At 43.0% G+C, this 72,089-nt stretch overlaps 1 protein-coding gene across 3 annotated transcripts; it reads right to left on the minus strand.

Moving 5' to 3' along the window:
- Positions 1-1,928: 1,928 nt before the first annotated feature.
- On the minus strand, positions 1,929-31,079 carry ACSL1 (acyl-CoA synthetase long chain family member 1). 3 transcript variants are annotated; one of them, XM_088524639.1, is made up of 20 exons: positions 30,853-31,079; positions 24,690-24,804; positions 24,205-24,269; positions 23,262-23,366; positions 20,436-20,535; positions 20,091-20,269; positions 17,625-17,657; positions 17,396-17,447; positions 16,602-16,675; positions 14,761-14,967; positions 12,568-12,702; positions 10,816-10,950; positions 8,978-9,073; positions 8,019-8,091; positions 7,339-7,427; positions 5,185-5,301; positions 4,473-4,616; positions 3,881-3,982; positions 3,726-3,797; positions 1,929-3,519 (listed from the first exon to the last, which is right to left on the minus strand). In XM_088524639.1, exons 1-20 carry the CDS (start codon positions 31,045-31,047, stop codon positions 3,379-3,381), a joined length of 2,229 nt encoding a protein of 742 aa, XP_088380765.1. In that variant the 5' UTR covers positions 31,048-31,079; the 3' UTR covers positions 1,929-3,378. The 3 variants fall into 3 exon arrangements, with proteins under 3 accessions (XP_088380765.1, XP_088380767.1, XP_088380766.1); XM_088524641.1 differs by having other exon boundaries at positions 14,761-14,838; positions 30,853-31,078; XM_088524640.1 differs by having other exon boundaries at positions 14,890-14,967; positions 30,853-31,077.
- Positions 31,080-72,089: the final 41,010 nt, after the last annotated feature.

Genomic DNA, 72,089 nt, shown 5'->3' on the forward strand with positions numbered 1-72,089 from the left:
GAACAAGGTCTACTACTGGGTGGTTGAGATGGGGAGAGAAGAATTTCCTTTTACACATCTCCAGCTATAGATAAGACTTGTTCTTCTGAAGGCTCCCCCCGCCCGTTCCCCTTAGGTGCCATCTAGTAAACTAAAACACACAAAAAGAGCGCTTTAGGGATAACAAGCGACTTCTCTTTATACTTTTAATTCATTAGCAGCAGCACAAAGCTGAGGCTGGCAAGGTAAAGAGATAGCAATAGGCCCTAGAGTTCTGGTTTGCAGTGATAAACAGCTCCTTCCAGCCAAGGAAACCTTTTCCAGCCAAGAAAACCAGGAGAAAGAAGGGTTTTTCTTTAATGGAATGGGATATCTTAAGAGCATATAACCTCAAAACCAACTGTCAAGTATCATCTAACTGTTTCGAAGGAGAGGTGTGGAGAGGCTTCACTCCACTCCAGTCCATCTTGAATTATAGGCTTGACACTGCCAAAAATTTGCTTTCAGGTTCCTCCAGCAGCAAATTACTAACATAACATAAAGGAATATACAGAATTACTCAAAAGGACCAAGTCTACCCTGGCTAGGAGTAGAGGTGTGTTTGACAGTAACATCAAGGCTGCTATAACCATCATCATGATGTTTTATCTACCCTGGTCAGATCGATTTGTCTATGCAGCTTTTTACACCAAACAAAGTCAAAGATGCCCCCCCTCCTTTTTCTTTCCCCCTCCTCTGGAGGGGGGAGCAGGGGAAGGGGGAATAAGGAGAGGAAAGAGAGGCAAGACTGGCAGGTGGGACAACTCAAAAGCGGCTTATGAGTTTAAGACTAGCGATTTCACACACACACAAGCTTATGAAGATTTTTCAAAAACTGTACTGAAGACAATTTTTTTTAAAAAAAGAACACTGATGAAGCAGGCTACATATAATATCCCTTTCTTACCAACATTGGCCAAGAATTTATACATAAATATCAGACCAAAGCAGAAAGTTACCTTTCAAATGCAAAATGACAACAACCAGCACATATCACAGAATCACACAGAATCATAGAATGGGTAAGGTTGGAAGGGACCTCTAGAGATCATCTAGTCCAACACACCTGCTCCTCTATTTCCAGAGGGACCTGGACAGACTGGACAACTGGGCAGTGAAAAACCTCATGCAGCAGTGTGCCCTCGTGGCCAAGAAGGCCAATGGGATCCTGGAGTGCATTAAGAAGAGCGTCTCCAGCAGGTCGAGGGAGGTGATCCTGCCCCTCTACTCAGCCCTGGTGAGGCCACATCTGGAGTATTGTGTCCAGTTCTGGGCTCCACAGTACAAGAGGGATGTGGAGCTGCTGGAGAGAGTCCAGTGCAGGGCCACAAGGATGACCAGGGGCCTGGAACATCTGCCCTATGAGGAGAGGCTGAGGGAGCTGGGCCTGTTCAGCCTGGAGAAGAGAAGGCTGAGAGGGGACCTGATCAGTGTCTATAAGTACCTCAAGGGAGGCAGTGAGGAGGATGGTGCTGGCCTCTTTTCACTGGTGGCCACCGACAGAACTAGAGGAAACGGCCACAAACTGAAACACCAAAAGTTCCACAGGAACTTAAGGAATTTTTTTTTTAACAGTGAGGGTGACAGAGCACTGGAACAGGCTGCCCAGAGAGGTTGTGGAGTCTCCTTCTCTGGAGATCTTCCAAACCCGCTTGGACGCAGTCCTGTGCCACGTGCTCTAGGTGACCCTGTGTGTGCAGGGGGGTTGGACTAGATGATCTCTAGAGGTCCCTTCCAACCTTAACAATTCTATGATTCTATATAAAGGAATATATGTCTGTAGTAGTGGAGTTCTACAACTTGTCAGCTACCAAATAATACCTCAGGTTGTTAGTCAGCAGCACCTTCTCTTCATAAAAAACAAAACAAAATCCCCAAAACAAACAAACAAAAAACCCTGCATCACCCAGTTGAAATGCAGAAATATTTATTTTGGTTTCCTTCATTGGTTTTGAAAATTGTTTTGGTTTTATAAAACATAGAAATAGCCAACACTAAGCAAACATTTGAATTCCAATGTAAAACTACTGCTCTAACAGTTGACTTGGATTTGTGTACCTTAATTGCACACATGTATGAAATTACGCTACAGAGTAGTGCATTACAATCACACACAAATCTTAGTGCAAACCTTGTTGTGCTTGTATTTTACATATATCCATGTTTTCAAAAAACAGCAATGAATGCTAATGCAAAACCAAATCTGTTAAAGAAAATCTTACGCTGTAATAAGGCTTATTTCTGCTGATTCTCAAACAAAAGGTAGACTAGTAATTTTATATTTAATCTGGGAATTTAGTTTTTAATCCCTGAACAAATCACGATCCTGCACCACACAATTCCATCAGCATTTTTGAATGCTTCCAATTGCTGTACAGTATCAGGCAGAAACAGACATTCTACCTGGCCTCTTTCATTGAGGAATCCTCAGTGGCTCATTATGCACAGAAAACCTCAGGTCAGAAACTATTCTGCTTGTAGAGGACCCATCACATTTAAAATAATGCAATTTAAATGTATGTTCATTGCAGGGGAACAAGTGGCTAGACCTGGTGCATGTTTACCTGACTGTTAGCATAGCCCATCCTCTTGAATGATTTTATTTTTAGATCTCTAGTTTTTCTTGCCAGAGTTAGGATCTGTTCTATTACAGGGCTGGCATCTCTCTGGAACTGTGTTAATGTAGCAAAGGCTGCATCACTTTATTAACTGCATCCACACTTCTAGTGCAGGAAAACCAAATGCAGACTTACTCTGGAGCACTTGCAAGAACCAGTCTCTTCTGAGTGAAGTTCCAACTTCTACCTTACAAATTAAGCCTCAAAACTCGGGCCCAAAAGGGAGAAAGTCACTCTGACACCTTGCCCCAGTTAGTATTCGGGCTAATACAAGATGTGATACCAGCTATACAACGGGGTTTTGACAGACTAACTCATCCTTCCCCGAGTGCAAGATACTTAGAGGTGTTTCAAACCTACCAAATCCGTTTGGGGTTGACAACCGCAAGATACACTGCAGACAGCAAACATGCTGGCAATAATAAGAAAAAAAATACCTTAGCTCCTTGGTTAAGGAGAGTCCCATTTTTGGCCAAGTAAATCTTAAATAACTTACACATAGTTACCATTTTATAGTTAAGGCTCTTTTTTGGAAATTGCAGGTCACCATAAAAACAATATGCAACACAACTTGACAGTAAGGCAGTGTTCCATTTCTTCAATGTTCCTATGGCAAGTACCCATTGTTGTACAAGTTAATGATTGCACAGTTTCCTTCCTTATGTTTGCTGTAGTCGAATTACAGATATGAAGGTCAACAGTAGACATCAGATGTGTGCCACTTTCCTCAATCCATTCTCAGTTACATTTTGGCATTAGCATAGAGTTCATCTATCTGTGACTTGAAATATTTTCGTAGTTCTGGTCTCTTGGCCTTCAGTGTTGGTGTCAGCAGCCCATTTTCAATGGAAAACATTTCTGGATGTAGGACAATGTCTTTGACCTGGAAAATTGAGAGTTACTAGCCAAACTATACCCTTTGAAGAGGCTAAAGGGGCAGGGAAAGGAGCAGGAAACACTCAGACATCATAACAGAACCCCTTACATAAAAGCTTCCCCAATGCTAATTAAAACCAGTTTTGAGATTTGGATTATATTGCTGTTTTGAAACGCCAATATGAACAGAACAATATTTTCTAAATAACTCACCTGTTCAAATGACTTCAAGCCAAATTCTTTCCCAATTCTCACCATGTCTTCCAGAATGAGATTTTTGAGGTCCTGTAGACACAGGAAGATAGCACATCATAGATCTTGAAAAAGCTCAAGCAGAATAGTTAACTGCCTTATTAGATATGACCCACCTTGTTTCTGCATAGCTCTTCGTATGAACCTTCAAATCCCCTTTTCTTGGCCCAATTGCTCAAGGTCTCTGGATCAGGTACCACAACAGCTATTAAGAAGGCCTAAGAAGAAATATTTTGTCATTTTTTTTGAAAATTAAATGGGGTTCTTGTCTACTTTTACTAGTCACTCTAAAGGCAGGTCTTATCTTGCTGTAAAATCAGCAGCTTTCTACTGCCTCAAAACAAGACTTCATTTTAAAAGCCTGTGCTTAAAAGACTTAAAACCAACGTTTTAATTTACTCTTACAAAAATGTAAATGGAGTGTTATTTGGATTTCCCCCGATGCTATTAGCAATTTATATATTATCATTAATACTCAAAACTAAATTAATCTAGCTCCATTGCTTAGTCTAAAACCAAATCCACAAACATAACCTGTAGTGTCCAAGCTGGATTCAAAGACAAAATGTTAGTTAACTTTTAGAAGTCTTACTTAAAACTAAGATTCCCATCTCATAGAAGTTCGGGGATGGGCAGAGAGAGAAGCAAGGAGGACTTTTTTGCAGCCTCCCCTTGCACTCATTACAAAATTACCTGAAGAATGCTTACCTGCAGGCTCTCTCCATGGACAAACACCTGAGCAAGAGGTTCACTTCTCAGGTACACATTCTCTATTTTCTCTGGTGCTATGTACTCTCCCTGGGCCAGTTTAAATATGTGTTTTTTCCGGTCAATGATCTTCAGTGTACCATTCTGTTGGCAGAAATGATTTCTGGTCAGAAGAGGCCCTTTGCACAGTAACTGGCCTATGCAGCTTAAGCATTCTGTGGCAGATCACGTAACACACCAGAATTAAAACATGAACAAGAGCTTGCTTTTATGCATTTCTACTTCAGAGACTATTTTGCAACATTTGCAAGTAGTCTTCAACAGACCAGAAGTGTTGCTACTTAAATTCTGGCTTAATAGTCAATCTGTGTTGGTGGAGTAAGGGTGGAGAGCATTAACAGTGCCTATTCTGAGGCTTTCCCTAGTTTCAGTTAGGTTAGATGTGCCCAGTGTCTACTTTCTCCCATTAGTTTTACAGGGCTCCGGCTCTAACAGTTTTTTACTGTTTTATGAATAATAACTTGTGTGAATAAACTGTCTTGCATCCTTCACATTGTTTCATATATAACAGTACCAGTTGTAAGTGCTATCCTCTTCCTAGACTTATTGTCTTGCCCCAGTTAATTATTTTTGATACCAAATAGGTAGCTTCATTTGTTAAGTTAGCAACAGCAACTACAGAAATAGACCTCAGTTTCCCAAGTCCACTTACAGGTAGCCATTTCCCAATATCTCCTGTATGAAGCCAGCCATCTTTGTCAAGAGCCTCTGCTGTTTTCTCTGGATCTTTCAAATAACCAGAAAAGACGTTTGGCCCTTTCACACACACCTGAAACAACATTTCATTAGTTGATGCTGCTAGGAAGTGAAATTCACAGTCACTATTTGCCAGAAATGCTTTCGCCATTAGCTCTCAGTATTCCTCATTTGATCACAAACAAAACCAAATGCAGTTAGTTAGTACAGAAATCTCTACTCATGTTTGAGGCATAGTATTTTCATCAGTAAAATATAATAAAAAGCAAATGGAAGCATCTTTCCATCTAGCAGGAGTGTTCTTTCTTGCTATTTAAATAATCTGCATTTATCAACTCTGCAGATACCCAGAAATACCACCTCTCAGGGAACACTTGATTTGGCCTTTGTAAGCCACAGGAACATTAATGGAGAGATAGCTATGAAAAAAGCTGCAGATCAAACAAACACTTGTTTATTATCTAAAAGTAAAATAGCAATCATGGTAGAGTTAAAGTTGTCAGGATTTGCATTCTGAGTAAACACTGTTAAGGAGACCCAAAAATGTGTTTGATCCAGCTGAAGATAAAAGCTGAAGAGCAGACAGCAGAGGATGCAAATCTATCTTAGGCAAAGGCAAATGAGAGCCAGTTTACCGCTAATGACTTCAGGACTGTGAAACAGGTTAAAACACCTGCATTTGTTAGATCCAGAGGGGCTTGCATTGCAATGTTAGGACCAAATGACCGAGCTATAGCACCTGATAATTTTAAGGGATTATTATACTTATTTAAATTTCAAGTAACTCCTAATTCAGCAAGCTTTCACAGTAAGTATAAAGAAATAGTAAGAAAAGAGCTTTTCTGTAATTATTTTACTATTTCTCATTATAATGATACATATTCACTTTCTCTAGCAGAGAAAACTTTAAAAACATGTTTAAAGTGTAGCAGAAAAACTGATAAAGACTAAAGATGGGGTCATGCACAACACTGGGAGGAAACCACACATTCTTGGACTTGCAGCCAGCCAGCCTCCCACCTCCACCATTCCTGACTAGATCCTTTAGTAGTCTGGGGGTTTTAGCAAAGCCCAGGGACTTGTGGTGGATGTAGGGGGGTGGAGGGGTGAGGGCATCACTGGTCCCAAGCAAATTATGACACCCTGTCCTCCCCTCAGCGTCGTACACTGTTTGCAGTCACAAATTAGTGCATAAGGCACTTTTTGTCATCCCAAGGGCTCTCGGAAGCCTATGAAACACCACAATTATTGTACTTCACTTGCAGGGCCTGAAACAACCACAGTTAGAATCCTTTCAAAGTCTATACACAAAGCTATAGCTATACCTGGACAAAGTATCTAAAAAGGGCATATAGCACTGCATCTAAAATTGGATCCTCAAAGGCTGTAATGCATCTGCGTTAGTTCTGTGCAGAAGCACCCTCAGGCAATGGCCACGCGTGAAGCTCCTTGGCCATTTCTGGGTTTTTTTGCACTACTTGGAGGTAGCCCACGCGTTGGCTCGGGCTGCCTGCTTGCGCTTCCCAAGCGGGATGGGATGGGATGGCAGGCTCCTGCCTCGCTTGTTCCCTGGCACGGGGCAGGGGGATGGAGGCCTGCTAGTGTTTCCTGCCGTCATGGGCAGTAGGACACAGCTCTGCTCAACTGAGGCCTCCAACGCCCGTGTCCACCACGGCATGTTCATCACACAACTGCTGATGCACACCAACTTGTTGCCCCACGGTAAACTTCTTCCCTTCCAGTACACTAATTTTTGCGAGACAAAGTCTGGGTTTAGGTAAATACAGTATATGATGTGGTACATTGCAAACACCATTAGATAAAAACATTCTTTCCAATCTTGTGTTTCTATAAACCATCCCAGCAAATTGCTTCTCTTCCCACCTCCCCCCAGAATAAAAGTTTAGAGCATTAGAGCAACACACTGCTTGATTTGAAAATTTAGCAATTATCAGCCTGTTTTGCTTCCTTGGATTGCCTACATGCAAGACAGGGGTTATTGGCTTTAGGCCAGTTTTACCAAACTTGAGCAGTGACTTGTTATTTCGTGAACGGAAAAGAAAGCTTCCAAGATTTAAGTGGCTGCTATTGACCTTTAGAAATCACTCACCTCACCCTCTCCTTTGGCAGCCAAGTAATTCATTTCTTCTACATCAACAAGCTTTACCTTATTACATGGCATCGGAGCTCCAACATGACCTATGAAACAGAGGAAGTGTTCAATAGCTGCAATGAGCTTTTGGCTAGGTCCTTATACCAATAAACTGTTCACATATTTAAGTTATTCAAAAGAAGGAAAAGAAGTCCCTGATTATCACTGATAAACACTACCAGCTTCTGAACCATGCATCTTTTTACTGTTATAATCCTCCCTCTATTGACATACCTCACTAGCAGAGCTCTCAATACTGCTTGAAATATTAGGATTATTTCAGGTGAGGAATTGGAGGTGTGAGAGCTGTGAGAAATGTAAACTGCTTTGACACAAAAGAGAGGCCATTTAGGTTTCCAAAGCTATATTTATACACAACAGGTCCTCATTCTCCAAGGAAAACATCAGCTTGGTACTATGGACTCTTCTATATCCAAGTCAACTTACAAGGTCCATTAAAAATGTGGATTGTGTAACATTCCTAGCTATTAGGATCTATCAAAGGATCTTTCCTAAACCTTTTATTATTTCCCTGAGGAAAAACCCTATCTTATGCTGTATGATAGTCACAAGGAACATGAAACGATGCTATCAGCATCCTGACATTTCACGGACATGCAGACCACAGGACTCCATACCTGCTGTCCAGTCACCAGGCAGTGACAGCGAACATCCAGCTGTGCATTCAGTCTGTCCGTAACCCTCATAGAACTAGGGAGGGAAGCCAAAAGCTTAAGTTTCTTGCATTTTCTTTTTCTTTTCTTCATTAAAATTAATTTCACTTGCTTTTCTATTTGGGTTTAAATCCGAGTTTAACATAGTTCTCGGCATCTTCTATAGAAAGGATTAACACCATCCTACAAAGAGTCTTATTAAAATACACAATTTCAAGAGCTATTATTCCCCCTTCAGTTCTGATATTTACTTAACATTTTACTTCAATTCACACACACACACACAGTACACCTGCACAGACCAAACGTGAAACCAGCAGGGAGAATTCCACAGGAATAAACATTAAGAAGAGGAGAACACTAACAATTAAAGGTTTGTCCAAGGCAGCCAAGAATAATATCGCCACATCCCACCACAGATCTATGGTTATTATATATAGGACAGGCTTCCCCCCTTTATGTGCAAAGTATTCACTGCTACAACACTACAGCAGTGAAAAACAAGTCATATAGCAGCCCCATATATTTAGAAGTTAAGAGTGTTTAGTGTCTCCAATCCTTGACGTTTACCATATCACATTTGTTCCATCCTCTACAAAAATTTGAGATTTTTACCTCAAAAAGCATATACTTTGAAGAATATTTGTCAAGAATAAAAGCAGTTTATGCAAGAACATTACAGATTACAGCAGCCCAAACAGTCTTTCCCTTAAGACAGTTCAGTTGGTTACTTCAGTATCACAAAGTCTTTGGGAGATGAACTCTGAAGGAATTCAGTTCGTAAATATGCACTTGCATAGCCTCCAAAGAGAATGCTAAGAATAGTTATCCATGTAATCAGACCACTACAAGTGTGGTCTCATTACAAAGCTTGAATCACTTACTGGAATCTCTATGTTCTGAGTTAAAGCCAGGAAACTCACCTGACAACCTAGAGCTGTTCTTAGGAAGGTCAGGACGCTTGCAGATACAGGTGCTGCTCCCGTGACCATCAGCCTTACTTTTCCTCCTAAACTTGCCTACAACAGACACAAGATACTGTGGACACCAAAAGCATTTTAGAGAGAGGTTTCCAGGGTCTTCTCTCCCACCCTCAACCACTACTCACTCACAAGCACCACCCAGAAATGTTAGAGGTTACAGTATAGTATTCTATAGCAAGTTGGAGTTTTACCCTCATAGTAGCTGGAAGAAATTATATCTCAAACACACAGTACCTACAAATGCTACCAGTGGTGTTACTATACCATGGATTCATTCAGAAGCCCAAAAAGCCTAAATTGTGGCCCCACAGCAACAGGTTTGTATTTAAAGCAGTCATACTATAAATCCATCTTGTACCTACTTCTCATGCATCCTGAGCACTGTAATAATCATCCACAGGGGTGCAATCAACATTAGGGTTATGTCAAGTGAATATCATGTGTAACACCAGGTTTACTTATAACAGTGGGGAGGCTGTAGGAGCAACAGGCGGCACTTTAAGATCTAGCTTTCCTCTTTCATAACAACAATATTTACTTTCAAAAGGAGTAATATAAGGAAGAACCAGGCTGTTTCCAAATAACTTCCTTATTACAAGTAGCAGATTAGTAAAACAAAGAAACTGAAAGATTAGGGTGGAAAAACAAAGCAAGACTGTTTTGAGTTCTATTCTGAATAGCCAGACAGCCTTTTGTCATAGGCTGTATAATCATAGAATCATAGAATCATAGAATGCTTAGGGTTGGAAGGGACCTCTAGAGATCATCTAGTCCAACCCCCCTGCACACGCAGGGACACCTAGAGCACGTGGCACAGGACTGCGTCCAAACGGGTTTTGAAGATCTCCAGAGAAGGAGACTCCACAACCTCTCTGGGCAGCCTGTTCCAGTGCTCTGTCACCCTCACTGTTAAGAAATTTTTCCTTAAGTTCCTGTGGAATTTTTGATGTTTCAGTTTCCGGCCATTTCCTCTAGTCCTATCAGTGGCCACCACTGAAAAGAGACCATCCCCGTCCTCTGCACTCCCTCCCTTGAGGTACTTATAGACACTGATTAGATCCCCTCTCAGCCTTCTCTTCTCCAGGCTGAACAGGCCCAGCTCCCTCAGCCTCTCCTCATAGGGCAGATGTTCCAGGCCCCTGATCATCCTTGTAGCCCTGCGCTGGACTCTCTCCAGCAGCTCCACATCCCTCTTGTACTGTGGAGCCCAGAACTGGACACAATACTCCAGATGCGGCCTCACCAGGGCTGAGTAGAGGGGCAGGATCACGTCCCTCGACCTGCTAGAGATGCTCTTCTTAATGCACCCCAGGATCCCATTGGCCTTCTTGGCCACGAGGGCACACTGCTGCCTCATGGTCAACTTGTCGTCCACCATGACACCCAGGTCTTTCTCTGCAGAGCTGCTCTCCACAAGCTCGGTCCCCAGCCTGTACTGGTGTCTGGGGTTATTCCTCCCCAGGTGCAGAACCTTGCACTTGGCCTTGTTGAATTGCATGAGGTTTTTCACCGCCCAGTACATGCCATATTACAGCCATTCATATCAAATTCAGCTATCACAACTGATGTCAATAAGCTACTAACTAGATGAGATCTAACGGTGATGCTTCATACTTGCACTATGAAAATGACATGTCACTCAGCTGTTCTGTGCCATAAAGGAAGCATATTTGAGGGTTTGTTTACAAAATAATCATCATTACCAAATGAAGTTATCTCTCTCCCAACATCTGTAACAAAGATTCTTAGTAGGCAAGTACAGAGACTTTCAAGCATACCTGTATTTTGCGGAAGATAAGTTTATCCCAGAAACTGTTATTTCTTATTATACCACTTCTCAGTTCTGCTTCTTTCCTCTTTGAAGCAAAATCCAGCATCCACCTCTTCAGTGATGTATTTGCCTGTCCAAAAATCTATTAAGAAGAATGATCTTGCATTAGAAGACTCCAACTACCATTCCCTTTTCTTACAGTAGCATGCATAGAGACTCCTGAGTGAAACAGGTAAATTAAATAATCTTTATTGGTAAATTATTAGTAAAATCCTTATGGAAGAAGCTTGCAGATTTGGATTTTGGTGTCTGCCAAAAATTAGTGTTTAGCTAGTTCTCACTTCACATCCAGCTGTGTGTATTGCTTTCTTGGTGCATTGTTCCTTCATTAGGATGAAAGTAGACATTTGCTTTTTTTTTTTTTTTTGCCATCCCAATTTGATTGAAATTTGAGTTCAGCATAATCCTCAGCATCTTCCAAAAATATCCCCTCCATAACAGAAAAATTATTAGACATACATTAAACAATAAGAAGTTTTCCAGGGAGATACATATGCCTTCAGAAGTTTCAAACACAGATTTGTCTAGTATATATAAACTCATTTTTCAGGTCACTTCTGAAAGGTTTTTTTGCAGTTAGAAGCTCGCCAAAAGCAGAGCAGAGACAGACCACAGATTAGCACGTTCACTTTAGGACAGACCCAGCAGCTCCCCTCAGCATTACTGGGGACCCCACCTCAAATTTCCACGTTTGAGCTTCACATGCCAAGTTAGTGCAAGGTCAGTGGGGTTGAACTTGTACCAAAAGTGTGTGAAAAGAGGAGAGGACAGTCCCACGTTTTGGCTGTCTTTCTACAGCACCAATATCCACCATTCTGTAAGTTTTAAATCCTACAGATGAACAGGCAGGTCTCAGGACTTTGTCTTCTCCAAATGGAGCAGTCAGGCTATTTGCACTGGGCCAAACAGAACAAACATCATACTACTTGCTGCTTCAAAGTACTTCTTCCAACAGGCAAAGTCCTTGCCTGATCCTCACCTCTAGCTTCACCATTAGGACACTCTCCAAGGGACAAAGCATAGGTCTGCTATTTCTTTAGCAGCCAAAAGTGGTATCCTCCTAACTCCTCCAGCCATGTCCTAAGATTAGTCAGTCATCCATATATAAAGGGATGATTTAAAGCCTCAAGTCCAAAGAAGAGAATCAGCTTCTCCATTCCCCCCTTAGATGAGCCAGGTCAGGGTAACAGGCCAACAGAAAGTAGAGTGGAGAGCAGGGCTGCCCACACAGGCTCCCCAGCCCTCCCAAGTGGCTGCTTTGGCTCTCCCTGCTGGCTCTTGCATAGGAAACTTGTACACGGCCGTGTGAGAACAGGCAAACACCTGACCTGGGTTTCCAAATTCCACTCCATGAGTCAGAAGCTAAAAGTGTGGCATGCGAACACTAAGCACCATGGTCATGTTGTAGACTGGACTTAATATAGCTTGCTCAGAGCAACACATTAGGTCAGTAATAAAGCTGGACAAAAGCCAAGTCTCCTGGTTTGCCTTCTCTAACTAGTATTTGCTGCCTGGAAGTGCGGTAATGCAACCAAATACTATTTCCTATACTTTCAGGCGTGTTTAGAAAGGGAGACAACAATTTGTTAGTTTACTGATCAAACCTCCCTGAGCACAGTTACTTCTACCATGCCAGCACAGACTTCAGAAAGATCTGTTAAAACCTTGCCTAGTTCTGGGCTCGCCCCTTTAGACTTACCCTGTCAAACATTCTGTTCAACAGTCGCGGTACTACAGGAAATACAGTTGGCTGCAGCGTTTTTAGGTCATCCATAAGTAGCCTGATATCCCCTTGGAAGAATCCTATCCGAGCTCCATGGCATAGAACCACACACTGTTAGAAATAAGGAAAATGTCAGTGAAAACAGTACGTATAGTTTCTTCTACCTATATCTGTGTATGGCAGCCCTAGGTGGGGTGGGCTATGCAGGGTCCACCTTAAATCCCCACAGCATCTGAGCAAGCTCTACAGCAATCGCAGGCTGCAGAGTGGGACAGGAGAGCTCAAGTAGCAAGTCATGCCCGTTGTACACAGGCCAGGGACCTTGATATAACGAGATACTGCACAAAAGCCTTTATCTGAAAAGGCAGCTGGCCAAATAAGGCCAAGCCAGTAACACGAGGTAGCAAAGACTGAAAAACGAACTTTTAGAATAGTCTTGTTTAACAAGCTTATTAAAATACCATAATTTTGTTTCCTCCTATATGCAGTAAGAAATTCTGCATTTAAGTCAGCACATGCTACACACTGGTCCAGGAAGAATTTCTCTTGTGTAATTGTTTCATTCTCTTACATATCAATTTCCTTCCTGTTTTACAACATGATTGACATTAGCAAAGAATTTGCCATCAGGTGATCAAACACTCTTTGGGAGATTCTAGCAAAGAGAGCCAATACTTATTTCTGCATCACTTCAGACCTACAGCCAAGGAAGGAAGGCTTAATCCTGTCTTGGTCCTTATTATTTCCAGAATCACCCCCCACCCCACTATCTACATACCGAGTTTTTTCCTCCCCCCGCCCTCCCTTATTTTCTTTGTGTTTTCTTTATTCTTTAACATCCCTACACGTCTTGTGTTTCTCGCCTGCCCAATTCGTTTTCCTTCCCTTCCCCATAACACTTCTCCTGTCATTTCCTGCCATCCATTGTTGTGCTTTCCAGACAGCAGACTTGTTCGAGGCTCCCTTTTCCTCTCCACCCATGCTCTGTCACCATCTACTAAAAGAAGCAGATGCACTGGTTCAAATGGAGTAAACAGCAACTGTCTGCGCTTGGTGGGACAGGCACATGGCCTGGCATTTTCTTTGCCCTCCATCTTCTTCAGAAAGCATGGATCAGAGACCACCAACTTTGCAACATTAGCAAGGGACAGGCTTTAAGGACAGCTGCTCACATACTCTGTGTTCATACCTATCCTCAACAGAAAAGGATAATTTCTCCCTAGAGACTGAAAGCTTTTTGCTTAACCACCTCTTTCACAGAGACCACAAACAATGGAATACTCAAATCCCAACCCTCTGCTCCTCATTTTACCTTTTAGAACACAAGTTTCCTTCCTGTTCTATTGGACAACCAAGAACAGAGCTGTTATCCAAAACAGAGCTTGCACCTTCTGATGCAAGATGGAAATCAATAGGACAGGCACCAAAGCATAAGTAGTCCCCAGGTTACCAGGAAAAAACAGTGCTGAAAGTCTATGGGCAACTGCATACCACAGGTCATACCTATTCCCAGTCTTCATGACAAATGTGCACGTGTGTGTGCAAGGCATGCATGTAAATAAAAATATAAAGGACACATTGACCTAGCCTGCTCCGTACAAAGTTCAGCATTTCAAATTGAAATAATGGGGCTCAACTTCTGGCTCTGCATATCTCTGCCTACGTATATGTTTTTTTCAGCAATTGGGATATACCTACTGTCAGCATACACACACCTGTCTTCAGGAATGTGTATCATTTAACTGTGGGATCAAATTTCTTTATTAAGCTGCCCTGAGGTTTATCATCCTCCAAAAGGGAGCCCCAAGTTGTGCCAAAAGATAAAACAAACTATCCAAGAGACTTCAGAGCCATTACCATCCATTTTCTTTAGGCAGAGGGGAAGGGCAGTATGACACCATAGACAAGAAAAATAATAAAATCATAGCATTATTAGGGTTGGAAAAGACCTTCAAGATCCAGTCCAACTGTAAACCCACCATGACTATGCCTCCTAAAGCATAAGCAAAAAGAGAAAAGCCCTACTCCACTGAGATAATCTTCCCTCGCCTCTTTTTTTAAAACCATTTTCTTATTAACTCTAGCTCTTAGCTTAGGGCTTATATTTAGGTATGATAACACGTTGTCTAGTACTCACTGTTTACAGGATATTGCTTTCCCGAGCCTTACCTCAACCAACCTTTCAAACATGTGTGCAAGAGGCAAAAAGGAATAGTGTGTATCACTGGGATTCAATAAAAATGCACTCTGCAAGAAAAAATAAGTTTCAATAGTTCTGTAGAACAAACTGATGCCTACCTCAACAATTCTTTCAAACATATGAGCCAAGGGCAGGAATGATATCAGAGTGTCATCAAGGGAAGGTATGAATGCTTTCTGAAAGTAAGAGTTCAGCGAAAGAGAATTAATGAGAATTAAATTTAATTATTGCTAATTAAATACAGTAATGTGTAATCAGACATCTGAGCTCTTCAGTTTCGCCTGTAATGAAACCACATTTTGTTTTTTTCTTTCATTAAAAATATTATATGAGTTAGAAGTCACTGCTGTAAACAGACATTACAGAAATTATAGCTGTTTGTTAGAGTCAAGTACAGTAATCATTCAGCTTATTGCAATTTATCATTTGTAAGGTTATGCATAGAAACAGTTTGAAAGAAGCCACAGAAAATTCAATTATAGACATTGTGAAAAGAAAAATTAAAGTAATAGTATGCCTTAGGAGTACAATATCACAGTCTAAGCCATCTTAGGTCAGAAGTTTTGTCAAGTTTGCTGCAGGAGTTAGGCTGTCACATTTATGGCAGGAGTATATTTCACAATCTAACCACAAGATCAATATCTTAACTTGATTTCATATGCGAAGTATATGGCAAAACATGGTTACATTGGTTTTGTTAGATCTTAGAATCGTCTTCAGAGCCAGCCTATGAATGAACTTTAGTAGCCTACTGTAAACTAAAAGTCTGTCCTAAGTGTCAATATGTTCAGTTATCCTTCTCACACATTCATGCAAGTATTTCATCCCCATTCTTAATGGGTCTGTGCATCTCTGACGGAGAGCTTGCACCGCTGACGGCCACGATGACTCTGACAGAATGCAATGCATATTCCCATGTGTAACATCAGCCCAAACCCTAGGCATGGCACAATGAAACTCTGCTTTTCTCTCCACACTCCTGGATTATCACACTTAAGTGGAGAGGCCTTGGGGCCAGGGAAGCAAACAGTGCTGTGCCCACAGCTCCCCAGCAAGGTGACCCCGCGCAAGGCCCACAGCTGAAGCCAACACATCATTTTGGGCTGAGAAAAGCAGACTTCAGTAGCAGCAGAATTACTTTATTCTAGACCTTTCCATACTGCTCAAGATCTAGAGGACTGGCCTGAATGTTACCTCAGTGCCCAGCTTTGGGGACATCCACGCTGCCCAAGGCGGTTTGTATTACAAGTTCCCAGGTCGTGCCAGACCAGGGACTGTTGTTATGCAGCAATACAGGCTTGGGCAGAAGGAAACAAAAGCGTCCCCAGGAAGAGCCAGGAGATCCGCACTGGTCTGTGCACAGCCCTGTGCTACCATGAGGCTATTTCTAGTCCAGAGCTACATTCAGAAGAAACTAGGAAAGTTCCCCGTGTTGAGAGAAGAAACCAGTAAGATCTATACAAGCAAATCCAATTAAATCTAGAACTTAGAGCTTTATCCATTCTTACATGGGAGGGCATTAAAAATGAAACGAATACACATACACGAAAATCTTTCAAATTTATCATGAATCACTATGCAACTTCTCACACATCTTCCAAAGCAAAAGAAAGGGGCCTCAAATAAACACTGACTTCAGAACTACTATTGACATAGTACTTGGCGTGCTGCCAAGCTTCATTTTCACTTGGATTTTACTGTGTTAAGACAAAAGTTACTGAAATCACAATGTCGTTTTTACTGCTAGGATACTTCCCCTCATTTTAAGTTACACATGGTACAAATCCACAACGTTAACCTTGCTGTTTACCTCTGTAGCTTTCACAAAAGCTGAAGTATTGCTGACTATGTTTTGATGAGTTATCATAGCTCCTTTGGGGTTTCCTGGGGAAGAAGCACATCAGGATGAAACAGTGAGATTTTTAGGTCCCTAAAATTATGCAGCAGAGGTAAGACTAAACAAATGCATTTTATCATCAGCAAGTCCCTTCTCAGATAATAATACCTTTGTGTACTACACAAACACAGAAAATAGGCTAACATATTTGCAAAATATACATGTATATATACATAGCTTGTAATAGTGAAGGTATGTTGAAGTCATATTAATTATGAGACCAAATCTTTAAGAAACCACCATATCTCTTGAATAAAATTCTGTAATTCAAAATTCAATACTTCTGTGAAGATCCATCTGTTGAACTTGGATACTCTTCTTTACTTGGTCCTGGTTTAAAGATATAACTAACAGTAAGCTGCATATTGCATAAGAGCTAAGAAGCAGATCCTGCTCTTTCAGTTTGTCAGTATTTATTTAACTGAAGGTCTGAGGTATGATCCAGGACCCCTATCATAATGGAAATAGTTTCAGTACCTATTTTTGAGTACAAAAAAAATATAGCCTCCTCACACTTCCAAGATATTGCAACTCTTTATTGGTCAATTGGAAACATCAAAGGGAGTCTTACCATAGAACTTCCCCAGCTACTACTTGCCAAAAAGATGCAGCAGCAGAGGGGAGTCTTGGAAAAAAAAGTAGGATTGCTTCTGCATTAGTTTTACACAAACAGGATAATAAATTCTGCATAATGTAATGAGGAGTACCTGTCGTTCCACTGGTGAAACAGATCACTGCTAGATCTTCTGGCTTTGGAGGCTATGAAAGTTAAGAAAGTATTAGTATGGTTAAGATAGCAAGGAAAAAGATTTTCCTGGATAAAACACTGAAATACTAGTGTTACCTTGAGCTAAGGGAGACAGGTAGATTGACTAGGTTGGTCTACAGAACGCTACCCAACTTGGATTAAACTGATTGAACTAATTTCATGCTTACCATAGGTTTTTGCCTGTGTACTCTTCCCAGCTCCTACAGAAGGGGGAAGAAGGGAAGAAAGATTGTTTAGACATGAAAGCACTGCATTTGCTTTAAGTTTACCAGACAAGACGTCATCAAACACTATAATGTTTTATTGTTTAGACTGTTACGGTATTTTAACCATAAAAAGTCTTGTGAAGGCTTTAAAGCAAGTTTTAGAAGATGCAAAAGAACAGATGAACTAGTGTGTGCTACAAATACAGAAGTGCTAACTAGTCTAAAACACATGTATGCATCATTTTTTTTTCCCCCTCAATAAAATCATTTATAAGAAGCTCAAGAGTAAGCAGTGCCATGACAAGTCATAACACATAGAAGACACGTGCTACTGACAGTCTTTGGCCAGATGACGCATGACCCATTTTAATAGGCACTTCACGTGTACTTCGCTGTTTAAGAAGATGAAGACTTAAGCCTGTGATGAGAGGTCGTTGGTGGTCTGTACTCCCTTTGCACTGAAGAGTGCAGAGTATGAAGTTCACTTTCCCCCAAGCCTCCCTTCCTTCTTTCTCCCTCCTTACCATAATTTAGCCCAAATCATTAAGGATGTCACAGATCTTCAGGGAAACAGTTACCAAATATATCCTTTTACCAGTAGAAGACTAGAAGACATTACAATAAACAGGAGAGTTTTGAAAGTTTAAGCTCAATATTTTTGAGCTTAAAGCTTTTAAGTCTAGACTTCCTAACTCCGCTTATTTAGCATTAGAAACGATACTAGTTTAGAAACTTATGCAAGACAGTCCTTTTGTTAATCATAGGTTTGGAAGCACCTCTGAGGGCAGATACATCACTTGCCCATTGCCTTTGCGTTCCAAGTGCATGTTCATTTACTAGCCCTAGCATTGCTTTAGCTTGGTTAGCTGAAGGGGTATCAATAAGATCCTATGCAGGGGCAGGAAGCAAATACCAGGAAAAAGCAGTTAACATGCCCATGCCTAGAAGTTTGCCTTTTTGACACTGTGCCACTGCACAAAAGTTTGCCCATATGACAACCCCACTGTCTGTGGAAACAACAGCAGCCACATTCCAGAGGCCACTAGAAAGTCAGCACTTTTCTACAGCTTGTTTTAAGTAAGATTCACTGTTTACCTAATATACAACCAAAAACTCTATCCACTTCTCACCTAGGAGATCAACTGTAACATTTCTCCCTGTTTAACACTCATTGACTCACAGCTACACAGCTCTTAAGTAACTATACCACACATACATGTAGTAGGTAGAAACCAGGCTTACAGCATCTGGAAGATGCCCAGATGTTCAGTTCAAATAACCTAGGAAGCACAGATGAACAAGATGCTCAAGGCAGAAATCTAGAAAACAACTACCATATTCACCCAAGCATCATGTGCTTGAGCTATAACAGTATAGTTAAGTCAGAACTACAATGTACTTCGAAAAACTCCCTAAGCATCTAATTTTAAGCATCCAACTTTAATCCAGCCCTTCTCCCAGTCTAGCATAACACTGTACGAGTCATTTATTCTGCATGGTATCTCTAGCTCCCTTACAGCCTGGCCGAGGTAGGTTACCTAAGATACAATCCACTGTCTTTTAAAAGCTATGCTGGCACTTTTTTCTCGTTACCAGAAGGTGGCCCCATTAACACAGAAAACAGCTGGGAAAACAAGTTTACTAAAGTTCAATGAAATTTAGCAATTCCTGCCAGTTACCAAGACACCTGCAGAACTCGACCATGATTATTTGGAAGTGCTAAAGTCTCAGTGAGTCAAGTCTTGACAAGAATTCAAGTTGGAACCAGGCTAAACCCTGTTTCATAATTTCACAATAGAAGTGTACACCATGCAGTTACAGCTGAGACCGATTTCTTCAATAACGAAACTGCAACAAAAGGTACTTGCAGACAAGATCACCACAGACACAACTATAAGACCTTGAATACTAAGTAGCTAGGCAAAACCCCAAAATCACACTGCCTTAATTACCACAGACTATTTTTGGAAAGATCAGATAATATTCTTCATCTCCCCCTACAAAAGTTTTGTAGATTCAGTGCACAGAGCAAGATAACATTTTACTACAAATCAAGACCTACAGAGATTCTTACTGCAGTCAGTATTTTGAAGCATGACCAGCATTGCTATGTGTGATTATCATTTCTTACTGCTTCACACAGGCAAGGCAATGCCCAGACCTTATGTTCTTTGGACCACATTAACAAGCTTTTGCACCAATAACTTGGCAACCATGATTTTACATTTGGCACACTGCGAGATGCCACTAGCGAGTTGTTTTCCTTCTTTGAAAATATCTATTTAAAAGACTTTGTTTAATTAACTCTTGAACTTTAAGTAGTCTGAAACTATTCCACCACACTGTGTTCAGAGTCCTGAAACCTGTTCAGTAAACTTGTCCAAAGTAAAGGAGCTGAAAGCAGTAAAGCAGGTTAAGTCTACTTACCACTATTTCTCTCATGCTGAAGATTTCTACCCCACACTTTTTGCCACGTTCCACAAGGTCTACACCAAAAGGCTCCATGATAACAATGGTGTTGAGGACTGGAGTCTCCCCCTTTTCCACACTGGTTAGCAGAAGCTTGGCCTTGTCAGGTTTGTCACAGAAAACCAATGACAAGTCAGCTGAGTAAGGAGAACGACAACATAAATAAGACAAAGGGAATTTAGACTAGATCCATACTTCAACATTTGGTACTATAAGACTCTTCTAGTCTGAAGATGACTAGAGTTCTACCCTGTGAGCTCTGCCCTCACACACACAGTTGCATATCTACTGAAGACGTCCTACCTTTGTTCACAATGTAAGTAATAGCTTCAGTTCCCAGCGTGTCGTAGAGCGGCACCACCACCAAGGAATACGTATAGCATGCCTGTTCGATGATAACCCACTGCACAGGGAGAGAAGAGATGCGAGTCACTGCGCGTCTCCTGGTCAAAGCACACCTCCAGGAACTGCTCTTACTAGGATTCTGACGGGGAAGCCATTAGGGCAGAGCTCATTTAGGCAAGTCTTCAAGTGTGCATACATGTAGATAAAATGTGCAGTGTAGATAAAGTACGCATACATGTGTTTACTATTAAGACCTACTAAATTTTTAACTGAGGGAGGAAGAAAAGAGTAAGGAATCCCAGGTGAGTCTTACCGAGTTCAGTAAAACTCGGTGCTGTCTTTAACACAGCATAGGCAAGTACTTCTAAAGCCAGTTAGCATATATGAGCTCTTTTTAACTTAGCCCCCAACAGAAAGAAATTTGGAGTACATCAATACTGCTTCATGTTTTCAGGTCATCAGGTAAGGCTTCGCAGCCTTTGATATTCTGGATTATCACAGTATGAATTAGTAAAGGATCTGCTCACGTCTTGGCATACATTATGTTTCTACACACACTCTGTTCTTGGGTCTACATTAAATGCCTCTCATTTGATGGCCAGACATGTAACATAGTGTAGGAACCAGCAGAGTTCTTTGGAAAGTAAGACCAGAATGTTGCTCAGCATCAGTCACCACTAACCATTCCCCTTTAGAAGGATCTAATGATAAAGAAGAAAGCAGAAGACATCCATCCCTGCAAGCTGGGTTAGAGGGATTTGTCTACTAACAAGTGTATTCAATAAACATAAAAGATTATGTGCAACGTAAGCCGATGATGCTTTTTGTGATGCTGCTAGCCTAATTTTTATCCAAAGCACTGTTAAGATAAGGTAGTCATGCAATTTTCTGTACAGTAGTTATTTGGTAAGGTCTGTACACAGCTACCAAAATATAGCCATGTGTGGGACTCCAGGAGTGAGAGATTCTGGACACAAGAGAAGGCCAATTCAATTTTCTCCTGAAGGACAAAAATTCTCAGACATTGCACCCTTGGCCAGTTCCAGCTGATTGAACAGGACACCATTCTCTAAACTCACTGGACTTAGCATTCAGCAAGGATTGCAATAAGGGGGTTGGCTCTTTCTCCCACCCCCAGTCTGCACTTAATCAAACTTTCCAGTGTTTTTGCAGGACACTGGCCAATTACTTCACTGACACATAGTATTATTCCATATAACATCCAACATAGAAACTGCATTAACAAAATTGCTAAGCCTCAATTTTATAGTGTGTTTACTAAGGGCAAATTTCCTAAGTTAAATTTTTATGTACTGTCAGGACGGTCAAACTCAAAGAATATGAGGTATTTACACAATAAGTTGTGCCCTCATTCCCAAAAGAACACTTCTTATAAAGCTAGCACAGCGACAGCTACCAGCTGGGCAGAATTTCACACAAACATTCCTCTTCCTGGCAAGTCTAAGCAAGCATAACCCACACCAGCCATGACAGGCATTCCTGAATGTTTTTGCCTCGATACATCCACCTGCACATGTAACGAGAGAGGGTGGCCGTGTCACTGTTTAGCAGCCTGGAGTCTAGCAGCTAGTGGGGTGTCTATTAGAGCAGGTGTCAGAAGCAGCACAGAGCAGCAGCGCTTCCCAGTCTCCAACAACTTGTACTCCAGGACTCTTAATACAACAGCCATCTTCATTTTCTAGGCTATCAGCAGATTTTTCCTCCATTCAACCTCCAAAAGGTAAGAGAGTATTTAAAACAAGTAGTAAGCTCTCCCTTTCAAAGCCCACATGAGTATCTAGTAGCATCAAAAATAAATAAATAAATAAAAATCTAAGTTTTGATTTGTTCTTTCCAGTGGCGCTTATCTTCTGCTAGGAGAAACTCAACTTGCTGTCCTGGTTTTCAACAGAAACTCCTTACTTGTTGAAGGGATTATCTGTTTTCCAGTTACTGAAAGCCATATTATTATTTATAAACCCAATTTCATTTTCAGTGAACATTTAAAGAAGGGACATACTAGGGATTTTCCCCTTTAGGGATTTTCCCTGTAGTTTTTCCCCTGACCTGAAAAGTGTGAATCAAAAACCTTCTGTCTGTCTGGACTGGTGATTATGTTAGGGTTGTCACCACACTCATCCAGTCATTTTTGACAGGGAAAATCCCATACTTTAAACTGCTTGCTTAACCAAATCCTAATTTAACAGCTTCCTTTTTGGAGACATCCCAGCCTTTTTCTGGCACAAATATAACCGAAGGCCTTAGAATTGGAACAGCAAAGGGAAAATCCAGACAGCATATTGTGGCAGACTTGAGAGCCTGGAAAAACAGTTTCTTCATCTGTACCAGGCTAGCAATAGCTTTTATTTTCGTGTCTTTTTGTGTATATAGTGGGGGCAGGAAGGGGAAAGGGGGAGCACTGAAAGTTTTTAACCATGTAGATATTGTAAAGGATATTGTATATCCTCCAGATAACAGGATCTATTTAGGGTATTTCAAGAGGGAAGTTTTAGATTCCCTGGTTCTCTTATTGCTCTGTGTGTAGCTCTGGGAGAGAGAGAAAAATACAAGACATTAACTGTTGTCAATTGTTAATTTTGGTTCTTAGCTAGAGGTGCCATGTGGGTAGCTTGGGGGCCTATGACATTCACCTTCTGCTCTTTTCCGACCCCAAATATGTTTCTTACTAGGGCAGCTGGGTACACAAAAGCAGTGGATTTTAAAATAAGTGGGCTATTTCAATTGTAAGTAGATCACTAGCACAAATTCCTTCATTTAAATTACCTCAGGTCTGTTTTGTGCAAAAATTCCAACATATTGAGCTTGAGATGATGGTTTGAAACCTCGGTAAAGTAATGCTGAGCCCACGTACTCTGCTTTGTCTGAAGCCTGAAAAAAGTAAAAATAAATAAATGAATAAAAGCAATTTCATCAGTAAATACCATATTTTAAGCCTAACAACAAACAGAAAAAGGGGAAAAAAAAAAAAAAGGGAGAGAGAGAGAGAGAGAAACCCACCACAACAGTGGATATGAAATAGACAGTCTAGTGAATGTATCTTGGGGTCTTCCATGACTTTGGTTCCCACTGCAATGCCATTACACAGCTCTGATTTTTTATATGGCACTTGCTCTCAATATGCAGTAAAATGACCTTGAAAAAAGTGAGTTCTGCAGCCTGCAAGGAGATGTTTAATAACACTAATTGTGTAAACCTTGCCTGGTGCTTACAAGTTCAAAGTCACCAGCTGACTAAATCAGAAGTGATCGGAGAGAACACAGCTGTTAAAGCAGCTTGCACAAAGATCTACTTTTAGTCGTCATGAAGAGGTTACTAGTTAAAATCCTATCCATGAACACTCTATACAACTACTATTCATCAGTATGGAGATAAACCAAGAAGCACAGATAATGCACACAGAGATCAGATCTACTCTAGGAAACGTCCTCAGAAACAACTACAGGAGGAGCAATGTGATCCCAACCCTGAGTAACACTCCAAAGCTGCGGCACTTCAGAGGCAGGGTACAAATTCAAAACAGTTCTCATCAATAGAGAAAGCCCCAGAAGATTCAGAAAGAGAACGGTGAATAAGGTAAACATAAAGGGCACGTTTTCTGTCCAATTTGCACACTTCATAAGACTCAAAACATCACATCACCAAATGTTGTATCAATGGTCACAGTAAGCAAATGCAAATCCAGCACTAAGCTAGAGAGGCTACTTACCTCTTTATAGGAGATCCACTCGTAGGGCTGGTTTGGTTTTCTATAGCCCAGGCAGGGACCGTTATCTACAACGTGACAAATCCAAAATTACTCAAGACGTAAAGCCTGTTTTCTCAGCCATGACACCACACTAGCTACGCTCTTGCCAGGGGTAAGTTCACAGCCTGTGAATTCCTTTCAGACACGTTCAGAAGCCAAACCAGTTGGGGAGAGGACAAGGAAGGAAGGGAGAGAGGGAGAAAAGAGCAACACCAGGAAGGAAATGAGGGAAGGACATGGAGGCAGCCAGGTTTACTTTAGAATACGTAGCACGGCACAGACTTCGCTTGTCCACCCCGGCTCCATAAGAGGTTAAATCTGCCTTCAAGAAAGCCCACACCCAATACATTATCTTATTGCTAGGTAGATATTACACATCTCCAAAAGCATTTCAAAAAAGCCCAGACCTTTAGCTCTTATTGCAGAAAATTTATCTTTGTACTTACTTGATACGTGTACACCCCTTTGGAAGATATCATAAGCTGTTCTCACGTCATCATAATAGTAAATCAATAGTTCATCGCTCTTGAGGAGGGAGGACCTTCGAGCATGCTCATCACCCTATATAAAATAAGTAGAAATATTAGACACATCTGTTAGTTAAAGAGTAATAGGAAATCACTAAGATAATTAAAATAAAAACAACATTTTGAAATACTGCATTTTAAGTCCTATAACATTTCGTTTTAAAGATCTTCGGTGTTTCACTACAGGACAGGAAAAATCCTGCAAGATTTTGCCAGGATATATAGTTAAAAAAAAAAAAAAAAAAAAAAAAAAAAAAAAAAGGGCCAAATCACTCCTTACATTTCTAAAACCCGCCAGGCAAAAATCTTGTCCTCAGTCACACATGACATAGATCAAGCCTGAGAACCACATAATGCCTTTGGACACTCCTTACTTTTACTTAAGAAATGTTTTAAGCCATCATTGCAGTATGCAGCATAATTCCATCCAGCTTTCCAAATGCCTCCAACACCACAAGAGCAGAGTCTACTTTTCCTTTTTTTTCTAGTTTTAAATCGAAAATATAACTGCTTCGAACTGAGATTCCGAGAAGTGGATTGATTTTTAAGGGCAATCAACAACACTCCAAAACACATATTTCAAGCAGTAAAATATTCTCTACCAGCTAAAAATCAAGTCATTTAATCCACTTAAAGTTCCACCTTTTCATAAGAGCTGTCTCCTCTAACTGAGGAGTTAGACTAACTGACCTAGTTAGAGGCAGTCAGGACAACATCACCTTGGGTTTAAAAGAAAGCAAAACAAAAACCAGCACCACACAAAGTAAACAACCAAACACTCTCAGAAACACCCTGTTTGAGCAGGTTAGCATTTACATAAGCCGCAACTGGGAGGCGGCAAGAGAACATGAACAGAACAAGCTCATAGTTTTTATACAGTCTACTTTATTATAACTGATTAGATAATCTTGTAATCTGTAAGTACATCTGGACACTTTAATTTGTCATAAAACAATTATGTACTATTAAGCCATGTTTATTAGTTCTGCTCAGGTAACAGAGAGGTGCCTACAAAATATTATATAGCAGGACAAGCAGTGGGTTCCCTGGAAGCATCACATAAAACTATCCAAATCAGCAGCTACAGCCAACTCCTAGCCCTTTACATAGGGCCAAATCTTAGACTAACTAAAACTCTGGGGGTAATTGATAGTTCTTGCAGATGGATAGGTTTTGTGCAGTTATAAGGGATCACATACTTTTCCCAGGCTATTGGTTTATGCTCAGCACTGTTTTTCAAGTACCTCAACAGGACCAGAGAGCCCTTTAATGTATGAGCTGGGTATACGTAGGTTTATCTGCAAAAGATATCGTGTTGCACATGTCCACAAAACAGAGCTAGCACGTTAATGGCACCTCATGTAGCCAGGAAAAAAAAATATCCATAATTGTAAAACAAGTCTGACTTGTCTTAGCAAAACCCTATATGCGTAATGGAGCGCCTGCCACTCCTTCGACAGTAAGCAGAAACCCACAGCAGGAACACAACGCAGAACAAGTTAATGACCAGCCTACCTCTAAGCACGTGTAATATTAGAAGTATTCAAGAGCACGCTGGCACTCAAAGAACAACATCTATTCTATAGGAAAAGAAAAGATCACTAAGATACACCTCCGCTAGGAAAACAAATAAAAGGTGAAGACTGTATGTGTTTTAATGCATTTGTTTCTGGACCTTCTCCAAAGCCCCGTTTGCCCGTGGCTGGAGCTGGCCTGAGGTCGTGGTTAGCCTGCATCAGTACCACGTTTAATGTGCTGCAGCTGCCATTTCTGGTGAAGTGCCCCATTCTAAGCCATTTCTCAGCAATGGTCAATACACTTGTTTTCCTCTCATACGAGCTACCACTATTTTGTCCTCATATCCTATTACTCAGAGCCACAAAGACTGTTTTTGCAGGGCCAGAGGCACAACTGAAAGTGAAGGTCAGACTTCTGAGAAACGGCACACAGAGTTGCAGGACTGATTGCAGCGTCCTTTGGAAAAACACAGCAACCCTTGCAGGCTATTAAAAGCCCAAGTCAGCTCTCCAAAGTTATTTCCATACAGAAAGTGAAACAGAACCAGCACAGAGACTTGCTTACTTAACTCTGCTTTGCAAAGTGCCAAGATGTTACCAGTCTGGGCAGAGGGTCCTTATCCAGAAGGCACGTGCTGCAGCAGGGGAAGCTCCTCTGAAAAGCAGCCGGTGCAGCACGAGTCCCTCCTGTCGCTGCACGTTTCAGTCTCAGACCCGGAATGCTGCACTGATTTCATGCAACCTATTTGAATAGGCTCTAACAGATGTCTAGTATAGAGGCAAGTGGTCAAAAGACCTCAAAATATCCCAAAACAATGTAGTTCTGAGGGATGAAGCAATAAAATCGCACTAATGCCAAGAACAACCTTAGGTTACTGGGACTTTTTTGTGCGTGTGCGTGCATATACATGCATGCATTTCAGCTACTGAAGCGTGTCAAGGAGTTGCAAGAAGTTTGCAGTGAGGCCTTGGCACTGGGTTAGAATAGAAGCATCCAAGAGAGAGGCTTTTCCTTGGAAGAGTCCTGTATCACCCAGTCTATGCCCATTGGTGTCATAGTACACAAGAGAACTTTGTCTGTTCAAGACATGGACTTGCCTCTTGTTGATAAAAGCTGCCTCAGATGAGCAGCACGGTTGTTTCCAGCATGTCCCAGAGCCAAGGGAGGCAGCTTTTGTTCTCCTGAGAAAAGTATCTTCCCGAGAAGGGAAGGATTGCCCAATTACTGCCATGCATATTCTGAGCAGCAAATATAAGCCAAGGTTCTCAAACCTGCCATATCATGTTAAGCAACCTAATCCCTAGGTAAGCACACAACAGCTATGACTGATTACTTAACATATGACCTGCACTTATCTCTCAAAGTTAGCTTGAAAAAGACAAGATGAGATGGAGTAATTAGCAAGAGAACATAAGGAGGTTTAACAGTTACTTCATAAGTGGAATGGCCCTCTCCATATTTGAATACTTCTGAAGAAAAAAGTAGTCAAATCTGCAAGGCCAAACTCAAGCCACTATAGGATATAGATAGGCTGTCTTTCCACAGGTTCTAGCCAAGATCGATAGGCAATTGTTCAAATATCTATCACAATCTGGAAGATATATCTGCAAACAGAACCACATCTGTCTGCAGAGACATGACTAATGGTGCACCTGAGCTTTGCAAAATACAGCTGTACACAGTGAAATTCCTAGCAACAATATAGTGCACAATTCAGTACAGTGAAATTCTGAGCAATACAGTCTCCAACTAGTTAGACTTCATTAATCTTACCTGCCTTCCGACAGACAAAAGATGCAAGTAGATTCTGAGGAGGGAGTGCACTCTAAAAAACTCCTCTGAAAAAAGATGAAGTTGGCAGCTTTGAAGACATTGGTCTTTCTTAAAGGGAAACTGGATCATAATACATAAACCTTGAAGCCTGTACTCCACATGTTTTAACTGCAACATCTACTTTAGAAGCAAGCCATTACTTTCAGTAGGCCTCCAAGCTGACACGCAGCTCAGCATACAGTCTTTATTCATTGATGGTTAAAAGGGGTCACAGGGTGCTGACCTGCCAAATCAGTTTGCCAAAGATGGGAAGCAACATGGAATGCAATGCGCAGGACACTTTTCCTCCCATAAGAAGTTTTGAAGACTCATCATATGAACATTTAGAAATCCTCTCCAATCGCTGGCCTCACTTGACTCCATCAGAGGCAAAGGAAGCAAGTCAGAAGTCTGTAGATATATCTCCTTGCCACAAGTAAGCCGAAGCATATTTAAAACTCAAAATTAAAGGTAAATGTGCTATTCAAAACTGAAGATGAGCTTCTTCCCTGCTGAGTCTCTTTGGAAAACTGCTGACTCCCATAGTCCTTGTAACATCTTTTCTGGTTAAAGGGTACTAGTATATTATCTGAAATCAGTGTTAATCACTTTTCTGCTGTGGAAATGAGAAGCCCAGCTTAATAAATCTATAAGAGACTAGAAAGTACATGAAGCAAGATACTAAGCACATTTACTTAGGGAGAAGCTGGACCCCTAATGCTGTAAAAACACTCTTATTCCTATGAAAGTACCAGTTCCAGCACATGCTTTAGGTTTACTTCAACGTCTCTGCTCTGATTTGATTACAATTTAGTACAGTTGGCATCATTACATTGGCAGGGGCTGCGACTCAACTGCCAAAGAACACATGGGACAGATTTTTCACTGGCCCTTCAATCTATTTCCTCAAAGTTTAAGATGCACTAACTCGTTCGGCCGCTTTTTGTTTTCGTTATACTATTAGTAAATCTTTATTAAAATGCATTTTCTGAAGAGGCAGGAAAAAGCATAACGCTTCTCCACCTACCCCACTCAGGCAAGAGAGCTGATGCTAATTAGTGCAATATGGATCAGTTACACTAAGTAGCTCAATAGAGCTCCCACTACAGAATGATTTCAGCCACTGAATCCGGCAGCGAGGAGCTAATTTAGCTTGAAGAGCTAAGGGCAGGGAGCCTGGAGACCGTCAAGAGTCTCCAGTCTCAAGTGTTTTGTCACTGTGCCTGTGGCTAGGTACGAGCCACTGTTTGACCATCTCTCAGTGCAAAAGCCCCCAAATCACATTTATGTTTCCCCTTGGTGTAATTCTAATAGCAAGCCATTACTTACTACAGGTTCTCTGCAGCACTTTGAGATGTCAATGAGCTTACTATATATCACACTGAAAAGCCATTCAGGTAAGAAATAAAATAAACTTTTGAACAAAGTGGCCAGCTAATACTTTATTCTTCTATTTTAGTATCATGAAATATTACAAAGAAATTGCCTGTTTTGTGGCTATGACACAAGTCTCGTCTGGTTAAAGTTTACAGAAGTTTACCTACTGGAAATTGCAGACTGCTCTATACCATATTTCTTTACATTAGTTTGCAGTTACATCTGCTCCTAATGTGACATTAAAATCATTTTTATTTTATGCCTCATTGCATTGATTTAGGAGAAGTAGATGTGGTTTGTCTCTATATAATTATCTGTGGTAATGGGAAGCTTCAGTTGCAAGAACACCAGAACAAATGCACTACAGTGATCATCAACAGTAACGCAGGATTCCTCTAATCCTTTTCCTTTGAAGGAGCTGTTAGAAGAAGCCATGATTCAGCTAATCCATGACACGGAAAGAAGTTATCACCCTTACATTCCTACATTTTATAAGCATCTTCCCTTGAAGATTACAGCTATTCAAGCCTGTCTCCTTCCTTCTGGAAAATCGAAACATGTGATGAACCCTGAAGTGTTTTGCGCTGAAGCACTTTTAAAGGAACCAAAACAGTATGATTCTTACTCTGTAGTAAACAAGAGAATTGATAAAACCTGCTCAAAAACCTCTAGTGATTGCCTATAATAGCTTCTAAGCCACAGTTTCTCCCAGTGAGTTTTCTTATCTTCCTTATTAAAATAACTATCATCCAACTGCAACGCTGTCTCTACAGTACAAAAATCATAGGACAAAAGTTAAGCTACCATATCCGGAGCTCAGGAGGTAGCTGCTTTGAGTTCAGCTTAGTCTATGATTGAGATCTCTTTCCAGGACTACTGCATCTTTCCACAGATCATTTCAGGACAGTGACTGCCCTCTTCTTGCTTGTAACCTGATATAGAAGTCTCATCTGTCAACTGTGAGCTAAATATTATAGCAGAAGAGTTTTAGCCTAATTTACATACTCCAGCTTGCATAATCCAACTCCAAAAACTAACTTAATATGTCATCACCTAACCACGGGGCTAAGGAGGAAAAGCTACCTCAGGTCTCCTCCAACACGCGCATGTTTCCCATCACTTGGATGAGGGGTTCAGTTTTCCCAGAACAAGGGCTGTTTCTCCCATACTAGCTACCACCTCAATGACCTTCATCTTCAGAGCAGAGAAGGAATTCAGAAAGCCAAGACACAAGTTCGAGACAGATTTCACAGAAGTGCTCACCCTGAAACATAGAGTCCATCACACCACAAGGTTAGAAACACTCTAAGAGTTGTTCCCTCTCAATCTCTGAGCTTCAAAGTATGATGAATGACAGCAGCAAAGCAACACTTACCTCTACTTCCACAGACTGCATTGCTAAATCACATGGTGGTTTTAGAGCTTTAGGTCTTGTTGCATACCAGTAGGTAGTGAGAGCTGCAAAAGCACCGAAGCCCATCAGCGTGTTTGTTGGAAGGGTGCGCACGTACTGCCTGACATCCCCAAGCTCTGGCATTCGCAGACTTCTGAACAGCTCGTGTGCTTGCATTGTAGCTTATGGTGCTTGTCCTGATGCTGGATTCTGTTGAAATAAGACCGGGGGGGAAAAAAAAGGTCACATATATAAAGATTTAAAAATCCCTTTTCATTCACTGTTGCTGTGGGAAACCAACACGTTCCTTCTTCTAGCTTCCTATTATCAGTTTTTTTTTTTCCCTGAAATCAAGTAGGCAATAGCTTCAGACATCCACAATGCAATTAAATAGTAAGCAATTACTAGCTCTAGAAAAATGCTGGGACTGAAAGGAGGCAGTTTCTTCAGGTTTTAAATACTGCTTTAACACACACTGCATCTTAATGGGACTTTTGCCTTATTTTTTAATAAACAGCATCTGACATGTAAAATAGTTCCTTGTAGAGTAGCTACACTGAACAAGAAAGGGAGGGAAGAGCTATGAGAGACACAACAGTTTCCTTGCATTAAGGCAACGGGATTGCACCACAAGCATTTCCTAATTCTACAATAGCGTATTAATGAGCAGGATTTTTCATCTCTTATATCCAATAAAATAATCTCTCAGTCTTCTGTGCTCCCCCTTCAATCATGCCCAGAGAGCGCATCGCGGCAGGCTGCCTTCGCAGCTGACACCTTTCCATAGCATCGCTACATCAGCTACCTTCCTGTTTCTCCCAGCTTGACACCAACAGTTCATCTTCGGTCATAAAGCGGAATAAAAACACGCAGCAACACACAGCAATATAAACAAGCATGGAAAACGCGTTTTGTCATCTTTGCAAGGAAGACAAAAAGGAAAAAAGAGCCAGGAGGAGCCTCCTCATCGCCAGTGCCCCCGTGCGAGCTGCCGCGCATACCCTGCAGCAGGAACAGGCCACAGAAAAGAGCCCTGCAGGCCGCTCAGCTGGCGCTCTCCCCCGCAGCCAAGGTCTCCCAGGACGTTCGTCACATGCCGAGCGCGGCAGCTCCTGCCCACTGGGTTAGAGGTGAGCGGCGGCGGGCGGGCGGCGCGCGGGGCCAATTGCGAGCGGCCGCCATCACCCCACGGCGCCGCAGGGCGGGCGAGCGAGCGGCCGCCCCGCGCGACACCCGGCACCGCGCGGCCCCCGATCCGCGCTGCAGCGGGGCGGGAAGAAAAACCAGCAGCGCTAGGCTGTGGTGCGGCCCCTTTGCTCCGAGGGCCACATGTTATTTATTCCAGAAAAATATGGGTCAAGCCACTTCCTATGGACAATGATGTTAGTTCAGAAGCGAACGCCGGCGGGTTGGATAGCTGGAGCGCCGGGCAGTGAGACGTGGGCGGCGGGCGCTGAAGGCCGGCCAGGCGCTTGCAGGCACCGCGGCTTTGCAGCTGGCCACGCCACACCGAGGCTTCACCTTTCCGTAAATACCTCGAGCCTGCAGCGCGCTGCTGAAACCTGCGTTGCTGCAATCGGTTATTTAACGGGGTAACAGGAGAGTTGTCCAGCTCATAAGAAGTCCGATCAGTGTTTGAACAAGCATTTGCTGCAGACTGTGGAAAAAAATACATATAAATAGTCCAAAGGGTCCATGTTCTCACACCATCAGCAGAAGGGGAAAGCACCAGGCTGGCACGAGGGTGCAGGGGGTGCCAGGCTGGATTTGGGTTCCACCTCCACAAGGGCCCCTGGAAAGCCCTGCAGCCCCCTCGCAGCCTCCCTGCCCCCCAGCCCTTGCTCTTACAGCAGGCCCTCAGGGTACAGCCTGCAGCACCTGGGGCCAGAAGCCTCATTTCACCCACCCGTGCTGCAGTGCATGGCAGACAGCATCTAAAGCCTGCAACAAACTCAGCTGAAGCAGGGCAAGGTAAAAGAAGAGCTCCTGAATATGTCAGGAATAAATCTTTTCATCTTTCCTTTACAGGGAAAATTTTATTTCTATATAAGTAGCTTTCCATGTACATATATACACACACTCAATAGTAGGACAGCCATGCTCTCACTCTCTGGGTATAAAATCATGCTCCTATCTCTTCAGGTTTTAAAGATACATACATGAATGAAAGTAAGAATAAAAAAGCCTTTCTTACAGCATACTTTACTAATGTGCCTATTTTAAGTATGCTACTATAATATCATGCTACAAAACTAGAAGGGGGGAGGTATTATATAAAATGGGTATGAGCAAGCTTAGCTCTTCCCTCCTCAAGACACACAGTAACCAACCTCTGACTTTTAAACAGCACATATTTCATCTCCCTTCTGCATTAGTCCTGATGCATCCTGCATATGCACTGTAGGACTGAGGAATGCAGTGTTATTAGAGAATCACTGTTTCAAAAGACTGTTGAGCTACTATGGCTAGGAAGAATTTAAATAAGTTCAGTTCAATCATGTAAGGGGCCTATTGTAGTCAATGAGTTGGTATGATTTAGGGCTACGTAGAAAGAGAAAAGCTCATCTACCAGCACTTGTTGTTTTCTTGAACAGCTTTTATAGGACAACCTATAACAAGAATCAAGACTCACTCAGCATAAACAGAGGCAATAAAATACATTACATAACTGTGATAAAGCCATGATATAAACACTTAAGCATGTTTTATTGCATCTGCTTCATCAGCACAAAAAGGCGGTAGAATAAAGTTTTCTGCAGCACCAAGCAATTCCTAGCTTCAGCACTACCTGCTAAGCAGTATCAACTCTTCTTCTCCGTGCTAAGAGAAAACCAGAGGCAATAGAAAAGTCACATTTACAAACAAGCGACTCCTCAGAAGAGACAGGAGGTCTCTCGGCCTTCTTTGATCCGCCTCCACATTTGCTTGGCCCATGCTCCAGCTACACCTGGCCCTCCAGGGTCCTTCCCCAAGAGGAAGGGGAGCAGTTTACACCTTTAGAGACCCTCAGAAGGGATCCAGGATCCAACTCTCTGTTCCTTTCCTCAAGGGCACTGCACTCAGCTGGCTCTGCTCACCCACGACACGCAGAGCGGCCCAGCAGGCACCCAGGCTCAGTTAGGAGAGACCTTTCGGTTCTCACTCTCTGCTCTCGCCTGGACACCCCCAAACCCTATCTATAGGCCTCCATATTCTGGAGTTTCATGAAGACCTTCCCACACCCATCATTTCAACCATTGGCGGACTAAAGAAAGTGATCAGTGAGCTATTCACTTCTGCTGCATATCAGCATGAACCTTCCATTTGGGGAAAAAAAAGCACTTTGAACTACTTTGCCATGGGAAACTTAACACTTAAGGAGGGAGACCTGTGCAAGTCTAACAAGGCTAATTGACTCAAATGGCAGTAATACCATGGTTTTTGCAGACTCAAGTACTGCAATTACTTCTTATCCAGGTGGAATCTACACTCCGGATACTCCGCTGAGAAACTGAGTCCTAATATAAGACAGTAAGTAGCACCTGAGGGGAAGTGAGGGCTGGAGACCTAAAGAAAAAGCAGATTCCCTGTAAGACGGATACTCAAGTTTGATACTTTGATACTCAAGTTGCTACATGTAGCAACAAACCTGGAACAGAATAGACAATATTTGAGAAACTCAAGATTACTCCTCACCACTACAACCAATTGACCCTTGCGTGGTTTTAGCTGGAAACCAACACTTGCTACCTGAAAAAGAGGCTTTAAAGGGCAACAGGACAGAAGAGCTACTTCAGAGATAAATACCTGTTGAGGCCACACCTGAGGAAACTGCAGTTCCCAATATTCAGCCTGCAAAAGCATCCCTCTGAATTCATCGCTCCAGTTCGAGTCCTGCAGCACTCGCACAAAGAAAGCTCTTTCCACTCGCGCACGCACGCACTCCCTCTGCAGCACCCAGGACTCATTCTTTGCAGCACGGCCTGTATCTCAAGGCCTGACCCGAGCTGCCAAGACGCGCCGGTTCTTTGCTGCTCCTACTCCGGGCACACAATGGGCTATTTAGAGGGCAGCAGCCTCCCCATTGTCTGCCCATAGCCTGACGTGGGCCGGGCGCAACGGAAGAGAGCAGGAGAGCAGCCGTCAGCCTGGGCATCGTGAGGAAAACAGCACCCTGGAACCAACGGCTTCTCTCCATCCCCTCCCTTGTACCCAGCTGAGCCGAGGCCCAGCACTGAGGCGGCCTGTGATACAGGCAAGGTCCCCGCGTGGGCTAAAAGGAGAGGATGCAGCACTGCTAGGGCCCCTTACGGACAGAAGAAAGGCACAAGGTAAGTTACCCATCTCTTGCTTTGAGTAACAGTGCCTGAAGTCCTCTAGATGTTTTGCCTGTGGTATGCCGGGACACGGACCGGCCATACACCTTCAGCTTGCCCCAGTAACCACTGGCCACTGCAGCTGGTGGTTTTTACTGCTATGGGTTACTTTAGAGAGCACTCCAGGACCTTCACAGTACTTTTCCACTTGCCCCTGAAGAGAGGGAGCATCATATTCTGCCTTCTTTATTGAGTACAAAAGATGGTGCAACAAATAGCTTTGGCTATTGACAAGAAAAATCCTTTGGTCTGAATAAAACATACAATCCTAAGATGATTATAAATTGCACCATAAGATTAGATTTAAATCGGACCAACCTACCCCAGATATGCGTTCCCACAATGCATTTTATGTTGGCCAGGCACTCATCTGGTTGCGCAGTCAGATTAGGGGAGGTGATCTAGCACAGAACAATTTGTATGGAAGAGTTTTGGTCCTACTTCTCACCTAGGAGAACTCTTGTTTTGATGCCTAGACAGCCATTAGGTCCATGGAGGAAACAGGACAGCACGGCTGGGGGAAGGAAGGGACTGGCAGTTGTGACACCGCATCTTGAGCACGCAGCTCTGACCGCACGGGATGCAAGACACCCCCCAGGACCTCTTCTCCTGTCGAGGAAGGGCACTTGGCTCAGGTCCTGCGACTACCGACAACACAGGCAGAACTGGGATGCTGCAAATGAATACAGGTCAACTGAGACTTGCCAGGGATTCCCTGGTTTGAGGTTCCCATAACATCAGCTCTACAACCAGACGTCTCACACTGCGCAGCTGAAGGTTTTCACACATGACATGTAAATCTGGCTGCAAAGGCTTTTCCTGAGCAAATGAAATATTTTTTATTTAGGAGTAGCAGAATTGTAGCATGGTCTTATCCCTGCCCTCACCTTCCTCCTAATTAAACACCCTAATCTCTCATCTTACCTTATGTGGCCTAGGTTCTCCCTCAACCAGAGTTTAGAGCTACAGATCCTCCTATACAGCAGGAACTACCACATTTGCTTTCCCGTGAAGGTGAGCCGAGAGCCTGTTATTGAGGAGCCATCCCGCACCCAGAAGACATCCATCGTTTGCCCTTCTCAGCCACACCACAGCAGCAGCTCCAGTCAGGCAAACATGACCAGCATTCAGCAGCAGTCATGCCTCTGGTCACCCAGCTTCTGCTCCAGCACTTGGGACAGGCCAGAGGACTGAAGGGAAGCTGGCTGCAAGCTAGAGTGAATCCCCATCAGTTGGGCAATTTACCTTATTGAGATGCAACTGAAGAAATTAAGGCTCTTGCTGCAGGCTCAGGGAGCTCTATATCTGACACTGCAGCATCTAGGCTCTGCCCCTCTGCAAGGGAAGTCGCAGTCCTGTCCTCAGATGTCTACTGCAACCCTCTCATGATCACGTGCAACACCTTCATTCTCACCCCTTAAAGATATCCAACACGTAACATGAGTGCACAGCAGTGAGGTCACTGCAGATTATTTAAGTTCACAAGCTGAGCAACATGACAAGAGTCAGCTCAGTGTCCCTTTGTGCACTTAAGAGTCTTTCAGGTGCACTGGCAACATCATATATTGCAGATAATCAGTACATCCCACTAAAACTCTTAAGATCATAATCAATTTAAGACTTTCTTAGATCTATGCCTATACATATCACTAAAGAATCTTATCTTTTTTCAAAGACAGAAAAAGATGCTTTAAAATACCTATTTGGAAACCTAAATTACTATTTCCATAGAACCACAGCCCTACAGCCCTTAGCTGTCAGGTTCTCCTGTGGCACATGGGCAATTAGGACACTCCTGTGTTAAGATCTCTCAGTCCAAACACAGTTTAGATGGCAATTACCCTACAGAGGTAAATTGCTACAAGCCAGCAGTTTCCTGGTGGTATTAACAGCTTGAACAGATTGTAATGTATTCACTCTAGCCATTCCAGGAAAACGCTACTATTCAGAATGGCCAGTGTGCACACCAGGGTAACACTTGCAGCAAGTGCTCACCTGAGACTGAGCAGCAATGAGTTGGTTGCCCTTACTTAAATCCAGCAGAAGGGCAACTAGGTCAGGCACATTTAAGCAAGGTTGCATCACGCAGGGCAGTGTTTACATTCCAAATCCTCAGAAGGAAATAAAAAGCTAAGATACGCAATGCACAACACCAGGACACCAGATAGATCAGTCAGTACTTACTATAAGTGACTGATTCACTGACAGTGACCAGCAACAAAAGCAACAGAAAGAGAAACCAAACAGCTACTTGACTTCAGGTATTAAGGCATCACTTCTTTTCTTCCAGCTTTCATAGGAAACTAATTTTTCCACACTAGTCTAGTAATGAATCCAAAAGCAAATGCTAGTTTTTTGAAGCAAAGCACATGCACTATCAAACTAAAATGCTTGCAAGATCTAGACTTTAGAACTATAATTCATACAAAAAGCCAGGAGTCTTTTACCACAAACAGCCTGTTGCACAGGAGAGCACCGTGCACTTCTGCTATAAGCCTTTAACAAGAGTGGTCCAGCTATAGAAAGACTCTGCAAAATTATACAAGTCTTTTTCAGACAACGGTGAACAGGGCATCAGTGCTACTAGGAGCTTTAAATCAAAGTGTTTTAGTATCATATTCTGTCATTTGAAGATCAACAAACTCCCAGCATGAAATGAAGGGCAGCAAGGGAGACCAGAAGCCTTTGTGTTATCAGGTGTCCTAGCTTTACACTGGACAGGTCTGCAGAAGCGCAAACCCCTTCACCAGTAGCCAAGTTTCATACGACCGCCTTTAAAGGTCACACAGCAACGCTTCCTTTCCCAACAACACAGTAAACTCCCGTGCGATACCTTCCGTCAGTGGGCAGGCGACCTCCACTCCCATTTGTGAGGATTTTTGTGGAGCTAGCTCTGAATATCTTTGTAAGTTAAACATAACCAGTGTATTTTGACCTGTAGAATAAGTCGGCACTACTTGGAAGTCATCTGTCACGCAGAGATTGGCTTCCTTATTCTATCAAAAGTCCTTGATTTAATCAGGCACTCTCTCTCCTCCAGCCAAAAGCTCCCTCCACAGCTGCACTTCTGAAAAATTTGATCCTATTAGCCCATATTGAGCCTGTTTCAGTCAATTGTATTCTTGAAACTAAGGAAAAGTCCTATGGTTCTCTTGGTGGGCAAGAAAGAACAGAAACAGTTTATTGTTCTCCACTCATGACTAACATACTCAGGAGACAGAAGGTATAACCCACCTCTGTCTCCTTCAAAATCCAACGTAGTATTAATTTCTGGTCAGGTAGGAAAGGGCTCTACTCAAAGAAACAGCAGTTACCTACCCATATAACTACTAAAAAGAGTTTTTTTCCCCTTGCCTTTTGAATTACTAGTGTTTCTTTTCACCGATATCAACCTTGTATTTGCCCTTGAAGCTAAAGGCTGCTGGGGGGGTGGTTTGCTTCTCAAGAATTGATGACCTACTTCCCACCTGCCGTTGGCTGATTGGTAGCTGTTAAAGAGTATCTTCCAAATTTAGAAGTTGTTTTACATTCAATATATTCACTGCAGTTCTCAGAATAGACTAAGGCCATTTGCTGAGGACCTTGAATCAAGTATGCTACACACAACAACTATTTGTAACTACAATGGGCTTTAGGTTCTCGAAGAGCCCTTCTCGGATATTTTCATATTCCAATACAAGCAAGAAAGGCATCTTTGGATTTAAAGGAATCAGCCAATAACAGTATAGCTCCACGCAGCATTTGCTGTGTTTGTTTAACATAAGTAGTAGTTTTCTGGGCAACCCATAGAGTTATTGCTGATAAAGGGAAAAATACATATTTCTGTGAAGTCCACACTGCCTTGCATCCAAAAGTTCCTGCATAATCTGCGAGCCCTAACCCCTGTGGAGCAATACGGACAACCTGTTAATGAATACATGGCTCAGTCCCCACGCAGGTACAGTTCCAAAACCACAGAGCTCCACATTACTTTAGATGCCCCTCTCTCCTATCACAGGGTCTGACCAGCATATCTTGGACTCTAACCCAACAAATAGATGTGTTTAGATGAACTTACAGGTCCAAAGGTGCTTCTGCAATACCCCAGACAGCCCACAGACTTGCCCTTCAGAAAATCAGAAGGCGTTAAGTGTTGTAATTCCTGTTCAACAGGAAAAAGAAACGTATGCGCCTTAGAACAACAGCACTGCTGAAACCGGTAAATCTCTATACTGCAGCACAGGAAGTCCAATCTAACACCAGAAATAAAGCCCAAAAAGCCGAAGTCACTCAACCGTCTTTTTAAGAGCAATTTACCTCATGCTACATTGCAGTACACGCTCCCAGCAGCATAAAGACAAAACAAAAAAACAAAGCAGATGCTTCATGCATGTGCATAACAGCCAGGGCAAACCCCGCTGGAGACAAACAAGGCGCCGCGGCTAACGCTGCGTTTCCCAGCCCCGCGCAGCCCGTCCCCAGCGCAGGGGCGAAGCGGGGCGCGGGGCCGCCCGCCCGGGCGGGCGCTGCTGACGCCGCCGCGCAGCTCGGCCGCTGCTCAGCCCCGGGCCCGCGGGCGGCGGCCCCGCTACGGCTGCTGTGCCCGCCCGGGCCGGGCCGCCGCAAAGCCCTGCTGCGGAGGGACCCCGCGCGGCGCAGGGCCGCGGGCACGCGGAGCGCGACCGGGCCGCGCGGTGGAGGCAGGAAGCAGCGGAGGGAAGGAAGGAAGGAAGGAACAAGGAGCGGGCGCCGCGGTGACAGCGCCCGCGCAGGCCCTGCAGCAGCCGCCGCGGCCGCGCCGCCCTTCGCGGCGAGCGGCGCCCCCCGCTCCGCGGCCGCCGCAGCCCCGGGCCCGTCCCGCGCGGCGGCCTCTCCCCCCGGCGCCGCGGGCTGCAGCGGCGGCGCCCCAAGCCCCGCTCACCTCCCGGCGCGACGAGCGAGGCGCTGTGCGCGGCGCCGCCACCGCCGCGATATTTAAGCGGCGCCCGAGCCCGCCCCTCCACCGCCCCCGGCCCGCCCCTGTCCCGGTCCCGGTCCCTGCCCCGGCCCGGCCCGCCGGGAAGGCCCCGGCGCCGCCCCCGGCCGCCTCCCCTCATGGAGCGCGGACACTCCGGCTCCCTTCAGGGGTTTAAGAGCTGTCGCCCGAGAGCCTGCGGGCAGCCATCCTGCCGCTGGGGGCCTTGTGCTTCTTCCGATAGATATGTCAATATCTGGAAATACTGAAGGGTATTTCCTTTCACGGCACGCCCCGGCAACGGCAGGCAGCGTTGAGGGGCACCTCGGGCCGCGCTGCCCGCCTGGGCGAGAAGCGGCCTTGCCAGCCACGTGCTGCACCGCACCGCACCGCACCGCACCGCGTGTGCGGGCACCGCGGCTGCAGGCTGCGCTGCGTGCGCGGGCACCGGCGTCGCGGGGAGCAGAAGCAAAACAAGGCGAGCAGGGTGCTCACCAGAGGGTGCCTCTCCTCAGGCTCCCAGGGAGACAGCGACGCGTAAGGGAAGTTTTTCTTACGGCTTTGCAAAAGGCACCTGCACCTGGTATAAATATGATAAAAAGATCAGGGCTTCAGTTTGAGAGCATTCCAGAAGGATGAGGAACCTTTAATGCACTGGAAAAAGAAGCACCTCGTAACGAGCACTGAATTTTGTTTGTGAGGGAAACACAGATTTGAGGTGCATTCTGATTGAACAGAGGAACTCGGGATCACTTAAATGATCTCTGCCCTCAGAGAGTTATCTTGGTTTGTTCTGTTTTGGCTGTATACATCCCATTCTAGCTGTAAATCATCAACCCAAATTTCAAAGTTCCACATATTGGACACTCTGCACTGCACCGTTATCAGTGTCCTGGGTTTCACGGTTACTGTCTAGGTTACATGCACGTATATGTATGTGTGATTTATTAAATTGTCAGAGGGCTTCTCCCTCACACAGACACAGACACAGACCCAGTGTATCCTCATACTTCAGATTACCCTGGAGTATTCCAGTCTGGGGACTTCCTGCACAACAGAGTTTTTAACAAAGGAAACTAGGAACTACTCATTTTTTCGCTCACAGAAAGTGCCACTGAACCGCACGTAGGTAGGTTCGCATTGTGGAGTGCCTCAAAACGCAACTCAATTCCTTTCTCATAAAGGGAGCTGGATCCTGCCATCAGGAGTGCCCCAAGCGCATGGCAGCTGCTGAGGACACCGTGTTCATGGCACAGCTGCACTGGCCCCAAAGCGCAGCCACTGCGGACACCACCTACTCCACAACAGCTTCACTCTGCCCAGTTGTTCCTACCGCACCACGCTTCATGCTCATGTTGGCATGGCCACAATTTGTCAAGCGATTTCTGCATTCATCCCTGGTTTGGGCTGAATGCAGCAAGAGATGTAGACAAACCCCCTGTCAGGCACCAGCGCTTCAGTTCCTCTTCTGAGCGCATGTAGCTTCCATCTGCCAACACCCAGAACTCATTATGTGTTTGTTTGCTCTGCTAAATAAGTCTTTGTTATCAGGATTCCTTTCCACATCTGGGTTCCCAAAGGCCACAAATCACAGTTTTAGTCCCTTCCCAGAGAAACCTGAGCAGAAGGACTTTCTCATCTCCTACCAGATGGAGCATTTCTAAAGAGTGCACGACTCATTTGGATGCACCTTTTGGGAGTCCTGTCATCAACGTGAAAGTGCAAACCTCTCAGCTAGGTAATATTTGAATATGCATCTCACCACTGCCAGGTATCCCCTCGCCATTCCTACTTTGCATTTGCCTAATTATACACCTAGGGATCATGTTATTCTCTGAAATTGGCTTTACCCAGATCAGAAGAGACGGGGGACCTAGGCTCAACCAAGTTACTTAGAAAAACATATAGAAGATAGGGAAGGAGGAGCTGTAAACGGACCTGTAGTGACGATGCTCTACTATCTTAACTGCAAAAGCCAGTAAAAACACTGGCTCCTGTGGATCAGGGTTATCTGGGACCCTTAAGCAACTGTTTAATTATACATGTTTAATTATACTGGAGACATCATCAATTCTTTTTAGTTGCATACAGGACAAATAAGTTCTAAACCTATTTCACTTCAGAAACCTGCTCTCATTAAGTACATTGGGTAAGTAAAATAAGTAAGCAGGCTTAAGAAAAAGAAAAGACAGAGAGAGAATGAGAGCCCAAAGCAGATTCTGGCTTCCTGATGCTGCATTGCACATGCAATGTCAGCATCAGAGAATCATTGACGCTGTAAAGGACCTCTGGAGATTGTCCAGATGCAGAATCCAACCCTGCTCAAGGAGGGTCACCTAGAACACATCCAAGTTTTGATCATCTCCAAGGATGCAGACTCCATGACCTCTCTGGACAACCTGTTCCAGTGTTCAACCACCCACACAGTTTAAAAAAAAAAAAAAAAAGGCATCTTCTTATATTCAGATGAGATATCTTGTGATTCAGTTTGTGCCCGTTGCCTCCCATCCTGTCACTAGGCACCACTGAGAATAATCCACCTCCATCCTCCTTACCCCACTCCCCATCAGGTATTTATACACATCAATACCCACCTCCCAAGCCTTTTCTTCTCCTAGCTAAACACTCTCAGCTCTCTCAGCCCCTCCTCATTAGTCCTTAATCATCTTTGTGGCTCTTTGCTGGCCTCACTCCAATATCTCCATGTCTCTCTTGCACTGGGGACTCCAGAGGTGGCTTCAGCAAGGCTGAACAGAGGGGAAGGATCATCTCCCACGACTTCATCTGCTGGCCACGTTCTCCCTAATATTGGGCTCCCTAACGCTGCTCAAGACACCGTTGCCCTTCTTTGGCCCAAGGGCACGTTGCTAGCTCATGGTCAACTTGCCCGCCAGCATGCCCAGCTCCTCCTCTTCAGAGCTGCTTTCTAGCGGATTAGCCCCCAGCATGTACTGGTGACTGGGCTTATTCCTCCCCATCTGCAGGACTCAGTACTTTCCTGTGTTGAACTTCATGAAGTTCCTGTCTGCCCATTTCTCTAGCCCATGGAGGTTCCTCTGAATGGCAGTGTAGCCGTCAGGTCTATCAGCCACTCCTCCCATCTGAGAACTTGCTCATGATGCATCCTGTCCGTTCATCCAGGAATGAAGATATTAAACAGTATTTGCCCCTGTACCAATCCTTGGGGTACCTCACCAGCCTGCTGCACTTTGGGCTGCTGATCACAAGACCTTGAGCCTAGCAAATGTGCCAGCTTTCAACCCCCCTCACTGACCATTTATCTAGCCTGTAGTCCGTCAGCTTGTCTACGAGAATGTTATGAGGCAGTGTCAAAGCCTTCCTGAAGTCAAGATAAGCAACATCCATTGCTCTCCCCTCAACGACCAAGCTGGTCATCTCATTAGAGAAGGCTACCAGGTTGGTCAGACATGACTTCCCCATCACCAGGTTCTCTGTCCCATGCAACAGTGAGCCCACATTTTCCTTGTCTTCATTTTGCTGTGTACAAGTCTTTTGTGTTGCCCTTCATGTCCCTTGCCAGATCCAACTCCAGCTGGATGCTGTCTTTCTTAACCCCATCCCTGCATCTCTATATTTTGCTTTGGTCACTTGTCCCTACTTCCACCTCTCGTACACTTCCTTTTCTATGCTTGAGTTTTGTCAGGAGCTCCTTGTTCATCCACACAGGCCTCTCAGAGCCCTTCTTGAGCTTGGAGGAGGCAAAACTTGAAAGGAAACCTAGTCTTCTGAGAACCTCTTTTCAATAGGGCCATTATGTTAACAGGAAGATTATCCTGTTAATAGGAAGTATCCAAAAGAGGCAATTTCTACCTCAGGAATGTGTAGGTACTTTAGAGTTTTCAATACAAGCATTTAGTCTTCCCAGTAACACTGCTATTGAATTATCATTATGTAGATTAGCTATCATTGCTGAATGAAATTAAGCACCTGCCAGACTATCACTCAGCTTTATTCTTCTCACTTTGATTTATGAGGCATGCACACCACTGTACTGAATCAAGTCTCTCCTCTCTGAGAGCCATCCCAAGTGTATCATACTTCACCCCAAACAAACTGTCTAGCCTTCTGCTGTACTGTAACTGCATCTGCTTACACTTGCTTAGAATCTCAAGAGAAGAAAAAAAACAAAGACATGTTTTGTAGAGAAGCACTTTTAAAATGTATAGTGTATGCCGCAATTAAAAAATAAGAGCTGCAGGATCCCTAGGGCAGACATAGTTACTTATGTCTTTTCAACCCTCTCGTTAGCAGAAAACTGAATGGAATATTTTCCATTGTGCAGTTGTGGGAGAGTTTTTTAACTCTCAAGAAAAGGATAAGTCCTGACGGGATGTAGGTCCAGGCCTCAGCCAGGAGACTGGGCTGGAGACAAGCTGCCTACAACGCAGCTCATTATCCACCCAGGAAAACACGGCAGGACAGTGGGACAGCAGGGCTCAGGATTGGGTGCAGCAGCACCTGTGACACCTCTGCTGAGCTCTGGGTGCCCAGGCCTGAGCCTGAATGGAGCACCCAGGTCCCTGGGCAGCCCCAGTGTGGGGTCAGGGCCACTAAAGTCTTTTGGTGACCACGCAGCCCTGACAACAACACCCATGGGCCTCCATCCTCCATGTGTTTCTGGGGATACACATCGCAATTAGATATGCCCATTGGGGAAAAAACAGGGAAATGGGAACTACTTTTTTTCCTGAGATTACAGGACAGCTAGATTTGAGGTGTGGGGGAAGCTACTGTGTGAAGAAGAACCTAGAATAAAATACAGTAGATTTGCAACAGACTAACTGGTTCTTCTGATACAACTTCATCCTTTTTCTTAATGCTTTTGTTTTAGTTTTATTTTGCTCTATATGTACCTTTTTATCTCAAGAAGGAACATACTATATCATGCTCAAAAGCAAACCTCTCAATGGCAAGAGACACAAATTGATTTAGCTGGTACCCAGATTGATGTCGCAAATGAGCTGTACAGGCAGAGTTCTGGATAAGGCTAACAAAGAACGGGCCTGAACTCTGCTTTGGTCACATTCATTATAATAGTTCTTCAACTTAGGAAGAGATAAGAAAGGAAATCATGAATTTAATGAGCTCCATGAAATGCAGATCTTCTAAACAGTGATATACCTAAACAGGAAGGCAAAATTCATAGGAAATCCTCAGTACACGGAAACAGAAAAAATGAACCCTTACCAAAAATTCTACTGCAAAACTGAAAAGAGAAATGATCTATATATGTATCTGCATGTGCTTACATGTGTCTGCATACGCATGTGAGAATTTTAGGGAGGACTTTTTTTAAAAAAAAAATAGAAAAAAAAGTAGAAAAAAATATAAACAAAATGAGAAAGCCAGCTTAAAAATAGCAGACATATCTGTATAACATACTCCTACTATGTTGGGTTTGCAGTTTTTTTTTTTTTTTTTTTCTTTTCTGGTTTTGTTGCATGAAAGGGCAAAGCCTCCTTTTAGTTTACACTCAGAACATAAGAGTTGCTATTTCCACAGCGCTACAGTGTCAGTTTGAATTCCAGAAAACATGGAGATAAAAAAAAAATCTCCTTAAAATAGTATTCAGTCCAAGCAGGAAGAAGACATCCTGCCCATAACTGATTCAGCCCACTTATGTCAGGCTGGTAGAATGTTATTTTCTTAAATGACAAGGTACTTGCATAATGACATAAGACTGGAAAAACCAGCAGAAAGACAACAGCCAGATTAAACTGTACTAACTAAAGCCAGCTCATTTGCCAGAAGTCCTGTTTCCTACTCTGAACTTGGTATACATGATACATTTCCCCCCTCTTCCTCCAGCATGCTGTACCTAAAGAAACTTGAATATTCAGCCACGTGAAACAAGTAGATCATCGGGCAAGTTTACTACTAGCCTCATATGAGCAATCAGCACGAAGCCTTTCAAATTTGAGAGTCTTTTATACAAACCCACAGACATACGGATGTTTTGCCCGAGTAGTACAAACAAGTCGAGCACGCTCATCTGTTGACTTTTGCCAGTCACTGTTCCTCAGAACACTTTTCTGCAGGAGGGTCAGCTCATGGCATCACATAGGAAAGATAAAAGGTTGCATTCTTTACTGCCAAAAGCTACTGGAGAACTGACACTGCAGAGTATAAAGCTACCTCAGGGAAACAGGCAAATTGACCATGTTCAGCATGCTTAGCTGGACATTCAGTAAAATATTACACAGACATAATCAGTGAAAGGAGATCCAGAAGTTAAGTATTTATTATGTTTAAACTCCAACTGAGTAATGAAGTATCTGTGATAAGAAATAAAACACTTTATCTTCTGTTGAAACATACGCTGTTTTGTGTCTGACAAAAGGAGTAAAATATTTTGTTTGGTACAGCTTACAGTTCACCAGAATATGTCTAAAACAAAAACTAACAGCAGTACCCAAAATAGTGCAAGGCTACAGCATACTGGGAGCATTTGCTAGCAATGACCTCCATGTGTACAGCATGTTTTCACATTCTTCGCATATCCAAAACTCCACTCAAAACTGAGTATCGTGGCACAAGTTCAAGCTCAGGCCCAGGAGCCTCATGTCATGGAAGGAAATATCTGCTTTTAAGGGATTTCTAAGGTTAACTTCACACTTCCCCAAACCTGCCAGCCAATAGTGCATTTTCCCAACTTATTTTATATTAGTGCCTGACATTAAAAAAAAGATTTCAGCAAACCTCCATTCTTAGAAAACATCCGCGTATACTCAAATACACGTATACATCCTGTCATTACCATCGGCAAGTAACATACATGAGACAGTAATTAAATGATGCATGCAAACAAGACTGAGGTTTTGGAAGCAGGGCCTTATATCTCGTCTATACACATCCAGAAGCCAAACAAGAAGCCTGCAAATGCTGGTGTGAGCTGGCGGGACAGCAGGCCTTGCAGATTAGCAGCTACATTGCTTCCCCACAGGGACAAGACTCATGAGAGTCACCTATGTAAGGCACCAATTGTAAAATGACATGGAATTTTATCATTTTGCCCATTTTCTACAAGAATATCCTCGGCTGCTACACCTCAGCTGGCACAGCACCACACACGAGCGAGCAGGGACTTCTGAAAAATTCCTTGCAGTTCTCACATGAAGGAAACCAGTTGCACCGAGCTCGCCCACACCGGTGCGGAAAGACTGGTTGCCCTGTCCCAGCCCTTAAGAACTGTGGGAAGGGAAGATTAAGCCCAACACGCTCATGCTGGCAGCTGCAATAGCTCAGGTTTAGCTTATACTCCTTCCTGCTAGAGCAGTGAACTGAAACTGTAAGTTTGTGTTTAGAAAGAAGGACAGTTAGAGCCACCACACAGGTTAATGCTGGTGGAAGATAAGCTTTGAGACCGTTTTTAACAAAAGACTTGTGAATGCTGATAAGATCAGCACACCAACGATGTACCTTGCTGTGGACTGTTTTCATGGGGTGTAAGCAAGCTACTTTTTGCTTGGAATAAAAGCCAATATTCAGGGATTAAAGGAACATCTTGTCTCTTGCCCTTCATCATAAATTACATGTACGGATTGCCTCTTGAAGTGGGTGGAAACAAGCCCACCCTCCTCACCCTGCTGGTATGATTCACCGAGCCCCGTGCACAGTAAAAGAAACTGGCCTGGCGTTTGACTAACAAATCTCCCTATTCAGAGCTCCCTGCACAGGGAACAGGCATGAAAAATAGGTTAAATACGCATTTTTCTTGGTAAAATATTATTAACAAGCAGAAAATAAGCATATTTCGGTTTGGCTAGTTCCTCATAAACCACGATCAATCAAATTAACATGTTGAGCACATATCCCGTTGGCTACCTACAGAAACAACTAATTACTGGCAGTGTTGTTGCCAGTAAAGCACCGGATCCCATGAAGTTTGGCATAGTGCATGGACCCAAGCAGGACTTAGAAGGGCCATTGAACAGGTTTTTGAAATGAAGTTTCCATGTTGCCACTTCCAAACAGCACAAGTGACCAAGTCACACACTTCCGACGTGGAGCTTCCCTGGTCCTCACCACTGTCCTACTTGAGGCTTGCTTCCTTCTCCACCAGCGCCCCAGTTCCTTGGTTAGTAAAATAACTTGGTTATTTTACTTATTCTTTTATTTCTTAGCAACCTTTTTTTTTTTTTTCTTCAATCTCTGTTTCTCTGTTTTCCTCACAGTGATCTTTTATTCCTCTTGATTAGGTTGCATAGCATCACCTCAAAATGTTACCTAGATTTTCTCTATACTAAGAAACTTTTTCCATTTTATGATACTTAAGTATCATAAGATAAAAAAGTCTTTGTTTATTGTAAGAAGGAGCAAGGATGATGGCTCTTGTCTCTATCAAATTCCACGGTTTCAATTAGGAAGCAGAAGCAGGATTCACCAACAAACTCCAGAAGCTCCAGTTGCTACCACACAACCCAGAAAAATCATTGTTTTTAAAAGCTAAAACTTGTTCATGGCAGAGTTGTGTAGTACCTCTGAAAATAGACAGCCAGGCAGAAGCTGGGTCACTCTTTGGATATATTTCTCAGAAGGCCAGTGCAGCACATATATAATTTCCCTGGCTCAAGGGAGAAACAGTCAGGGGATAAGAAAGTGAGAGACCAAAGGAGTGGGTGAAGGAAGCAAAGACTACTGGCCGCAGCCACCCCTGAGGTGACGTTTGGAAAGCCAGCAGCCAAGCGCTCCCACCAGTGATGACCACATGTGAAGAACAGGGCTCCTGCGTCAGTCGCACGCGTTTGTGGTGCTCCCAAACTGCCTGCTCTGCCAGGCCCCTCGGAGCCTTCCCTGGCCCTGTTTGCTTCCCTGTGGAGAGGGCAGTACCAGCTCTTGCTTGCTGGCACACATCGCTTTTGTGTAAAAAGGGCAACAGATGGCAACGCTCACCCCAAGGTCATGCAGAAACAGGGTCTGTTTGCCTGGTCACATAGGTGACAAGAACACAACACTGCACTCCCATTCCCACCTCACCTGTGTGGCTGCAGTACTGCTGGAGTTAAAGTTGCAGTTTCCATTACAAGAGCATTTGCTGACCACACATTTGGGGTAGACATTTTTCTCTACTTTTATTTACCCAAAAGTGACTGTGGAGAGTCAGGACCAAGGGGATTAGTGTGGAGAGCTAGAAAAAAATACCATGGCTGAAATAGACTTGCAGCTGAAATTACGTGAGTTGAAACACATCATTTGGCACAAAACACATTTTGCTGAGGAACAGAGCAAAAATCAGTTTGACTTAACTGAGTTATGGCAAATCGAAAATTATCTAAAAAGCACAGAGAGCTAAATTTTCACGTACTTTATTTGTGTTTAGGTCATTAACTGCACACCTATAAGGTTAACTGCATCTCACCTAACTGTACCTTTTAGCTGGAGAAGGATGTGTATGGGAGACTTCCCAGCATGTCTTCCTGCTACCCCTCAAACTTTCCAGTCGTTTTAGCAAATCTCAGGTGTGGTAAATGGATCTGTGGCAAAAGGCTCTACATCCTTGCACTTCTGGTGCCACCCAAGCAAACGGCAAACGTTCACCTTGCCTACACTCTTCTGCATTTTAAGAGAGCTATGCTAAATTCCCTCTGCTTTCTTCACAGATAAGAACACAGCAACTTAACAGTCAATACAATACAGGGGTAACCTTTAGTTAACAGGTTAACAAAACATCTAAAAGAAAGCAACCCAAGAGCTAGCAGCTTCTCCAGCAGGTCGTTTAGCATCTTTCCTCTCACAGTGCCTGCTCTGTAATTTTCTCATTGCACTAAATTCTCTGCAGCGGCACAGTTCCACCCTGCCTTCACCTCACACAGTATCTTTGCACACTGACAGGTAAGCACACATGGTCTGCCCCACGCACAGGGGTAGGAAAGAAGGCAATATCCTGCCATATCCAGACACATCCTGCAGCAAGTCCTCCTACCAAGCACAGCTCATCAGGAATTGTCAGTGAGAGCTGCTGGAGCCAAATGGTGTTTTAGCTTTTAGGAATAGGACGTGATTCTTTTTCATTTAGTATACCTATCGTTATTTTTTTTTTCTCTTCTATTAAAAGCCTTGTAGAATGCCACTTCTTCTCAACTACATCTACTCCACTAGGTGCAGGAAAACAAAATACAAAAACACCCTGTCAAACTCCAGGCTATAAACCCTGGAGCAGTCACAAACTGTGTTGACTTGTCAGAGATCTTTCTTTCATGAGGATGAAAGGATCTCTATCACATTCCCAGAAAGCAGCAGAGGACACAGCTTTACCCCACACAGAAAGTCTTTCCTGTCATGAGAATTCAGCCTAGTCTTGCACAGAAAGCAACAAAGATTTGACAGCACCACCAACACTATGCAGTCATTTAGAACATGAAGTCAGAACTAAATCTTCCTGACCTTCAGAAAAATCTACCCGGGAAAAACTTGACAACAAATGTTCCTGAAAACTGTGATCACCTACAATAGCACAGGATCGCTAGCTACACAGAAATTTCTCATGTGTTTATAAAAACTATGAAAAATGGAAACTAAGAGCAAGCATTTACACCAACGTTCTTCCATTTCATGCTCTACCATCATAGTAACTAATAAGTCACGATCAATTTTTAGTCTTCCTTTAGTGCGACAAGGTATGCACATGGGCACTGAGGTTAGCCCATAGCCTCATCCAGCTTCTACTAGAGTTGATAGAAATCTTTTCACTAACTTCAAAGGAACTTAGATTAGGATATAAATAGCTCACAATGGGTGCAGGGTGCTACCTAAATACATTGCTACTTAGTGAGGTTTTACTCGCTACTTACTGCAGTAAAATGGCATGGGTTTTCCACATTCCTAGCTATAGCTATCCTTTGTGCTCTCAGATTTTAAATTCACACAGACCTTAAGAGTACATGCATGTTTTAAAATGTAAATTCTGCAGGAAGCAGCAGATCTCAGCATCCACAGAGGATTCACACAAGATTTTATAGTATCATTGCAAATTGGTTTGACCTGGGTTTCTCCGTCAAGTATTCAAACTCTCCATTGAGAGAAAATAATATGGTAATAGTCCCATATTAACCCCACACATTCTAACTTCCTTACACATGGAAGCATGCACATATACAATATATACATGCACAGAAGCAACTCAGCTATGAAATGGAAAATACAGTAATAAGCATTCGAATTTCTGTCTGCCTCGTAGCTTATGTCCTACTAGCAATTTATCTGCTTTAGTGTTTATGTTGTTGGGATAGCAAAACAGATTTCCCATTCTTTTCAGAAATTCTTTTGTTAAGAGATTCCCCTGCATTCTCTCATACAGATTACAAATCATCAAAGGATGTTCAGTTTGCTTTTTTGTCTGGCTTGATAGCACCAACAAAAGTTCTAACATTGGATATTAGGGATTCTCCATTTATAAAACCTGAGCTATGGTTCCCTCTTATCCACCATTAGGCACATTTCACAGAGGAGGATGTCCAACATAAACATGACCTTGCTTAAAGTCATACACCACTGTGTAGAGCCAGAATTTCCCCACCAGCATTTTGAAGTCATGGCCCGTTTACTCCCAACAAGAGTCTTTCTCGTCTTGCTTGTCTTTCTATTTAGGGTCAGAGACACTTGCCTTCCTTTAGCAGATCCTCTGCTCTCTCACTTATCTCTTCTAAAGGAAGGATTTCCAGTGATGGCATATTGGATATTGGAACGGGTGCCACTATGAACTGCACGCGTAGCATGGGGGTTACAGATGTAGTTCTGGAGTAACAGCAGTGTCCTCTGGAGCAGAGGCTTCTTTACAAAACATGCAACTATAAAAGGGCCTCCACATCAAATTGGGTAGCACCTCTAGTTAGAAAAAGAACAATCTAAATTTGGGGAGACAGATCTCTAGACATTTTTTGTTTTCATGGTTTTGATTCATTGAGGTCACAATTGCCCAACTATTTAACCCTGTAATCATCCTCAAGAAATAAAACAAATGCATAGTGAAACATCAAAAAAAAAAAGTTTCAAGTTTACAGGAAGTTACCTGTATTTTTTCTAATTCAAAGATTTATCCAATTCTGCTGCATCAAAATTCTTCATAAAAGACTCCCAGTCAAACAGAAGCAAATAAACAAGCTAAGTTGTGCTGCTCAGAGACTCTCAGAATCTCAGACAGGTTTGTCTGGTAATCTCAGTCCTACTTCCACTGAAATCCAAGATACTCACTGCTATCAACACAGTAAGCAAAAAGTTGGGTTTTTTTTTTTCTTTTTTTTTTTCTTCCCCACATTTCCTCATTGAACCAACAACTCCAAATTTAGGCTTAAATCCCTACTTTAAAAAAAGTCTTCCTTAGACACTCTTGCTCAGTTCAATGCACATTTGTTCCTTCTTTCAGCATTTTTCTGGCACAAAAGGGCTCCAGCTTCTACGTAATGGAAAGGGCCCTAGTCTGAAGTTTTATAAAGGAACACTTTTTTTTTTTTTTTTTTTTTTTTTTTTTTTCTTCTTGGAAGGTGGGAATAAGGCCAGAGGAGAGAAGCTGAGGTCAGTGGGGAAGAGCCGGTGGTTTTCTGAATCCCTCTTAATTTCCCCTTTCTCCTGCAGGAGTCACATTTCTGGTCTGCTTTATTCTTTTCAAAGCAAACAAACAAATGGATTTTATTTTAGTCCTTCAGGTCACAGAAAAGCACTTGCTTGTGATGGATAAATCAGGATTAGTAATTCTCCTTCCTGTTTGCAAATATAAGCTTAGAACTCATATGCTATTTCACAGACATCATGAAACATTCATTTTCACCATGAAGCCAACTTGAAGGTTTTCACGTTCCTTTACTTATTTCATTCGTACATGGTTTGTGTGCCTACATTTGAAGTAGACTTCTTTAGAAAGCTGCATACACTTAGTAATGCCAGACTAGCTACAAGTTTCACAAGCAGCAAGAATACTTAGGTCAAATGGAAAGAAAAAACATTCAACTAATATCCAGGCTGGTCAAATAACCAATGCAGTGGGGAATATTCTCTGAAAGAGAAAAGATGAAAACATCTGAAAGTACATAATGGAAATGACATTCAGAAAGATTAAGGAGTGATATTTAATCAAAAGACCTCAGCAAGCTTAGAAGCATGCAACTAGTAGCATTTTATCCTGACTAAACAGGTTCGCAAATAAGAACAGTACATAGTAACTGCAGACCTTATCAGTATATCAACAGAACTAAAGCATCAAGTATCTGAGAGTACATCCATCTTGAATTTCATCAGGCTGCTCCCTATAGTATCTACACACTTTCCAGGTGAGGTCAATAGCAATAGCAAAATCTTTGCACTGGGGACAGAAAAAGAATTGTGCCAGAGTGAATGCACTATTTTGTGAAAGGGATCTGTGTTAACATCTTGATCATTGCTTCCTACCCTTTTTGTTCTAGTGAGAGCCTGTGGACTGATGCTCTGCAGGTCAATATTACACTGTAACCACTTTTATGAGGAGCAGCCCTTTCGTCTTTCACAGTGCCACCCCAAAACCAGATTTTCAGTTTGTGGCCATTTCCTTAAGTTCCTGTGGAACTTTTGGTGCTTCAGTTTGCAGCCATTACCTCTAGTTCTGAATTTTCCATATCAGGACTATGAGTCAGTCTTGAAATCAGCCTTTATTCTACTGCAAGAGATACTATCAAATTTATATATGCATAGTTTCCATAATACATCGGTATATTGTGGGCCGAGTCCAAAGATGAAGCTCAGCGCAACGTTTAAGCGAGGCTCCTGTAGGGGGCTATGTTATGTAACCAGTAATAGGCTTGAGCTGACGCAGGCACTGCAGGATAATCCAAATCCCAGACTAAAAAAAAATAGCAAACCAGTAGGGACTTCTGAGCCCAATATCACCAAGTTACCTAACCCCCCCCACAGCCAGCCCCTTTTTGGAGCGGGCCAGCAGCAGCAGCAGCGCTTGGAGAGCTCCCCTCACATCTGGGCTGTGAGTCACTTTCCCTTTGGCGCTCTGGAGCGCGGCTGCCCGCCAGAAGACATAAATCAGAAGGGCAGATCTTCCTGTGCAGCCGCTGGGTTAAGCAAGGTTATAAGGAAGAAAAACCGAGGAGCTCTCTGCAACCTATGGGCAAGTGTCTCGCTCACAACAAAGCCTCCGACCCCACGTTCAAAACACCGGCCCGGGAAAGCCCCCCGGAAGTGTTTATCCAGGCCCCACAGGAGCTCATTTGCATCTGGACAAGGCAGGGTAACATAAAGGAAGTTTAGCTATAAGTAAATAAAAACCTACCCAAGCGATAAAGGGCTACGGAAACATCCCTCAGCTAGTGCTATCAGTGGCACAAAATAATCAATCACAAAATAAACAATTGGCAAGATTAGCCCAGGAGTGACATCCTCCTGCATAAACCAACACAGGTGGCTTTGTTCACCAGCACGGCTATACGGAGCGAGCGCGGCACAAGGAGCTCAGGGGGCACAGTTCAATCCCTGCAGTCACCAAGAGCTAGGCAGGCAGCACAGCTGGGCCTTCAGTGGCCATTTGTCACCTTGTCATGATGGAGCACAGCACCGAGGACACCTCTGCCACCTTCCTGCATGCCAAAAAAAAAAAAAAAAAAGCAGAGAGGTCTCCAACTCCAGGGAATTCTTCCAACATCGTTTGGCCTTTGCAGCATGTCTGGCTGCCCAGCAATGTCTTAAGGCACAGTCATATGGCAAGCACTGAATGTCATTGCATTTGACCCCTTCCCAATTCCTTCAGAAAGGTATGCAGTTTTCTCCTCAAAAAGCTTACAGGTATTTGACAGACCGAACTTCTCAAAATCTTCAGGTTCAGAAAGAAATTAGGATCAGTAACTGTTCTTCTCAGTAGTCTTTCCTTACATGAAAAGCTGAGCCCAAAGCAAAGCTCAAGCATCCCCAAGCTTCTGAAGACCCAAGAAATCCCACTAACCTCCTGCAGTCCTTAGCCCACTGCACGGATCCTTAGCCCACTTCCCAGCCTCAGTCCTGACACTTCTCCAGCATACCACGCTGCTTGCACACATCACCTGTTGAAAGGCTAAGGAACTGATCGTTACTTTGCTGGAAGGCTGCAATACTAGCTCATCTCAGTATTTATATTTCGTTGCTTTATGTTCCACAAATGTGTTTGTGGAAGGACATGTTGAAGCTGCATGTTTAAAATGGGCATCAATTTACATTGCACAATGTGTGACTCAGCCACATCTGGGCTCATGAGTGTCCCTGGTAAGTTCCTGATTTCACTTTTACTCCCTTGCCAGTTATGCCATCGTCTTACAGGAAATGCATTTTCATTAGGAAATAAAAAGCACAGTGCATTTACAGATAGTTTTTTTATGAATTGGGTATAATATTGATGCTCATGTCTCATAAATACCATTCCCCATCAAAGCATATTACAAAAATCAGCAGTAAAATCCCTAATGAGGCAGGAATGAGTAATACAGTGTTGGATTAAGCCTGAAGACAGACAGGTGCCTTCTGACTGATAGGAAGGGCTATTCTGACACTGTTACATGTAAACAAAACATCATTGATCTTATTTATTTACAATCCCCTTTTTATGGTAGGTCCTAATGGCTTAAAACTAAAACCAGGGCGTTAATATGAAGGCCTTATGACTGGCACAAAAAGAACAAACCTCATGCATACAGGAAGGAGAATGCCAAGGCTTATCTAAGATGGAGAAGGCAAAAAAGCATGACAGCATGGCAGTGAAGGCAGCCATGACTGCGTCTCCAAGTCCTTGCTCCCCGTAGCTAGTAACCGCAGCTATGAGCGGCCCTTCCAGTATGGCTCTGTACACAGTAGTCCATCACTTAGCTCCTGACTAGCCCAGGTAGAAGGGACAGACTCCACAACTACCCAAACAAAACATTAGCTACAGTAGAATGTTAAAAGAAAGTACTTAAGTAAAGCTAATCCAGGGGAGTAGGAGTTATCGGCTTATTCAATGTGGGTTTCTAATGCTTCATTTTTGTTACCTACTCGCACCCACAAGGAACAGGTGTGGTGTCTAATAAGAGCAGAGGAACCTACACTTCTACAAAGTAAAGTTGGAAATGACTTTCCATTTTAAACTGTAACCTACCAATAATTATACATTTCTTGCTTCCTTTTCCATTAATACAGGTGTCCACAGTGGTGAGGACTTCATCAGAGATTTATTCCATCACTGCTAAATCTGCCACGTCAAAATGCAGCTCTTGCATTCCTGCATTGCTAACCACAGCCGCCCCCTGCCTGCAGGGGTGCCAGAAATCTACTGCATCTTTGGCAATTATCCTTATTCCTGGGTGTAAAAAAAAAAAAAAAATTAGAGAGATGAGCATTAACACATAAGGATTGTTGGTAGCACAGACGTCTCTTCAGAAAGGAAGATTTTAGGGAGGTTCAGAGCAGGCTGCCTCCTGAATTTGCCTCCTGCTGCTGCACGTTTGCTCCATAGCTTCACCACTGACTTCGCAGCCACATTGCTCATCAGCACTTCACGCTGAAAGAGCTTAGTACAGACAGGATTCAACCAGACATTCACCCACCAATGTTTCCTGCAAATGTCCAAGAAAAATGGTATATGTTAAGGGTTTTTAAATGCACTGGCATATCTGTTCAATGAAACATCAGAGAAGCAAAGGGTCCTGGGCTGTCTTCTGAAAAAAAAAAAGATATCCAAATACTAGGGCTGCCTTCAAGGAGGGGTTTCTTTGGTTTGAGAGCGCTCCTATGGTCTGAAGCAGTGGTCTGGGTTGTGGCCATATCACGCTGTGCTACAGCAATCCTGAGACAGAACTGCCCTTGCTGGGCTTTAAACATTCAGATAAACTCAGCTAACTGGCACGTAAGTGGTAGATGAAGGAAGAAAAATCTTACGATTCCTTCTGGTGGGAATAAAGAGTAAGAAGGAAAAGACTCCTAACTGTTGTGATAAGGTGGGAAAGGTTCAGACACACTTGAAGAGCAAGTGTCTAGTGATACATGTAAAGTACCAACTGCAGGTCTGAAACAGAAACATAAATAACACCTGAAGCAAAAAATCAGGAATTTGGAAAAAGGATAGTTCCTGACCTTTGTACAAATCCAGATTATAAAACTTGATCACTAATGTTAATGATTATGTTTTAAATACAGCTATGGACTTTAAACATTGGTCAAACAGCAGCAGATACATAGTCCAGCTTTTCCTTCAGATCCCTAGAGGCTGTGGGGCAAACCAGCCATCTGCTGAGCCCACATCTTCCCAAGCAGAGCCCCAGTGAGCAGAGGGTCTTGCCTTTCCTTGCTCCCCCAAATTATGTTGGGCCAATAGCCACAAAATCTGCTTCTACACCAAGGGCTCTCTCCTTGCAAGTATTTTGCAAGTATTTTTTGCAAGTATTTTTCCTTCTTCCTTGTTCTTTGTTCCAAAGACTTATGGTCTTTCCTGGCACTAACTGCTACATTTCTTGCTTGCCCTTCCTCTAAAATTTCAGTTATCCAATCCCTGTTCATGTCTAATCTCATTTACCCCACTGACTTGTTCTCCCCGGCACAGTGCCAGCATGTTTTGCACTTCCCAGCGTCAAGAGGACAACCTTCCAACGTGCCACCACCCTGCCTGGCTCCAAGCAGCAGTCTGGACTTAGGCAGGGGGCAAAAAACCATCAGGAGAAAGATCTCTAATGCCCCTCCCACTTAAGAGTAGAATTTGATCCACACATTTTTGGAAGCAAGAGTGACACGAGCAAAATGTTAGTCTCTGCTTTAAAAGGATTGAAGGTGTCACCTCAGAGAAATGAAGACATCTGGGGAAAATCCACAGCAGTCCCTAGAAGGACTTTCTCACTTCAGCTTTTCCCCAAAGCCTAATTCCCATTTGTGCTCTGACTCCTTAAACAGGAGTCCTACATTAAGCAACATCCTATCCTCTCTCTGCGGCGGGATAAAAGGACAGGCCCTGGCCCATACCACCCTGAGGCCATTGAGCCAAATGTGATAAGGAACCAAGTCTTGCCTTTTCTCCAGAGACAGAGATATCCCGCCGAGCTCTGATCTGTTGTAGTGGGACAACTCCAGAGTCACTCTGGGATCAACTCCCAGGGACAGATCTGCAGCAGCCCCCAGGAGAAGCCACCAGCTCCCACTGAATGATGCAATGGATCATCAGCCTCTTACACATGTGATGTAGTAACAGCGAAAAGGAAGCTCTGACCCGTTCTCTGTCTGCACAAGTTTCTGATACGTTAAGACACAGTCTGGGGCTGTGCAGTCAGCCAAGTGTGGTCAGTGGAAGTGCGCAAGCCACAGTCAGCTAAACCTGAGAATTTTTCAAGTAATTAATTCTTTGAAATAAGAATCAGTTCTCTGTAGACCCCTTCGTGCTCCAGGCACCTCCAAAGAAAAACTGAGAGTATTCCAGCTACATCAGCCAGTGAGTACGCAGCAAGAGCTGAGCAGAGATGCTGACTGGAGGACTACAAGCAAGTAGTTGTGAGGACACCATCCTCCCAGCATGGCAGCTCTTGCAGTTCTGCAGGGAAAAGTTAATACCAAATAGACATCTCAGCAGCTAATAGATCCTCACTTGCATGTTGTTAATCTCCCTTATTCTTTTTCTTTAAGGTTTAGTTTCTTAATTTCCTTTATTTTCCCTCCCTCGTTCTCTAAATTTCTCTTCATTCTTATTGATGACATCTACTGAATTTTGTTAAACGAACTCCAGAAAATGTGGCTTTCCCAATCTTTAGTTTTCAAGGGGCATTTAACATTAGACCAAAGCTACCAAAGCCACAAAGCACCTTTTAAAACATGATATAATATAAAACAGACCGCTGCTATTTGCCCCACAGGAAGAATCTTTTTTGCTTTGTCTGATCTTTTTTTGCTGTGAAGTTAATTTAAAAAAAAAAAATAGTCTTCATGCATGTAAGCATGAAGTGGAGCTATTCAGATATAGCCTGGTCCTTTCACAACACAGAGGAAAAAGAGCAGCTTAAAAGCCTCCATTGTGGCAGACAGAATTCCCCACAGTGCAGACACTACTGGTAGGTATAGATATCTTCCCAGTATCTCCTACAGTCTTACCGCAAGGGAGGTGTTGGGGCTAGAAAAAGACTGCCCAAACTTCGTAATGCTGCCAGAGGGCAAGCCTGAGTGTAGGCTGAGAAGAAGCTGGTATAATTGAGCCAGTCTTTCAAGAACTTCCTTTGAAGTTAACTATATCTTCTTTCAAATCTTGAAAGAAAACAGCCAAAGCTTGTTTTCCTACAGAAAAGAGGGCCAGCATCTCCTAGCACTCTGGTCAACTGTTCTTTCACAACCACATTTCCTAATTTCCTTTCAGGTCTATAACACCACAAGCACTTACATCTGTGATTACATCAAGGGCGCAACTCTTTTGACAATGCTGATTTTTGCTAGTATTTCACTGTGTTATCATTACTAGTGAAAAAGTCATGATTTCAGACCCCTTGAGGTCAAGTTTTCTGCTGACACATACAAAGACTAAGACAGGACTGTTCCCAACTAAGTCACAGTGATACAGACTCCTTTTGGTTTCTGAAACTTTGTGAGGCTTTAGCTCATGAAGACATTTCCCAGAAGTCCCAATCATGGGGCAGCATTACTTCCATTTCATACACTGAGAAAGAGAGGCAAAGAGAAGGCACTGATGCAGCCACACAGCAAATAAATACCAAGAATATGAACAAAAGAAATGTTTAGGTATCCATACCTACTACTAAGACTCATTGCTTCAGTGAAAAACAGCAAGATAAAAGTAGGGACTTGCTCTCTGTTACTCACGTGTCTACCAGATACAGAATAAGCCTGACAAAACAAGCATCTTTACTTCAGTTTTCAGTGAAACAGATCAAATGCACATTGCAGAGCTTCCCTGATGTAACTCAGGGCAAGGTGGCAAAAGATGCAATTCAATATCCACTCAGGTTAGCAAAGGTCTCCAGCATCCAAACAGTGATGCTCCGAAGAGCTGATGATTAACATCAGCCAAACACACAAGGAGTCTGGCCGTGCCCACACTCGGTGCCTGGACTCGACTTCACTACCCCTGGCTTGATTGTCCTGAGTGCCTCCCGTTACACTGCTGCAGCCGATAGGCTCCCAGCTCCTCAGGGTGCTTAACTCAGTGCTTGAACGCTAGTGAAAAGACTAGCGGGGTCAGAATACCCACATGAGCTTGTTAAAATCAGTCAAAACTGCCTCAAGGCCACATGAAGCACTCGGACAATCTCTCTTTGCTTCTGTTTGCCCTCAGTTCAGTCACTGATCAAACATTTCCATGGAATGGTTATGTAAGATGATTCCTGAGCTTAGCCTATCCTTTTTGGAGCTGACCTCCCACATACCACTCCTGGGCATCCTTAGGACCTAAGGCCCATTAAGATATTTATACATTCTATTCTGTTTAAGTTTTCCAGTACAAACTATTTTTCTTACAGAACATTGAACAGTGATAAAAACAAGTCAAAATAGAATGTCAGTCCTCTAAATTTCTTCGTAACTGTCAAAATTGACCTTTTTAATTGTATACAATGCATTATCGCAATAGCGGTCTGAACAAAGAACAGTCTGCCTGTTGCAACTGTAGCGTTCACTTTTTCACTCTATTGTTACTCACAGATTGACAAACTCAGAAGTTTCATTTCTTGCATACATCCTTAGGAATGACATAGAGACACCATGACTGTAATAGCACTGTAAATTCAGCATCAAGGCTAGTGGGCCTAACATTCAAGTACACAGCAAAATCAGGACCTTCATCCTTGGGTTTTCCCTATTTACTTATAAGGTCTCTTATTTCTAAAGTGATATTCAGAACTTTATGCTCTCTGTAACCTTGCAGGATTGCTACAGTAACTGGAACCAGAGCACAAAACCTGCTCATTCGTCTTCACAAAGTGATTACAACAACAGCAAGCAAAGAAAGTTTCCCTCTTGTAACTGCCAAACAAAGGTCTACGACATCTGCGTTCAGGCAGAACCTGAACACCAGTTTGTGTTCTGGGAATTGTTTGTTTCTTTAGGGGGATTTGATAAATCCAGGATTTTTGTCTGCTATTTTTCCAACAAAAAAACAAAAATCATACATCCGAAGGCATGAAGCTGAGGCTGAATGTTCAATGGCTAGTCACACTAGAGTTGATGTACGGCTGTGCTTTGACTTGTGCCAAGCTATTACACAAAGTTCTCCTGTGTCCTGTACCTCCTGAGGCTCACCAAAAGCTTTCAGCAGAACTTGGCTTTCCCAGGATTAGCCTGAATTAGGTGAAAGTTTATCTGAAGGGAGGAGGGACGTCTCTTCTGCTTTCTGTTTGCATGCCGCCTAGCATAAGATGATCCTTATCTGCAATCAGGGCTCTTTAAAGCTGCCAGAATAACAAGCAGTGTTAGAATACATCAGACATACTTGCATAAATGCAGAACAACTGTGAGGAAAACTTTGAACAGATTTGGAAGAATGAAAACAGACTCAAACTCCTTTTTGAACCTACAAACCCATCGAGATAATAGTACTGAACCCTGGGAAGCATTTTTACTTCAAAACCATGAACAGAAATCTACATCTCCTCTGGAGTTCCAGTGGTAACACTTAATTTTTGTCATTTCATAAAGGATTGTTCAGGTAAAATACAGGGATCACTTGTGCTGAAAAAAAAATCAAGTTTACATTTAAATGAATTTAAATTTGAAGATATATAGTGGAAAATTTGCTCAAATCGTTCTCTTTTCAAGACAAAACCTCAATCCTACACTGATTCACTATAGTTAAACCTCCTGTCCAACATGGAGACCTGCTGAAGATTCAGAAAGAGTATTATCTTACAGCACCAGGACCTAAGAAGGCAGAGATAAACAAGCAGCATCAATTCAGTTGACTAAAAGTGACACCATGCCACAAAAAGGTGTAGAAGAGCCCAGGTAAAGTTCATATGAAGGCAAGAATAAAAGGACTCATGCAAAAAAGTGTTGTCTAAAAGCAGAAAAGGACAGACTCTTGTATGATGCAAGGTTCCCCAGTTCCTCACACTGGTGTTCATGGCATTGAGTCATTACTACACTGGACACGGGGAAAAACTGCAAGTATCATTACAGAAAAATGGGGTTTGGGGAAAAGTATGAGACACACTGTTTTTAGACTGGAGATTTACCTGGAAAATACCAGGAGAGGAAGGGAGGAAGAGGCAGTCAGACATGGTCACACAGGAAGCAGTAAAAACGAAGAAATATGATGTACAAGCACAGTGCTGCTTTCTCATCAGCAGAATATAGGACATGTTCATTTTGAACAGAAAAACTACTTTAAACCTCATCCAAAATATCTAATAAAAAGAATGCAATGAATTGAAAATCTGTGTCTTTCCAAAGATAGTAAAAAATTCTCTAGATCACTAATAAAGCAACTGTTGGCAGTTACTCCAATATTTGACATTTGGTGTTGTTTACAAAAATTTGTGGAGTGTGAATGCTGATGAAAAAATAAGTACAGAAATTTCCTGCAGTTAAGTATGCACTATGAGAAGCTAGCTGTCATTAGAAAACGAGCACTGCTCTTTTGAACGTAGCCAAGTTATGGCCAGGCTCACCCCCAAGGAAGGAAGGAAAAGAAGGGGGAAAAAAAAGGTACATCTTCTGATGATCAGGTCACTTCGGTACAAACCATCCAAGAGGTAACAGTGGAAGTGCACAATAATTCTAGGATTATAAAATAGATAGCGATTTAGTCCTGAGGAATTTTGCATGTAAATACATTTCAGCATTACCAGATAGTGCCTCCGTATTCAAGACAAAGCAATCTCTCCAAAACCAAAAAGGATAAGTACTATATAGGCACTTGTATGACAACGCAATTTGCTACAAAAGTAAATGTAGACATCCACATCCAAACCACTGCAACTGTTCAACTATTATGGTTTTCTGGAAGCTATATGTATTGATAATCAAAACCAAAAGCCTGAGCCTAGCAAAATCATTGATGGGTAGAACACACAAAAGCTGAGCTTTTGGACAGGGTAGTTATAGAAGGGGATAATATCTACATTCAGAAGTTATGTGCAAAGCAATTTTAAATTCTTTTTACTGTTATTTTAGTGACATAAGCTCCCCTCCAGCTACCATTCATCAAAACAACAACAAACTAAGTGAGAACTTTTGTTTTCACTGGAGAGCAGTACCATGTGCTCGGCCCCCGGCCAGCTCCGCGCAGAGGCACGGGGCTGCTCCGCACTGTCGCACCCAACGTGGCCGCTGCTGCAGCCCTGCCAGGCTGCGCTCAGCACCCGCACTCCTGCCCCCCTGACAGCGAGCAAGTGCCAGGAGCTGAATTCAACGGAAACCAAAAGCATCTAAGACTGAATAATTTCAAAATGCCTTTGCTAAAATACTGCCAAACTGATCTGAACGACAGAACGTGATTTCTCTTCTAGTTCCTCAGCAATTTTAGCATCTGTTTTTGCAGACCATGTACCTTAAGGGGAGCAATCCTGCTGCCTGTAGTCACATCACTTTTATGAATGAGGATTTCTGAATTGTGCTTTTAACGAGGGGGCGGGGGTGGAAAAACACAGAATGGATAAGAAAGTAAAGTAGCTGAAGCAGAATTTTGTAGTTTCATTTCATACAGCTTACCATAAAATGACTTTTCTTCCCACAGATACAAACATGTTTGTATTATTGCTTACAAATAAGATGTGTAATAACGTAGGCCTTACTAAGCAGGTATTTTAAAGATTTTTTTTTCCTCATTTCTCTACAATGAAGAGGCTCCCTACCTACTGCCTACAGTGATTTGTGTAAAACACAGTCAGCATTTTTAGGTACAACTTATTATCAGGTTTTTAAACTCCTGTAAGAGTCAGTCTGTTTGTTTGCCTTTAAGCAGAATGATGTTTCTGTAATACCCGTTAGTGGTCTAAAGAAATCCCAGATTGGCTAAGGCCAAGTGCTCTTTTTCCTGCAGCTCAGCATTCCTTCTTAAGGAAAAGTCATCTCAGATGGTAAAGCTGAACTGGGGTTTATCTTCCTACAGCAAGATCTTGGCTGCATGACAGAAAAATTAAAGGGGGCTGCTGATCAGTTAAAACACTACAGCTCAAAGTATGTTTGGGTAACAGCCAAAGTCTTGGAATTGTTTTGCCATAAAATCTTCTTTTAGACAGGAAGAAGAGGGCCTTTTTAGACTGGAAGAGGTTTCATGATGAAGATCTTGGAAATCAAGCCCAGTGTTCACGTGCAGTCAAGCCTGTCCCTCCCTGCTCCTTGCTCCTCCCTCACACCACCGGCATGCCCATGCATACACGGCACCCTGCACACGCTCCACTCCTCCTACGCGCTTTCAGAAGTTGTTTTCAATAAGCTGCACACCGTTTAATTCAAAATTATATTGCTGATTTGCTATTTGAGTAAGCTGTGCTTCATTTATACAATGTAGATGATAGAGATGACTCTTCTAAATAAGTTATTCGCCCACACTATGCACCTCCTGCTTCAAACCTCCTGGCTCCTCAAGACAAACTAAGTTGAGATGCTCTTGAGAGGCTCTACCTCCCTTTTTTCTCTGTCTTCCTGGAGTGCAGCCTTGGTCTGCAGTTACATTTCAGGAATCACACACTCCATCTTGCATGCTGTACATTCACTACAGCATACATACACATTTAAGTGTAGCTGACATACCTAGACCTATAGGGATCTTGCTGCAACCAAGTATAACGCAGAGAATTCTCCATGGCTGTTACTCAGAGTGAACTACTGCAGCCATGCTCTCAGTGAAGTCAACAAGAATACAGTTCAGGGCCTGAATCCCAATCTTAGGCCTCTTAAAAACCGCTCAAGAGCTTTTCATAATTATCAAATGTCATCACCCTAGATATTGGACTGTAGTTTCACAACACAATAAATTTAGTTCTACAACTCCTGCTATCAAATTAAAATTACCTTTCATCAGATGGCAGCAGCATAGGATTTGGTAGGTTAAACTTCTTTCAGAAATTCCGACAATTTAACTCGGCAGTGGCAGCCTATAGACTAGCTCAGGTACTGTCCCACCCTCCTTCAACTGGCAACAGAGAGCACAGATACCACAAACTTCATGTCAGCTGCTCTAGTTCATCTGACAGAAATGCACTTGCATGTCCTCAACTGATTTGTGGTCTGGTATTAATGGAACAGCAGCTTTAGCCTGCTTGGTCTGCTCTTAACTGCTATACGTGCCTTTCTGATACCACTGTGGCAAGCAATGACCATCAGCACAGAGCACTGCCAAGAATGTTCCAGCACGGTTACCTGATTTGAATCCAAATCCGATCACCTCTGTTTCGTGCCTTTTCTTTCCCAACCTTCCATTTTCTCTCCCACAGGATCACTGATAACAAAATGCATTTTAATTCTAAGTTTCAAATAACAAAATGCATCTTAATTCTAAGTTTCAGATAAGCCATTCTTTCCTCACCTTGCCATAGTGTTGTACTAGGTACTTGATTTAGAAAATTAACTTCATTAAAAAAAAATTCTTGGTGTATTTTACATGACTGAAATACAGTTCTTAGATCAATAGCTTCAATAATTTCCAGTGAATATGTAGCAACCATTTGCTTCTATGTTATTTTTGTTCCAAGCTTAAGAGGGCATGAAAATTTTCATATATACACACGGTAGGGATTTTCTTCCCTGAAGGTTAAGTATGATTGAGATACATATAGAAACTGCTTTGAAGACTTTTGTCTGTACTGCCTCTATATTTAGCAACATAAAGGCAATTTCATAATTACAGTTTTATATAACTGTCTCTAGAAACACTTGCAGCCACTAGAGAAGTACTGATGCAATCACCCGGCCCCTCGTGGTTTTGAGGAGCAGAGTTCATCAGGACCCCAGCTGGAACTAGCTCACACTTGTCAAAGGGAACAACCCTCCGCCACAGAGCTCTACCCCAAGAGAATCTATCACCCCTCACAGTGAAGAGTCACAGTGCCCAGCCCTCCAAATAGCATCTGCTTGGAAAGCCGTGGGAGGCCAGTCCACCTACCTTCACTCGCAGCAAGCTGTATTTCCATTCAACTGTCAGCTGCTTGGGAGGAGAATCTGGAGAAAAGATAGAACAGTTTTATTTTGTGTTCCTGAAAGAGGATTAGAGTTGGGTAAGTAACAAGTTATGTATTTCCCTAAGACTTGAAGCCTGTAAGAGCTCTTTCTCTATTTGCCCAGCAACAAATTCTCACTGATAGCCAGGTCTGAACTTGCTCAAAACATTTTACAGGCTTAGAGAAATCCAGTGCTTCCTTCTGAAAACCCTTTTCCACACTTCATATTTGGTTATCTACATCATTTGTAAGCCTCTCTCTCATGCTAAAGAGCCATCAGAATCCACAGATTTTATGCATATACATCCTAAAAAAAATAATTGATCCAGGATATTAATTTCATCATATTATTACAAGCACAAAATCAAACTACCATTACTCATCAGGAAGAGCTCTATCAAAGTACAAAGAAACAATCAAAGCAGAAAAAAAGATTTTACAGGACAACTTACCCTTTTTAAATCTCAATCCTGACCTTTTAAGAAGGTCTACAAAATACTTCAAAAATAAATGTGGGAACTAAAATGAATAGACCTACTAAACACCCCAGACTCACGGTAGTTTCACAGCAGATCTCTGCCATCTCTCATTACCACAAGCAATGTCTATTTGATCCCCCTTCTCCTTGACTTTATCCCTCCCTCTTTTGTCAACATCCCTCTCTGTTCTACAGCTCCTTCTTAATTGCCTAATTGATTAAGCCAGTTCATTTAGCTCAGAGCAATAGCTTCCAAGCTATGAATAGCTTGAGGCTTGCCCCTTCTGTTTCATGCACGCTATGGGTATGTCAGAAAGCTTACCAGGTTCCTCCAACAGTATTGGATGGCCCAAGAGAAGACAGTTAGCTAGATCTTACAACAAATCTTGCTGCTCTTCTATGTTTATCAGGTGCTCTCAGGTGTGTTTTTAACCATAATCAGTAAGACGCATACAATGGTTACAATCGCATGGAAATTGTAATGTATCACTGGACCAGGCTATACAGACCATCCTAAAGACTTATTTGAAAATGACTGTATAGTGACAACCAATCTTGAATGCTCTTCCTTGGCCTCCTTTAACTTCCAGTTCTTGGAAAGGCAAGGAATTGTCTTTGTGCATGGAGAACATCCTGTGCTCCATGGGAGGCTGTGAAAGGCAGGTGTTCTAGCATCTCAGCAGTTTTATGTTACAACACTCCAAACATATTAATATATGTCAGATAGTTCCAGACCACTAGTGAGCTGGGTGGCAATTCCTGTCATGCTGCTGCTGTAGTCTTAGAAAGTGATCTTTCAAGCTAATTGCATTAAAGGATCCTAGTCTTCTAGGGAAAACTTTGGCAGGAAAAGAAAAAGTGCAAAGCGTTCACTTGCTAAAATTCTTTCTTCCAAAGCACAAGTTACATGTCCTATCAAGGCACAACACACTGCAGCAAACTCTTGCCCCCACCTCTCTTGAAAGCTCTCTCTGCAACATAATGCATTTTTCAAATTCTTCTGCCATGCAACTCCAGAACAGTGAGTAAAAATGGTGGGTGGCCACATCACACTGTACTGAAGTCGCATCTAATACCATGCTCTCCTCACATACCCTGGATTAGGACATACCCTGGATTAGGATAGCATAGATTTATTAAAGGATTGTTATTTTCAAGGTAGAGTGAGGCACGGACCACTTTCAAAGGCACTAACTTTGACATCTTGGGCACGTTCTTAGAACACACTCTGCAGCACTGAGCATCCTGATTCCAGGAATGCAGAGACATGGTCTAGTTCAGTTCCTTGCATGCCTGTATGCCCATGGTATTTAGCCTAAGCCTATTCCCCCCGCTACCGCCTGCAAAACACACCTGTATAATCCCTGCTAGCCCCAGGACAAGGGAGGAGGAAGAACAGCCAAGCTGCACCCCCTCAGGATTTCCCTGCAGGTGTTGCCCCATGTAGGGTTATCTAGGGACTCTTGACCAAGACTGATGCTGCTGCTTTTCAGACTACTGAGGCACTACTACATGAACAGACAGAGGGTAGTCAGATAGAACTGTAACAGACAGCACAGAAGCCCCCTTTATTTATTCATTTCCTCAGAAGAGATCCTTTTTCCTGGTTTATTGAGTGGATTTGTACTCTCAGGATGACATTAATATTATGCTTCTCTGTCTTAGGTACCTACTGCCCTCAACGTATTTTGCAAACAGATATGCCTCTGCACAAAAACTTGAAAGTTTGCCTGAATAAATAAATTTGACTAAACACATTTCTAAATCAATTTGATAAATTGACATGCAGGTATTATTAAAGCCTGAGAACACTGAGGCTTATGCCACATTTGATACCAATAACAGCCTATTTACCCAAAGGAGTTCAGCTGTTGAACTATTGTGTGTTAGCAGATACTATTTTATTAAGTCAGATTTGATCTCAGAAGATGTTGAGAAAGAGAAGGGATAGGCAGTGTTAGGCTACTATCACTCTCTACATCATTTTTGTATTGTCAAGTTGGTTTATTGCATGGTTATTTGGGTATTCTTGCAAAACCAAATCTCATTTACTGCATAATCCTTTTTGTTTACTTTCATTCCATGGGAGAGCCAACTGCAACATACAAGTGTTTACGCTCTCAACAGTGGAGCTCTCTTATGTGTCACCACATATATTTTATCTTAAAGCTGGCACTGACATTTATTTCCCCGAGAATGCTTCAGAGGGACAAAAGGAAATACTTGCTCTGTTCAGGAGTCACAAAACAAGCAGAAAAAAAAAAAAACTTCAGGGCAAATAAAAAGCATTCTACAGACCATGAGGTCAAGAAACCAGATATGGTTTTGTTTGCAGTTAAAGTCCAAAAGGATCCCAAGTTGTGCCAAAGCCCAACCCACTTTGGCTGAAGGAGGATCACTGCATTTGAAAGTACTCCCAGAAAAGGGCACTTAATCATACTTCACGCTTCTGCCTTCAAGCGCTGTAGCTACACTTACAAAGACAAACATACCTTGACCTGAAAATCCAGTACAGTATCTATGTTTTCTCACACTTCTTACCCTGAATGAAGTCCAAGAAAGGGAGGAGAAGAGACTTGAGGAGGTGGGCAATCTCCTCTTATATTACTGATATTTGCAATACCCACCATCTCCATGACCCCTAGATAGCCCTGAACAATCTCTTTTCTGCTGTGGTGAAACTATCTGAATTTCACTTAGGTCTTTCCTACTAGCTTCAAGACTTCTCTTTGTCTTCTCACTTTGTCACTATCATCTATGGCATTTTCATTTTCTGCTTGAGGATCCTCCCTGTGTCTCAGCTGTAAGTCTCACTATCATCACAACTTCATTCAACTTACAGAGTTCTAGTTTCATCTGTTCTGTTCTTAAGAAGGATGTTAATTTAAGATGTTCTCTGCAAACATCTTCCTTTCTAATTCCTATTTTTGGCCTCACCTTCTCTTATCCATTAACATGGTGCTATTTCTCACCATTCTGTATGCTCTTCTACTTTAGATTCCTTTTCCTACTAATCCACAAACACCTGCACTGCTGCTGCAGAACCCCTCTAAAAGCAGTGCTGTGACAAGGGTGATCATCTTCATTACAACAGTATTCTCTCTTCTTCCAGAAGTGCTGTGTTTTTCAGTTTGGCTCCTGCCTCTACCCCAAAGCGCTTGCACCTGAGCTTGCTGTTTTCACCCAAGAAAATGGCATGGTACACTTCTCCAAACAACACTCCTTTCATTCTCCATTATTGTGACATCAAAAATTTCTCTTCTTCATAGGACATGATCTTGCTTCCAGCCTACAACAAGAAATATCATTCCACTATTTTATAGCAAAACCAAACAAAGTCTTTCAGAAGAGCTTATTCCACATACAGGCAAGAAAAACATTTAGTTCACTGACCAAAATACTTCAGCACGCTTTCAGATGAAGCAGCAGCAGTACTTCCTCCAAACAACCCAGCAGGAGAGACCACCAACTGAAGACATAGTTCTTTAACAGGACCACTCCTCAAACACGCGGGCAGGCCCGATAAGAGCCACTAATCCCATTCGCTCCATCTGTGCTGAGGCCTAGTGTATTGACTGAGAATCATGTTCCTGGGCTGACTACCAGCACCCCTGGGCTGTTTTGCTAAACAGGATGACCTGCTTCCCCCATGTCCTTAATGGCCTTTACACTGCTCTTTTCTCCAGCTCTTTGCTTGCCCTGGTGACTCCAGCCCATGTGAATGATTGATGTGGTTCCCACCTGCTGCCTCCCCTCCTTTCACCCCATACCTCCACCTGCTCTCTCCCAGTCCACCCCAGCCTCTCCCTGCCCCTGATATCCACACTGCAGCACTGACTTCCCTAAAAGCTTCCACATTTTCCTCTTTCCTTTCATCTCAGTGCTTTCTTTATGTGCTCTTACCCTGGAAGGCCCTTCAGAGGAACTGCTAAATTTAGGCTAGCAGTATACTGGGACTGCCATCTATCAAACTGTGCTACAGATTCTCACCCCTCTGCCCTGCCAAAATGTCTTTAGTGTTTGACCTGGGCTGAGCTCCTTGGGAGGAGAACATATTTACACTTAGAACCTTTAAACAAGAGCAATCCCCTAGGTGCTATAATAATTAAAAGCAGCAAGGTGGTGACCTATGGCAAAGCATTTCACATCTTGACTGCTTCACATAATGAAATACTTCTTGTTTTGTCTTCAAGTGTCTTTTATTTAAGTGTGTTAGTGGCCCTCAGGCTAACTCTCCAGGGAGGAAAGGAGAACAGTGCCCAGAAACCTTAAGATGTGTAAGCAGAGTGGCATCTAAGTCAAACACACTCAGTACTCCCTGATGCCAATAAAACTATTCAGAAGTTTACAGTGAATTCTTACCTCTACCACCCTCTACTCAAGACGAGGCACCCAGGCACCACGCTGCCTATTCCCGAGTGCCACGTGCTGGTTCCGGCGCTGTCCGTGCGGCCCGGTGGCAGTTCGGCACTCTCGCAGACTGACTGCCGAGCCGGGGCGCTCGCCAGGGCCGCTCCGCACGACGCTGCGCGGACGCACAGCACAGCGCGGTGCACGTCCTCGCAAACCTGCACAGCCCCACACCTGGCGGCCAGTTAGGTAACCCACGAATTATGGCACTCAGAAAGTGAATTTGTAGGGTTGAAAGATGCTTCCCCTCCATCAACCCACATGGTGGCATCAGTCTGTTAATATTTTTTTCCTGTCTACTGCTATCATCTGCCTATTTAGTAGCAATATCAACAGGGCTAAGAGAAACCTCTCTGCTCTTTCTGCTGCTGCAGTCTTATGCTTCCCATGTATTTGGCCACATGTTTATGTCCTATGTGTGCAGCAGCCAACATATTTGAGGTGCCCTTCCCACAACTGTTCATCAGCAACTATTTAGTTTCTGCAGGCAGACAAGGTCAGGTCCCTGAAGCTTGGCATGGACTCAAGCTGTATTTTAAACAGCATTCAGTAAAACCCATCTAATGTCCATCCAGACCTGGCAGATCACATTAAATCTACACAACTAGACTGAGCTGGGCGCTTTTCCCTGGGTCACTAGCAACATAGGCAAGAGGGGCAAGATAAGGCCTCTCACACCTCAAGCAGACTTTTGTGACCTTTACACTTTCTGAGGCTCCACCGGATTACGTTTCAGTGTGCCTTGTCCTGTCCCCTTCGCACTCCCAGTGCAGTGGCTGAGACTCACCTCTGCCTGACTTGCAACACTGCTTTTTCCACAGCATTTCATCAGATTGTTGGGGCAATTCAGGCCCGTGCTCTTTTCCAATCTTTCTTTGCCAATCCCATTGTGACACTGCATCCTGGAGCAATATGTGTTTGGAGCTACGATGTCTTAAGTAGCTAAGTCTGCAAAATAATGTATT

The sequence above is a fragment of the Tinamus guttatus genome, unplaced genomic scaffold, assembly GCF_059628265.1.
Source record: "Tinamus guttatus ecotype Peru unplaced genomic scaffold, ASM5962826v1 Tinamus_guttatus_pri_ptg000213l, whole genome shotgun sequence".
Classification (NCBI taxonomy): Eukaryota; Metazoa; Chordata; class Aves; order Tinamiformes; family Tinamidae; genus Tinamus; species Tinamus guttatus.

Coding starts and splice junctions, on each gene's coding strand:
- ACSL1 (XM_088524639.1), bottom strand. CDS start 31,047: ATGCAAGCACACGAGCTGTTCAGAAGTCTGCGAATGCCAGAGCTTGGG. Junction 16,676..17,395: donor TTTCACCAGTGGAACGACAG/GTACTCCTCATT, acceptor CTTCTTCCCCAG/GAAACCCCAAAGGAGCTATG. Junction 3,798..3,880: donor AAGAGCTATGCAGAAACAAG/GTGGGTCATATC, acceptor CTGTGTCTACAG/GACCTCAAAAATCTCATTCT.